This window comes from Neodiprion virginianus, chromosome 4 (genome assembly GCF_021901495.1).
Source record: "Neodiprion virginianus isolate iyNeoVirg1 chromosome 4, iyNeoVirg1.1, whole genome shotgun sequence".
Lineage (NCBI taxonomy): Eukaryota > Metazoa > Arthropoda > Insecta > Hymenoptera > Diprionidae > Neodiprion > Neodiprion virginianus.
In genome coordinates, this window is record NC_060880.1 from 27,351,888 (window position 1) to 27,416,639 (window position 64,752).

The following is a 64,752-nucleotide window of genomic DNA, read 5'->3' on the forward strand; positions in this document are numbered from 1 at the left end:
AATTACCTACTATTATCTAAATCACAATTATTTACATATTTACAAAGTTTTCGCCCCTGTCAGATGCCGGGCATCCGACAATTAAGGCCCTTCCGCTTCTTCCGGAAGCACCTATTTCACAAAATACTGTTGAAACTAATGCACACTACATCATATCCTTGCCACGGAAGCCAATCAATAACTTTTTTTATGCTGATAGTTTGCAGTTATTTCATGATTTGCATGATTCGGTATGAATAAAATCGGACCGCTAGGTATGGCAATCCGACAAAATGACATATTTAGAAGTTGAAATATAGCAACAACCACATCTTGATTTACGAATAGTTCAATTACTATCATAATTGATATAATATACGTAAGACACAGCGTAACCACAACCAAAATATATATATTAAATCCAAAGCTAAAAATCTGTAAAAATAAACTTGTAGATGTTACTTTTTAAGTACTAATTAGCACGGTGAATGATCCGGTACGTGCCGAAACGAGCGAACTCAAAGTTTTCCCTATCGCAAATGGATGTAACCGTTGCTGGAAATCGAATCCGTGTACATTAAATCCGTTACGAATATTGAAATTCAACTTTCAGTCATCTAATTTTTTTTTTTTTTTCCATCTTAGAACGAAGTAATTCTCATTCTCACGGGATCTTTTCGTGCTTATCAGACCACCTAAGAATGGAGTAATGAGAAGATATTTACATCCTAAAAAGCCATTTTCTGTTGTTTTTACATTAAAATTTTGAAAATCACTGTGAAAGGGCGTTTTCTCAAATTTGTCATCGATCTAGTATTTCTCCTACTGCGTTTGTACATTTGTATGATATCACCGTGAACACTGTCAACCTTTGAAATATACCTTGTAGCTATTTGACGGTGCAATAAAAATTTTTGAACCATCCGGTGACGCTTGTAGGAGCAGGTGCTTGTGCACGAGAGAATTATTTCTGATCATGAGAAAAATCTTCCAAATGATACATCCAACATGAAAATGTATAACTTCAATTCTGTTTTACTATGCTTGAAAGTGAGTTTCTACACAGTTACGTTTGAAAAGTGAACAAAAATTTTCATAAAAATTTCAAGTATCTTAGTAGCGTATCAACACAATTGAGGTGTGCAAGTCTGTGTACGTCATGCACTCGTTAAAATAATTCTTAGGTGTAAACTTATACTAGATATAATACTATTTCAAATTCAATAACAACCATCAGGTCATTATAAATAGCGTCAAGACCCCATTTCCCGAAATGCTCCTGAAGTATTTTGTATGACCCGCTGCGCGAGATGAAACACAATCATAACGAAAAAAATTAAAGGTAATATAAAACGTAGGTACCGAGCGGCATCCGTAGCCATTAATTCCGTGCAGCTGACTTATAAACTACTAGTCTCTTTCAGAGCTCTCCATTAATGAATCATTGTTAATGATAAAACAATTAGATATGTTCCTCCGTGAGGCATGGGAGGTCCTCCTGCGGAGCGGTCGGCACGTTGTCGGTGGGACTGAGTAGCGAGCTGTAATAAGTCTCGAGTTCCTTTGGCTTGACGGAGGATCGTCTCTCGTTCAGGAAGCTAAGCCTCTTTCGCTGCATCTCGGTGTCCAACCACTGCGCCGGACCGCCGTATCCTTTGGGCTGATGGAACAAGATCTTCACCACGCTCCAGATGAGGAATAGAATGCCTATCAGGAAAAGAACGTAGATCGCAACCTCCTGGACCATCGGAAGTACGTTCAGGTAGAGCAGAAAACGATCGTTCATTGGCTTCGGGAGCTCGTGCATGCCCTGAAGAAACAAGAGGGACCATGAAAAGTCGAGAAACAGGTTTGAGGAAGGTTCTAGAATTTATACTGCTGACTTGCGTTTTGTTTTTTCTATCACCCAGACTTCTAGTTCAACGTTATCTCGAGGATATCGGGAGCGAAACGAGTAAGCAGTTTACGCGAAAAGTCGCGACAAACATGTTTTCTAGTTTATAATTATTTGAGCGTGGAGAACTCAAAAATATCGCATTACACTCGGTGAAGAACATGAAAGTAAATTTGTTTTCAGTTCTTTGGAATCTTTTTGGGGTTAAAAACAAACGGTGTTTGTTTCACCTCGACAATCACGCGTTGGGCACAAGCTGCGGTGCTTTCTGAGTGAATTTTTATTTTTCAACGGGTGTGTCTAGCGTCCTGATCGATCTTCCGATCGTGAGTGCTTTTCTTCGCGGTAAACGAGATATATGATGAGGTAAACTTACAATTTCAAACCACAAAAGAGGAAGCACTAGGTCCTTGAACTTTTCTACGCTCGAGTAGGAACTGATGTCCTGGAGCGCCATGTTTATCTGGTAGCGGAATGCGAGGTCGACGGGAAGCCCGGACAGAGGTTGGATGTAGAAAAAAGACTCGTGATCCTTCTGGTTTGGTGTAAGGCCTTCTACTGAGCTCAGTAGCGAAGGATCCGACTGATAGAAGTGAGGATACGATAGAGCGATGGGGAAACCTGTTTGAAGAAAAAATGCCATTTCACTTTCGAGAATCGTGTTTACCATCATCATTAAAATATTTTCTTTTCATCATACGGTGATTGCACATGGTAATCGCTTGTATTTTTTCCATTGAATCAGTAAACATCTTCAACATATATTTTCAATCGAAGTTCAGAATCGATCGACACGTGTATTATTGAATTATTTCTCAAACCGCGTTGTATAATGATGTTCAGGTAAAATTCCAGGTCTCGTCAGTTTCGTAACAAATGCATGCAAGTTCTGGAAACCAGGTACTCGAACGCAACTCAATTACCATTGCTAACAGTTATTACTTCGCAACGGTATGCCTCTACTTCGTCCAAGTATCGACGGATCTCAACTTTATCTCTCGAAGAACGATGAATTCCGTAAGCAAAGTAACTTATTATCCCCAACGTAAACTTTTGGCTCACCTGTCTGTATTCGAGTTGATTTAACAACGCGGAGTGACAAGGTGAGGTCCTGCATTTTGTTTGTCAACTAACCTAGACTATAATACCGTCCGATGAGAATTAGCTTACCGTAGTAGCAATCAGTGACGTCCACCAGGCCTCGGGGAAGACAGCGTCCCTTGCGGCAGAAGCACTTATTCTTTGGGTTGACTGCTCCGTTATCTAGCTCGTTTTCAACAAATTTGTATTCGAACGCCTCGAGCCCTTTGATAGTTTTAGTGCCTGTATGATGCTGTAAACAGGAATGATAAGATCGGTGTAATGAGTGATATGATGACTTGTAACAATTAGTCAGATTCCGCGAGATAATATAGTTGCATGGAACACCGTTCCGATGTATGGAAAAAAGAGTGTAATTATTTTCTCATTTTCGCAATTCACAAATCGTTTTTCTCCCGTCTGTGCCTTATTTAATTGTCCCCCGTTATGGCGCATGTAAGGTAATTGTCGAAAAGCAAAAAAATCTACTCCGAAGACAAATTATCAGGTTCCACATACGATCGTCCCTGTGGTACTAATAGCGTGCTAATTATGTCTTCTTGCGTAATTTAGTACCTTGTCTCCAAAATTAAATCTACAAAAAAGATTGGCGATATTGTCAAGTGATTCAGTTATTATTACACACTAGCGCGTGCCGAGAGTGATGTATTGTCGTTGGAATTTATTCAGATTACATCTAAATCCGCACGGTACGTTGTTTTTCAACTTTGTCGTTGATATGTGTATAAACGGAGAGCCCGGTATTAAGCGACGGTGAATTAATTTTTTACACCAGCTGTGAGCGCTAACATTTAATCACATTGAATTATCTAATTGGATGTTACCGAGAATCTATCTCTTCGAAGTGGGCTGACGGGAAACGCTTCGTCCAAAAAGTGCGGCCTTATCTCTGATATTTTCAGATCAATTGCGATCGCCCCGTGCGATCAACCCAATTTTCAGAATCACGTGAAATCGGCATTGCGACGTTATTGCCATTTAAACTAAAAATAACTTACCATCTCAACACTGCGGCAAAGACTCTTCCTGAAGAAATGAAGCGTTTGATTCGGCTTCAAGTAGCCACGGAACTTGGTACCGTCACTAGCACCCTGAACATTTGCACATCTCCCAGTCCAATGGGGTAGATCAGCGCCGTGATTATAGGTGTCAATCAGCCCGGCCTTCGACACGTCGGTTTCGCCGGTATACACGGTTTCAATGTCACCCTCGAAATCGTACATCTGCATGGGCAATTTGAATAAAAGGACCATTAACAAAGGAGCGTAGATGTTCTGAAATACCTATCAGAGTAACCGTCGCGAAACAAATGTGGATTCCAATTGTGATAATGCAATCAGGTACGACGAGAAAATGTCAGCATCACTTTTTTAATCGAAGCCGAACAAGTTTGACCACTTGGCAATTGTTTTGCGGTTGGATGGTGAAGTGAATTAAATTTTATAGTGGCTGAGATCAAGTATTTTTCAAGGTTATACGTTAAATGGAGATGAAATTAGTTTTTACCGTACCGCAGACATGCAAATTCAGCCGGTTTACCGTTGATGTGAAATAAAAGTGATATCTTTCTGTAACAATTTTATTTTTAGACACATTTAGGTAGGCGTCGATAAACTTTGATTGCTACTAACATGTGTTGATATGTTTTTTTTTTTTAACTATTACAAAATACCGAGCTGAGACGGCATGATAATTCTGGAGTGAGACATCGAACGATTTCCGAAGATACAATTCCGGACACGTTGGAATCCGAGTACCGGACCGTGTACTATTTTTGTGCACGGTCTCCATCACTCTGACTTTATAAGTGCCTACAGGAATGTTTGGCCAGGGAGCTCTTTCAAGGACGTCGATTCAACCACTGTGAGGGATACGAGCCCAGCAACCGGATCCTCGGAACTCGTTTCTGAGGAAAACTCGTTTCTCAAATCGTCAATGATGTTACGGTCAACCTCGGGAAAAATTGAACGCATCATAATCAGCTTCAGCTTTATCGTGTCGTATAATTTATACGCGAAATAAATTCAAAACAGGATTATAAGAGGATGTGCGTTGTTGCGAGATGTTTTTAGTTCGAAAATCGTTCGTCATCAGCCGTCGTAAACGTTTTGCCAAACGGAAGTGGAGTTCATTGGAAACTTACCCTATCGATGAGGCCCAGTCTGTCGAATTTTATCCAAGAAGGCATCACCTTGTTCCCCAGCGTGACCAGAGTCGATTCGTAACCGAACATAAACTCCTTCGCGGTCATTTCGACGAGCGGCTTACTGCCCGACTGACTGATGAGCATATCGAGGGCTAATTGAGTGAGGTAATTGGAATCCCGCATCACGTTGGTTATACTCTGAAAACGAACAAAATCTCTGTAAAGCAACAGTGCATCAACAATGCGATTGTTGGTACAGGTTAACGGTCCAAGTATGCTTTCGCCTACGTGCAGCACGATGCCCATTCACCTATCAAAGGCAGTTGTCGTTGGGCAAGTAAAGCGTAAATCTTTAATATTCACGTGCATGTGACGAGTGTCTGTGCAAGATCGACGGCACATGCCGCAGGGTCGTGAATAACAAACAAAAATCGAAAGCAATGCCGGCTGTTGCACTCAGTTAAAAACAATGCTAATTGGATAGCACGATTGCGGGAAAAAATGTATCGCAAGGAATTGTTATTTTTAAAACTGACGCCGAGTGGATAAGTATAATATTTTCTTTGAATATTAGACAGCTCAACTTTCACGTCAGAGTTACCAAATCCTGACCGGATCGGCGATTTCCTTTCACCATAATCACGGTGCCGCAGTTTGACCTAGGCCAATGCTCGATGCATATGTGTATCGGCAACGTTCCCTTTCTCTCTCTGTATTTTTCCCGTCAATCTCGGACCGGTTGAGAAGACAAAAAAGAGAAAAATTCGGCAAAGTAAAAAGACGTATAATACAGGTGCAGCAGGAAAAGTACTCGGAGCATAAGTAGTAGTCGAGGATTACTCAAGGATTACATCAATCGGCCAAGGTATACGTCTCGGACAGACGGACAGGTATGGGGTCAATTGTCAACTGCGATTAACTCACCGCGTCGTGGAGAATGTTTCGATCGAGAATAATGAACGACTAAGTACGGGATGCGATACCTAAAGTAAAAAAAAGCTGGGTCGCTGATTATACGGAGTCCTCCTTACCGCAGCCGCAATACGTTCATTTTATTGTGAGATCGGAATGCCGAAACGTCGACATCGGTAGTCAATAATGTACAATTGTATCTGCGATGATATCGTAAGCTCAATAGTAGTGACATGCATATATTGTGTGCCTAGTTTTGTCAGCTTACGTAACAGTCTGCGTTGTGTTTTTCCATGTAATAATCGTTTCATCTCGACTTAACTGTGACCTTAACTTTCGATATTGATGATCCTAGAATTTTTTATCGATTGATTCTAGAAGTCGATTTTCCGAAACATTGGATGTGCGATGTATCTAACGTATGCAGATGACAACGTTTTTTTTTCTCCGTTTTTTCGCTTGACTTTTTTTCTTTCCTCGTTTGCACGATAAACTTATAATTTATTATCGCCTGATGGAATCTCGGGATTTATTGTCTATACTGTTTGCCTTGTAGGCGTGCTACAAATACTTAGTTTTTCTTCAACTCGCTATCCATAAAAAGTAGGCTGTACTTATACCTACTTCGAATCCATGGTGCAATATAATTTCGTTATGTAATCGCGGTTTACTTCAAGATTACAGAATATTATTATTAAATTCCGTTGATAGTTTGTCACAAGAGAAACGCGGTCTGCATCTGGATTCACCGACGGTAGTGCAACGTGACGTAAACTCGTCCACAAATAATGTGCGTGTACTGGACACGTGTGAATTGCAACTTCTGCACGCAACCTTGACAACAATGACGTTTCCGCCCTAAGAAGGCAACGTCGCGTAACATCTGGAAATTGGGCCACACGATTACTTATGGTCCAATTTGTTCGATTACACGCATGTGACGAGGAAAGTTGGCCGCGGTTCTCGACACCGAATCTCGAAATTATACCGTCGTTGAATTTTCACTTCTCTAAGTATTACGTCAGAAATTGATTACAATTTTTTCGTTCACTGTGCACCATGAATGGCGATACAAAGCATGCACGGTATTTCTTTGTGGTAAGAATGTTCTGTACTGCAGCAATGTACACTTATCGACGGCTAATTATTGCGCAAATCCAGTGATTATGATCACCGTGTCAAGTCCCTCGTTTTTTCGATTCACCCGCTAATCTCGCGTTAAAATTTTTGATTATTTCGCTGCATGACGTTAATGTTTGCCAGAAAATATTCACCAATAGTGCGATAAGCAAACGCCGTTTGCTTTCGGTACCAATTATAGCACCTGAGCACATAGTAATTATCAGTGACACTGCCGCATTACAGGTCACTCGTCGTCAAAAAAATCCTTTTAAGGTGCTGTTAACGACCGTGTAATGACGTTTATATTTATCGACTTTATCTGTGATTTCTACCGTGGGTAATAATTGTGTTGACAAATTGTTACATATTAACATTGACATTGACTTTGAATATTTTAGCGAAGTTTCACCAGACGAATGTTACTTCGGATTTGGAATACTATGTGTGAAATATGATGTCGGACGATTGCAGTCGTGACGAAACACTCGTCGAATAGATTATATCGATCGACTAATTCGAACGACTCTTGCTATCCGTAGATTTTTCTAGAAGCACGTTTTCAGCTCAATCACGTCCCAAAGAAATTTGACCACGTGGACGCGGTGAACACGTGTGGATTACAATTTAAAACGTTCGTCTAAGCCTTTTACCTAAGAAGCTAGTGGCAAAAATGTCCAGTCACAAACAGATACGCTGCGCACGTGTAATAAGTGAGCAGTTATGTATAAAACAGATCGATATCATTAAGAGCTATACTGCTACACGTGCTGCTGTAAAAAAATCGCTGGAAACTTACGTAAGTGTGAAAGGGCTAATCAAAGATCTTGCGTTGGATACGGATGATGATTCCTTTCGGTTTACCATGCGATGCAAGTATCAGGTAGATAGAAAATCGGCAGAGCATTTCTGTAGTAATTTCATGGTCGGATGGACATTTGTAATGAACGTGAGTCCGGAATAAAATGAAAGAATCATGATGAACTTTCCGCAATCGAATTCACAGGAATTAATGAACAAAAGTGAACCTGGCGAGGTGTAGATGCGAGAGCTACGCTAATCTAACGAATATTTTATACGCCTATCTGGAACGTACCATTTGTTATCAAGTATAACTATAGTGCAAAGGTTGATGCGGAGGAAAAATCTAATTACCGATATCAAAGTTGAACATACATCACTTTGTATTGGCGAATTATCAGCTATACGATATGCACAAGTGATAAACGAAGCCTGATTGAAGAAATCTGTGAGATTCGTTGCAAAAGCAGTACTCGTCAAATATGACGAAATAAGAGCGACACGTGTCGTTTGACTTGTTAGGCAGAATAATTCTTAAGACAAAACAGTTAATGGACAAGCTTTTCTACAACTATCCGCAGGAAGCGTTCAGATATCTGATAAATATCGAGATGCTCTATCTCCGTCAACAACTCGACTACTTTGCAGTTTTTACGAACCCTAGTGCCGAAAAATCGAATTTCAAGCACTAGTGTTTACAGAAACTACACAATATTCTTGTTTTTGACCAGAGGTAGCACAGAAAATAGGACTTGTGGCATTTTTGGATATCGCCTTCGGTTCGTGCGGAATTTTGTACGTGTCGAGAAAGCCCTACTTTAGGCGTACTTGCGACAAAAATAACTATCATATCGAGAAGTCAACGCGGAGACAGGTTTGCTTGGACACGATAAGACAGCTTAGCTTGGACTGTCCGCGTTCCAACAATCGGGGCGGCAAACCCAGCATGTCAAATTTATATTCTCTTGGTGATATTAATTCCATTTTTTTCTCTCTCTGACATTTCGTCCGACGTCGCATGCAGAAAAACATGGTTTGTTTTCAGCTACAGCTAGAAGTAATCCAGTTTAGACGTTGCTCGTGTCACGACCCATCATTTTTAACCTTGTTTTATATATGTACCGTGCAGTGACGTGTTGGCCGCATGTCGGAATGTATTGACGAGCTACGCAGTCTGACACGCCTTAAATAAACTACTTGCGGTAAGGTTTTTTACCCCATAATTTTTTCATTCAAATTGTATCAAGAGTTTAATGACTTTTTTATTATTCAAGTGTACAAACAATGCTCAGGTTTCTTAATATGACAAGTCTATTTTTTACTCGCGACTCCTTAAAATCCGATTACCGTAATTATAATTCCCGGTGACGACTGTCAGGCAAGATTTGTGAATAGAAATTTGAAGAGTTGATGCGCGCATAATTGAGGTTTCCCTTAAATCTCGATGATGTAACCGCACAATATAGCTGTAATTAAATAAACACTAGCACTTTTCCCATGCCTTATACTCATGAATATTCAACTAGCGGCTTATTTGATTCGCGTCTCTAAGGAACTCCCATCAGTGCAAACAAGCTAATCCAACCGTTCAACAAACTCTTCAGTTAACTAAAGTAAACTTGCGTATCCAGAAACGCCCAACTTGCCGATTCATTCACATTTCGTTACGTTAACAGCCGGTTAATTACGGTCACAACTCACATCTGGTGCAATGTTCAATACCCGTGCATGCGATACCGTAATAAAAATCTTGCCTTTCCAGTGTTTTGTTAGCCTTGAGGCAGTACAAGTGCATCTGAAATCTGCATATATATATATACCTAATATCACTTCTGTCGTATCAGATGCTTTAATCACACTCAGCTGGCATCACATAATCGTGGTCCCCTAATTAAGCTTTTCTAATTAATTAATCACGCCGTCGTTTGGTATTCATTTATGCACGATACAACTAGGTCCCCTGTGTCAATGGACAAACTTTTTGCATTCGGCGTATCTTGTTTGTTTTTATATGTATGTTATGTTTTGATAATTTAAGGTGAACAAGTGTTTGCGGCAATATCCATTCAAGCACGCGTTATATGTACGTATATTATTGAATATTATGTTATTGAATTATAGTACTGTACGTATATTGCACTGAAGAAAGTAATGATGTATGAGTTTAAGGTGCAAATATTGTAGTGACATAACAGAAACTACACTCTTGTTCTTTTTACACTCAACGAGCTGCAATAATTGCATTTATAGATTATTGCACTTTTTCTCCCTGTCATAGTATTTCTTCACTCAACCAACAGAAAAATTTGAAACCATCTGTTAGAAGGAAATCAGCAGAAATAATTCTCGCTACTACATATGAGATTTATTGTCAGTTATAATTAAATACAATTAAGTACGGTACATGATTAATTCAAATGACCATGAAATTGATTTGGATCAATTAATGTTTACTCTGACGGATGAAGGTAACGACTTATTTTCCGAATACTTTTTCACCCGTTTACTGCACAGTTGTGAGCACAAAAAATTTGACAAAAAACAAATATCGCCCACTCGAATGAACTAAAATATATCACTGGACCGACACTAACGATACCAATTTTAATATTTATTTTATCACTCCGAATGCGTGCAAACCGCAAGCTGTGAAACAACGTCGAATGAGTAAGTCATCTGCAAATTATACAGGTAATTCCAAGATACACACATATATTAAACAGCTAGTAAAAAGATAAAGGTGACTCAGTTGACACGGGAGTTTCAATATCATTTCAGAGTGCAATACGTGTAATACGTTGTAAAACGTGGCAAAGGTCTGGGATGGACATGTCATGTTTGTACTTCCGTAGTTTTTTCACACTGTCCTATAGAAAAAATTGACCAACCGAAATCAGGTCTTTGTGAGTAAGCGGCGAGTCTAGAGAATTCGATGTTCCAAAACCGAGACGAGGCAATGGCCAATTGTTCGGCGTCGCGATTCGTAATCTCCAAATGCTTCGAGGCTACCGTTTATCCGGTTACCCAAATATTTTATGGTCTCATTGCTCAATAGACGACCACGTGCGAAGCATGACCCGGAATTTTTCACTCAAGCCAAACGATCCACGCATAGCTCGTCGGTGCTGAGAATTCATATTATATGAATCCACATTTCGTATTCATTCGATAATTCTCGATAATACAGAGTTATAAGCCTGAAGCATACTCGAAAAGTTGTAACGCAATCGCTATGAATAATGACTGTCTCAATGATTGGGTGCGTCCGAATTCCGAGAGTTTCGATTGCATCTGAGATAGTACTCAACGCGCCAGTTGGCCTTCGAAAAAATGTCTAGAATCTTCGGCTGGTCGGGTGAACCAGTATAATTTTGACTCGTCGAAATTGTAAGTCAGACTCGAACACTGTGTCACAGCAGATATAATTCGGATGTCAATTCGAATCCAAGCGTCTCGAGCTGAAACAAATTCGATGCTCGAATATGAAGTAAATATTATGGGTTAAAAAATACGTGAATTTGAACTTGCTAAACGAGCTCTCGAGTCGCTAAAGGTCTCAATAAAATCGTTCTTTACAAGTTTTAAGTAAAATTGTACCATGACTTTAACTTCCCTCGTAAGAAAGAAAGCGCGCTTAAAGAGAAAAAAAAATACAAATTTAAAAATTATCATCCAGGTTAGTTCGAACTTTGATAAATCCCGTCGTTTTATGCCGTGGCACAAATATCGAGACAGTTGTTCTTTAATACTTTTGTACGCCGACTGAAATTTCTCTGTTTGCGCAACGTACGTTATACTCAGCGACAGAAAAATTCTTACGGTAATTTGAAAGCACGTCTTTACTACTACGCAGAGTTCGTTTGGTAAAATACGGACCCGTTTGGACAACGTCCAGCGTTGGAAAACTGCATAAACGTTATGTTCGTATGATTATTAATCACTGACAGACGCGATAGATTCGATTCACAATTTAGGCCGTGAAAATAGTCAACTTTAAAGCTTTCAATCGAGGTGTCAGCATTTGGAATCATCCAACGCCTGCATCATGCTTCCGGTAATTATTTTATCCTGTAGGTATATGTTGCTATTTTATTCGGAAGTGAAATTGATTTGTGTATTTGTTTGTTGAGTAATAAATTTTAAAGCGATAATTTTTTCCCCTCAAATCATTTTCTGCAGTAGATGTTAGTCCAAAAAAAAAAAAACACAGTAGATAGCATATAATGCTTATAAAAAACAATTATATGTTCTCTTTATATGTTCTCTTCATAAACGTCAAGTGCAGTTTTTTCATTCAATGATAATGAACACGCGTTATGAAGAAATTAATGTGCCGCCTGATAGCCAGAGAAATGAATAATATTATTCAGGCGTGAATGCAAGATGGAAATTTAATACCACTTTAGTTTCGATTGGACTTGGCAATTCAAAAACTAACGGAAAATGTTGATCCACAGATCGCGATGTGGGAATAATCGATATCGTTTGGCGATCGGCTTATATTCGAGTAGAAGCTATCCTTGGCATCTATATCGGTCATAATGGACAGCATTGGTAGTATAAGTCATACGTCGAAAGTTCATTAGCATTCTGTAATAGTTCACGCGGTGAGTCTTATGAATGAGAAATCAACTTGAGGAAATTTGTTGTTAATAAACTATGCTCGATTTACACTTCGTAATGCTGCTGTATGTATGCGTATTCCAAGTAAATCGGACGGACGCTTCTTCCTTGTTATTTTCCTCCCTTTGTCTCTGTACGAAGTAAGCGGAACTCTTTCCCGACATTTCTGAACATGCGAAATTCACCTCCAATGCTAAATTTTCAAAACACCTTTTATTGTTCGTCGGAATGTGTTAACTGGTTCGCCCTGCCTCTTCGAAACGTGAAACAAGTAGGCGTGAGGCCAGACCTTGTAGAATCTTTATCGAGAGATCATAAGTTTGCCATTAAAAAAAATAAATAAAAAACTTCGCAATCTGAATAAATAAGTACCTAAAGGTGACATGAATGAGCCGTCGCGAACGTATATTACTCATGTGTTTACTACACGGAATTTTTTCATTTCCCTGTAGTTAACAATGCCATCTATATTATAACTATTATTACAATTCTTACACATATGTTAGAGATCAAGACTAGATTTAGCAACATTGAATCCGGTATTTTTGCAATTATATATATCGTGCACAACGGCGTTCATATTTCATTCTCGATGTCTACGGAGCTAAAAATCGCTTTCAAGATATCACACATTGCATACTAATAGTGGCTTATCCGCAGAAGACAAAATGGCACCGCCTTAATTTGCGGTTTTATAGTTTGATGAAAATTTTTCCGAATAAGATACCTTGACTCGTCCGATTTCCATGGAAGGTTCGTAAGCAATCAAGTTGTACAATTAATAATTATTATTTATCAATAGAATGTTCGAAAAAAAATTTGGCAGAAAATGATGGTATCACTTCTTAAAATTCCGACGAAATATTGATATTTGTCAAAGCGGTGCCGTTACGGTCAAATTTTGAACGAGAAATATCTCAAACCAAACTCACCAGCAATGCGATGTTTGGAAGCATCAGCAAGTCCTCCTCTGTCCCATTGCTCATTTCCGGGATGTACTTGAGGGGATGTAGAGGAATGGAAGTTACCGTGCCATTTTCGTTGAACGTCACGTTTCCATGCTCCATCAATTCTCTGAAATGACCAAGAGTAGATACGCGATTTAGAGGAAATCTCCTTATTTTGCGCTGCGTTTATCGAGCAATATTGGTTGTTTTTTTTTTGTTTTTTTTTTTTACGAGCAGTCGTTCGTAAAATGTAAATCGATAAACCGGAATTGCTAATTCTTATTTTGTTATTGATTATATATCTGTTATTATAGGAACACTGCAATAACCTGATATAATGTACTGTTCAAGTCAACAAAATTTTACAATCACGTGATCGGAAGACACACGCACGACGAATCGTTAGGATAAATGTTGACTCACTTGTAAACGTAAGGACCGACTTGGTTGAATCGAAGCTTGTCTTCCTCCCCGTTGAGGAATTGCTCGCTGTTCGTGACATTGAAGAGGTAGACTTTGAGGTAGAGATCGACAGGCGGCGAACGCCACAGTTCGAATATTTCACCGCCTTCGCTGAAAGTGACTTTCAGCTTGAACAGAATATCGTACGGCTGGAAGACCAGGACAAGACAGCCGGAAGCGATGCCCAGCAGGCCCAATGTCATCAAGACAAAAATGCCTGGAACAAAAGAGTCAGAGATACGTTGGTTATGAAATTCCTACAACACACGTTATATATCTGTATGTTATAATACGTGCGAAGAATTCCGAAGCGTGTTAGCAACGATTTATTTCCATATGTTGCAAAAGAATGTGGGGAAAATTTCATCCACCACAAATGAATCAATTTTCGTAGCATCACAATATGTAGGTATTTACATACGTGTCTAGTAATTACCTACCTCACGAATGTCGCAACCGTCGAATAATGTGGGTAGAATAAAAATCCACGGACAATGAGGAATTGTCACGAGTTCAACGGCTGGCGTATCATTCTGTTAAGATGTTTTCTTTTTTCACCCGAGAATAGTTTATGCTCGCATATTTTAATCTGTTCGTTGATATCTACTTCGTTATTTTTCCCTGCTTTCTCGTCACTTTGTGAGCGAAATAAGATGATTTTCATAAACTAACCCAATGTTTCAGACGTCAGTGCTGTTTTGTAACCGTCAAATAAATAATTTCCGCTCGGAATTTCTGACCGTCATCAATCGCGAATCATTCAACTCGAGACTATTATAATCACTTATTTTATTTTTAATTTTCAATTTTCATCTCTGGCAAATTGATGTGTGCGTCAAACATCGATATTGATATGTAATCGGGTGAACAGAACTATCGACATTATAATTTTAGGATAAAAATTGATTGAAGATTCTCTCCGTCATGAATTTCGTGTCGTTTTACGTTTAAGGAACTCAATGCCGAAGAACTGAACTCTTCAATCCTTTTTTTCGACGGCTCTTAATTAACGGAGCGGCCAGTTTCCTTGAACGAATCTCAGAATAATTTTCGGACCTTTTGTTACGAGGGAAGCGGAAAATTTTTCAAATACCAGGCTCAGTGGACGAACGGTTCTTAGGAGCAATAGCGGAGGCGTATACAGGAATCGAATACAAATTGTTATTTAATAGGGTGATTCACACAGGAATCACGTCCATCCGTCCTTGTAAAATTATATTATAATTGTTAAGCTTCCTCCCGAGTTGCGACGTCTAGACCGTCGACATATCAAGATAACTGATCTGTCCGTACAGGTTCGTACAAAACTCTACCGGTGGAGTAGACTACGTATTGTAAACATTTTTAATGAATTAATTCATCGCCTTATTACGAAGACAACAACGATCAAAGGCAATAAATCTGCAGAACTTCCCACGTGCACCAATGAGAACCTGTTCTACGACTACTTGCTGCAGTCTCTGGTAAACCTTGAGGAATGAGATACGAGTTTCGCCAAGCTGCATACGAGATAGGAGGTTTGGTGACTTCGTTTCCGGTTACTGGGCAGCATTCTTTGTACCTAGTCTATCCGGTGTTCAAAGAGAGTATCGCATGCGGTTTGTGCAAAAATTCCTTTTCCAACGACTGCTGTATCATGTTTTGAACCAGCCCTCCCGAAAAGCATCATTAGTGGGATCACGCATGAGACATAACAGTAATTTACCGCTTGTTCGATGCACAAACAAGGAAAATTCGGAGACTAATGGCTGGAGGCGATTCAAACGGGTATGATCGTTTCAAGATAGGAATCAGAAAATTTGTAGAAATGTCTTGGATTGCGTCAAACCAACGTAACGCGATATGCTATCGGCGAGTTTATACAAACGATATTCTCTCTTCGTCAGTTTAGCGTTCATTTTTTCTAACTTGTATGAAAAATCTGATTTTCTTGAATGATCCAGACATATTGCCATTTTCACGCAGCCACGTGATAATCGTTAAATTCGAAAAACAAATAATCTCCTAGGCAAAGTCTTTAGACGACTTAATGAAATTACAATGTTGAAACATTTATCTAAGTTATATGAATTGGTAGAAAAATATCTGCGTATTATCGAGCCATGTAAGTTGAATGCGGACCTTTATTATATTCATTGAGAATTCAAAGTAGTACTGAAATTCAGCACAGCTCTGCCATTTACCATCAGCATATGGCTTTGTGAGAAATAACGCCACCTCAAAAGGTTGAAGTTTGCATTCTTGATAATATGTATTTATATACATGCGATCATCTTCTCCCAAGGAAAATGCTAATTCTTTATTTCTGCGAATTGGGACATTCTTGTAATAGAAAACAGTCCTGAAGAGTCGTTTCATATGATATATGCCAAAACTGCAGCATTGCGCGATTATACCCATGCATTAAGCAACGTGGATTCGATCCAGTTGTATCGTTTCAACGTGAATTCACCACGGCAAAAACGCTTTAGATAGCGCCGTGATTTCCTCGTGAAACCTCCGACCCTACGTCGTATAAATCATCAACCCTAGTTCGCTGTAGCTTCGACTTTGCGAAGCTGCGATTTCCCTCGACTGCACGTTGCAGGGTTATCAGTTTATCGAACTAGACGTTGTTTCTGCGACGGAAGTCACGGTGTCAGAGGCATTGACTACTGCATAGCCGTGCATTGAATCCGCGTCTCATACTCTTCTTTTCAAGGAAATTAAAATCTGGATAGTCTACGAATCACTAGAATCAAGAAAACATTATGGAAAAGATAAAGCGAGCATAGTTTACGTTTCTGGGGCCCCTTCATTCGCCTACCTGCCCAGAGAAGTGAATCTCGTGTTTTTATTTCGCGGAAATTTTGCTGCTAATTGCTCGAAGATTTCCACCCGGTAAACAACACCGGTTTGATATTTCTGCTCGCAAAGAGACTCGAGTTAATGCTCGGTCGATTACCGGCGTAACTTTTGTCCTCGGAATCTGAATTATCCTTCTTTCTTTTTTCCGCACTGATGAAATGAAGCGGTTAATTGCGCTTCCCAAAACTGAACTTACACAGTGACTCAATACCGCGCAACATCGTTGCGTAATTTGAATTCAGAATGGACACTGTTTCTCCGTTCAAAACGTGCGACCAGTTTCACTTCCTATAAGTAATCGAGATTACCGCATTGTCTTCTGTTAATCTTTCGCACGGTATGATCATCACGTATTCGCAATTTCTCAACTATTCAAGGTTTGACGTACCCGTACGCTTTGATACTGTAAGCTCCGATATATACTTCCAGAATAACACAGTCTGCCAACGACTGGAGTCCTCAGCTGCTTAATCCCTCCGCTGCTTTTACTGGCTGGTAGCTAAAGTACCAGATCGGCCTTGAACGACGTTGATTTCCTAACTCAAATGGCCAATTCGTGTCTATCGCCATCGGCATACTTCTTCTAGAATCATAACCCTATGCGCTTTCAGATTTCCGTAAATACTGGCTAATCTGACACTTTGCAAGATTCGAAACAGTCGCTCCAATCAATTTATTCTATGGACACTCATCAGGTTGCAAGTAATGGCTTTATTGGTTCAATGAATCGAAACCGCAGCCGTCAACTTTCGTACCTACAGTGCTATAATAATATGTGATATCGTTTGATCCATCATGTTTAGTTCCAATGCTTATTGATCATTTTGACCTTTGTCTTTGATATATACGGATGTTAAAATTCTATATCGACATTTTTTGTTTTAGTGGCTATACCTGAATGTTCTTTCACGTCTGAGAATGACCACCAGGTAGTAGACGGCGAATAAAATTCTCGAATGTCGAATAATCCGGATCAATTCATTACATCAATAAAACATAGTGCTTGTTTTATTTGTCAATATCACGAGGCTGAAGGAATAAAAAAAAACGGGTAACATTCCTTTCAAAAACAAGTTTTGCATTCGAATTTTCATACGCTTCACCACTTTGCCGAATGCGACAATAATTAAAAATTGAAGACGAGATTGTTTGAATGTAATTTTATTTCTTGATAGTGGCCACTTTGAATCTCCGATTATGGATTTGTTAAAAACAGACGGCAAACGTCTCTGTACTTCGGGCTCTGAATTATTTCCCTAAGAAGAATATATCAAGGAAAAAGGTCGATCACAATACGATGTGTGTTCGAAAGACATGAAACGTAATTCCAAAAATTCGACTTGATGTTTGTAGAACTTGTGACTCACGTTCGCGCGCCCGGCCTTTTGAACAGATTCATTCACGCTAGTTCTATCAGTAGATACCTTTATTCTCATTCACAGTTCATTGTGCGATTAAGTGAATGATCATCACGAGAGCAAGGAACAGCTTCTACCGGGGATTGTAATAATACGGGCGCAAGTACGGGTGCTTCAGCCAAGAAGCAATTTGAAAGTCATTCTTCATATCTGTCTGATTACTACGGTAAGTGTGCACAGAGTTTGTTTTTTTTTCTTTTTTCAACCAGTCGGCGTACGCGAGCAACATCAATGGACTGTTCTGTCAAGGTACGGTCCGGTCCGTGTCAAGTTCAACAGGTCGTCTACACTGCTGCGTGATATAGGTACCGACGTCATTGGGATGAAAGGGAAATAACCATACACTATAGGCCAAGAACTAACGAGCCGTTCGATTTTTCATCACTTTATAAATGAAGTAAATTTAGACTCGCGGTGTGAGTCCCACTATCGTTAAATTCGTGAGGTAGTTAGTGCTAACATAACGGCGTTTAGAGTACATGTAATGCAGTATATATATACGTGTGTATGTAAGGACGACGTCGTTAATTTGGACTCCGGTGTAATGGATTATTTCGACTGTGACGTATTCATATTTCACGCATCAGACCGTAAAGCGCCTTTACGCAGTCCTAATGGTCATTCGAATTTGTCAGCACTGAGTCTAATTGATGCATATTTAATTCTTCAGAAGCAAGACTGGTTTTCACCGCAGATATTGAAAAAGGCGTCATAATTATTTCCTACAATCACAGCGTACATTACGCATTATTGCACGTGATGCAGATTATTTTTCTTCCAAGTAATAAGTCGATGACAATTAGTCATGATTTATATAATGTTACAATCGATGAGTAATAACGACAGCCTGGGAGATTTTTTTTTTTTTTTTTGGAATTTTATAAAATTACTACCTTTGCATCCGCTCAATCGAGTATAATGCAAAGTTACATAAATACTGCATACCAAAGTTGACGGCGAATGGCTTATTGGATGTGACGGACGCGTATTCTCAAGTTCATGATTCAACAAAAGGAGGAATTTGAATAACTATGTATTGATTCAATAATCCAATAGGAAAGAAAATAACGTTTTCGATTAGATTTTTTAGTTTTTTTTCAAAATTTGAGCAATATATATTTGGTGGATATTTGAAATTTACTTTTCTCCGTATAAATCACTATAAAAATTACCAGCTTTGATCTCAAGCAACAGAATGCTAATTGTAAGCATTAAATTCCACCATGAGTAATATTACGTCAGCGTATCTGTAAGTCGATAAAATGGATGAAAATTAATTCACGTTAAGATTAAAGTAGGAACTGAAATCGTCGAATCCTCATCGCCACTGATTTACAGGTACCGAAAAGCATTAGCAATCGTAACGAATCTGAAACGCGAGTTACCACGAGTTCGTGACTAAATAACGATATCATAGTCGATAAATATTAATTTTAGCAAACTAAAAAAACAGCAAAAATGCGAATGAGAATTAAACAACACCAGCATACAACACATTAGCATAACGAGCGAATAACTGCGAACAGATGGTTTGAAGGTCCATCTGGTTTGCAATACACTAATGAACGCGATAATAGGTTAGTTAATTTCGACGATGAGTAAACTTTGCGCTCGTCTATCCAATGTTATCCATCTTTCTTTTACATCCATCGCGTTATCAATAGTCCTGCCATTGTTCATTTAATCCACGTCACTTGAACGCGGTTGATAAAGTTTCATACACAGTCGACGAATTGAAAATCAAGGTGAGTGATTTATCAGATCATTTGCATCGGTAATCTACTGGTGATTATTCAAGATGCCGCAGAATTTTATGGGGTCATAAAATACTTGTGTTGTACGAAAGGATTTTAATAAAACACATGAATAAATATTAGCCATATTTCTGATGCGATTAATTCATACCTCGTGTTCATAATAATATTAATTATGATAAACGTGAGGAATAGTTTCATTCCATTAATTATAATTTTTGAATTAAGTCGAAATGATGCGTAAAATTAACAACGTAGGTTTCACGTGAACTTGAATTTATGACGAGAATTTAATTTATATAATCAACTTACGGTACCAGCTTACTCGTAAAATCGCGTGTATTCACTGTAGAATTATAATCGATTTACAGGCACGTATGAAATGGCTGCGATTCTAGGAGTTTTGGCAGTGCAGAAATTTTCATAGCAGATTTATGACACTATTATTAACTAACTGATCGGCTCCTAGTAAAAAAAAATTATCGAAGCACGCCACGATTTTGCGGAGGACCAGCTCTCTCTCTCTCTCTCTCTCTCTCTCTCTCTCTCTCTCTCTCTCTCTCTCTTGATGCAAGTATTTCGTTAGAGGTGTTTCATGTTGCAACTATCATAGCCACTATCACACTATCCTAGAGAAAGTGCGTCTGTGCGCCGCTGCACAAACCGAATACCAACTCTCACTGTCCCCCTTCAAATTAACTCCCTCGACTTATAGACAACTCGCGTGCGTTGTTTTCGGCACGCAGATATATTTTCACTTGACCCAGATCAGGGGTCGAATCGTTAAATAATTAGGCAACTCTTGAACTTGGATCATTGTTTTCGTTGGTCGGATACATGGCTCGGTTCCGAAAAATTAGCTGAAAACCCGATTCCCCAACAGCCAGGGGCGACGAACCCTGAAAAAATGCTAATCGCTCTAATTGAATGTACTTGATACGTTAGATGAATCGGGTCGATACACGTTTAAAATTCTAATGTTACTTTTTATTCCGGGGTATTAATGTGAGAAATAATACTGAAGAAGAAGTACAGGCGTAGTTCGATCGTTGTAAATCAATTCCTGAAATCTAATGAATGTTTCCGGGTATGATGTCGGCCTAATGATGAGTGACCACCTACTATGAATGTTGGCGCGCGATCTGAATCTCGAATTAGAACGTCACGAGCACTGTGCGATTACTTGATGCGCGGCAGAATTTCAATTGATTAACGGCTGCAGAATTTAAGACGCGGTGGCGATCGCAAATCGATCTTTGCAGATCGCGCGTGGAGGGTCCCCTGACATATGATTGAATATGCAACGTGTTCATTCCCGCTAGTTGTAAAAGGACACATCTTTAATTACGCGCAATGAATAGCCGATTCCGGATGAAATTAGAGACAGAGATCCGCGGTGAGAGAGTGCATTACTTTATTGTTCGGGTTGATAACCCATCTGAATTCTTCGTATGACGGTAAACAAAAGATGAGTTATCGTCCTCGACTAAGTTAACATACGGTTGAATTACCTTTGAGGATGAAAAAGGAGAAATAAAAAGAAATAAGAAATCAATATCTCATGGTATGCGGTCGGAAAATTTTCCGTTTACCGAACGGTATGGAAATTTAATTGCCATCCTAATAACCAGAATCCGGATTTAATTCGCGGTCGTGCAATTTTTATAAGTGTTTTATAAGAGAAAAAAATCTGTTCAACCTGCAAAACCACCTTGTCCGAATTATAACCTGCTTATTATACGTGTTTTTTACCTCTGTTTTCGTGCTAACAAAGAGGCAGCAAAACAGTTGATAAAGAAATCTCATCCAATAAAACACATATGTATTCATAATACGTGGTATCGACTGAAATGTGTGTGAGAAAATGGAACGAAAAAATTCAGCTCATCATTCGCGTATTATTCCGCAGTTGGTCAACCGTTCCAAATTTAGCCTTACTTGCAGATATTTAAGCAATTAAAAAAACAAATCTTTTGTTTTATTACACATATGATGCGGTAACATAATATTGCTGATAAAATTCCAGTGAATCCCGACGAAAACAGAAGTTTATCAACATAAGAGTTTCGAAAAATGTGTGGGGTAACTGCACACTTTTACCAACAGTCATAAACGCTGTTTACGTTTACACGGGTGCAGCTTCGACAAACAATTTACCAGAGTTGGTGATACGTGTTACCTAAGAATTTTGAATTGCAGTTGAAAATGGAGTCTAAGTACGAACACTGTGTGTCGGATCACGAAAATTCTGAACCTCTAGTCTAGATGTGAAGTATGATATCGAGATAGATACGAACCGAAGTGAAGAGGTCGTTAATCTGTTCTCGCCTCGGTAATATGTGGATTCTTTCCACGAGGTACGTGGCTTGTTTTCTAATCGCTTTATTACAGCTTGCTGGAGAAAGAAACCACTTGGCACGTGTAAATATGTCTAAATTTTATTCACATATGTATGAGTATAAATTTGTCATACACACATGCTTTTGTTCGGCATTTATATTTCTTTGCAAGTAAAGTGAAAAACTTTATGGCATTCAATAAGCTGCATGATGAATTCCAGGATTTTATCGATGCAACTTTGAGGTTCCAATAACCCAACAGTGAACGGTGATGATGTGATACGGATCAAGATCGTGACAACGATGTAGCGAAGTGAAAGAGAAGTCAGTTTTATATGAGTGGCATTGAAACAGAACGGTTGATATTCCTATCGTCGCACAGTTTTTATACTGGCGGTCAAGTTGAAATATGAAGATCAGTGCACTTTCAATATTTCAGGAAGCATCTTCTGCTCACCCAAATACCTGAGGCAGATTGCCGATGCACGTACAGTGGAGTAAAGTGAAAAGTGTGTGATTTTTTGGTTGAAAAAAGTGACTTGAACTCCTTGCCCGGGTGCAGCCTTTAATTCGTACGGAGAAATTCGCCTGAGATGAGAGAATGAGTTTCATTAAAATTTTCATTAGCGTCGTGACAAACTGAGACTTACACGCTGCAAGAACGGCGTTGCGATTTGCGCAACATAGTCATCATCTGTATGATGATGGGCTGCTTAGAAGTGCCGAAGAACAATTACCCCTCTTCTAATTTGCATAATTATCAAATCCGAATTGCAGACAAGCGCGGCTATTTTGCAACGGACCGACGTTTGCACGCGGCGCATAACTCACAAATGGTTTTCGGTCAAATCGGAGATACCCGATTAATGTCGTTTATATTCCTGTTCACAACCGCGTTGGCAAAGAGACCATGCAATGTAGCGGATCCGCACACGTTTCACCGAAGTGTAAGTATTTCAAAACGCAAAATTCAGCCCTCGCATTCCTCGAGCCGATCATCCAGACCAAGGCTGACCTAATGGTCGAACCTTGTTTCGCACTAGAGCCGCACACGCATGATGCTGCGTCTAATTTCATTGTCCGAATGGAAGGCGGTGCGAAACAGTCCGCAACTCGTGCCGCCTATTCGACCTGAGCTAGATTTATGTGTTTGGTAAACGGCACGTTAACTTCTTTGTATGAGGATCGCGTCGTGTTTGGTTATCGCTTATGGTGGTGCTAATTCAGGAAATTAGTTAGCATTGAAAGAGCGGTTACTGTAAGCAATGTCCGATCCAAAAGTGTCTTATACTTGCACAGGCATCGAGCACTGTAAAAGAATAATCTTTCCAACGTTGCCGATCCGGAAGCCATTGCCACGAAGGCTTGTTTATTCCGTGGCGGAAACAGTTTCGATTCGGTTCGCTTTCTGGCACCGGTCCTCGATAGTCAATCACCGCGAAAAGCCTTTATGTAACGAAAATAATATTTCACCGCATATTTTACACGCCCGATACGTAACGTAACAGGTAACGGGCATTAACCGATTTTGTAATAGTTTAATGAGTATGAGTAACGCGTAAACATGGGTTTTTCGGCGATTGTATGTTACACATCCGAAGGTATGTTTTCAAGGTTATTACTCATACACCGCGGTTCAACGACGGACAATTTTCGCTTCTAGAAAGTGTGATTTGCAGCCAAAAATCTATCCACGGTTTACTCAACTTTGAGAAAGAAAAAAAATAATCACTGTCAACTCCAGTCGACGCAATTTCAAGTTTCATTCTCATCCTGGACAATCATTACATTCGAATTTCTGATTCTAATAATTAATTCGCGTATAATTATTACGTTGTCGGGTGATATTAAATCGCGAAATATACGATGCCCTCGGATTACTAATGCAAAAGCTATCAGGAACCAATTTAGTATAAGCTAACTTTGTCAGTAATCATTTCCTCATAACGATAATATGATGTAAGAAACCTGTAAGTGATGTTCCGAAAACCTGAGACTGAACCAAATTTCCTTAAACCTTTTCCAGCATCATGATGTTAATCGTGCATTTTGTTATTTCCTCCATGACGATGGGTAATTTTAAATCGATCGCTAGGATTCCGCTGATCTGGCCTGGGATCAACCGGTACCAGCTTCTAACTGTGAACGATTAACGTCCATCGGCTAGCCCGTAGAACGCTTTCGGACATTCCCGGGTATAATAAATAAAGCGTCATAAGTCTATAAGAAAATTACCAAGCATTCCTCTGTCAGACGTGTAAATGTAAGTAACTATGATTACTTATGATTCGAGCAATTGAAATGCAGGTGTTCAGGTATATATAGTATCAATTGACCAAGAATTACCGCAATTAGCAGGAATTTTCCGCTCATGTTTTTGATTCATTGACGAACGAACTGAGTCACGATTGTTTACTTGACTATAGATTTTGGATAATTTTATGCGAGTAAGAACCTCTCGCCTCGCCGCGATGCCTTGGCGCACGATACACTTTTTGCGACGAGTGAATCGTGAGATAATTTCACAGCGGTTCATCCGATAGCGTATTTGTAACACGCTACAGTAACGCTGAAAATTTTCCATACACCCAACTAGTCCCGAGATATCAACTTACTCGAGTGAAACATTCCGATCTTTCAAATAAATTTTCAGTCATTCTTATTAATGCAATTTCTGCAAGGATTCCAAACGCGGTAGTCCGAGAATAACTCGCGAATCGAATTTTCAATGTTTTATCGACGGCTGGTGGAACACACCCCCGCCGTAACTATGAATGAAAAAGTTGAAGCTGTAGGCGACCTCGAACTCTTGAAAATAAAAACTTACTTTTTGGCCAGCTTGGTCGTCCGTCCGAGTGGACCGGTAATGCGGCGTTAAAGAACTGGTTCACTACGACGGAAGACTTTCTTCTCAAGCTCCTGTGATTCCCCGGCGATGGCGGGTAATCGGGTTCCGTACCATCGAGGGTGTCTGATACCGGACACGAGTTTGTGTTGACCGCGGAATAACGGCGCCCGGTAAAACGGTCCCAGAATCCGATAACCTCCTTCATTTCACTACACTTGGCAGTCTCTTCGGTGCTTAAAACAAGATAAGCGCAGTCCTTCCTCTCCCCACGTAGCCAAAAAGCACGATCGCTTCACCGCGAAGACGCCGAAAGCTCGTCTGTATTCCGATAGGTTCGCAGTCGTGCCTTCGCGAGGCGAGAGTCTCCGATATGATTTTTACGAGTATAAACGTTTCCCACACTCAAAGTACGATTGCTCAACTCGATACTAAACCGCGGTAAGTGGCAATGAAATCTCGAAACTTCTACACATGACTTTCGACTCGAATTCCCGCTGCAGCTATGCAGTAGACTTCCTTGTTTACTCCTCGTTGGATGCGGATTGCAACGACCTTCTTCTAGTCAGTGTTAATACCCGTGCGTTGCTACACTTGCGGGAAACATTTCAGCTGTAAAGAAAATCCCGAGGGTAATTTTCGCTCTTGAATATTCTTACGACGATCCGGCGAATAAAATTGTCTGTATTTCAACTATCCGAATGGCTGCTCTTCGGGTGTTTCTTGGACCGCGTTTTCCTTCCAATATTACTACCCGGTGCGAACGGCGTGCGACACAATGCAAAAGTGGCGAAAATTTCCAACCGTGTTTGAAAAATATCTCCAGACGCACCCCACTTTCACCTCTCCCAATGAAAATGGAGGTGGTTGCCGCACGTGGACCTGCAGCCAATCGACAGGTGCAGCTCGCCCCCACCTCTGGAGGTTGAGACCACCACCAGGGTCTCCGACACGCGCCTTGACCGCGCGCCGTTCCTCCGCTATCGCACATGCCTATACCAACGTTCAGGTCACTAGCTGCCGGCTCGAGACATTTCATAGAGTTCTGGACGATCCGCGTCGATCTTTGCAAGTGGTAAAAGACTGCGCCTGGTAAACTTCTAGAAGAGTATTTTGCAACCGTTCAGCGTGGTTCGGCTTCAATGTCACCCACTTTTTATACATATACGAGTATATAATAAACAGCTGCTTCTCGTCAATCTCTTGTCTGCCTCGAAACTCTTTCACTCTTTATTCGTAAAAAAAATTTCTTCATTCCCTCGAAATTCTGTTGAGTAAAATGTCAGATTCATTCTTTTCGAGTGAAAACTGCAAGTCACTCTGACACAAGTCAGATTATACCCAAGAAAATTTCGAGAGTTCAGCGATTTTCTCAAACTTTTTTCCATATTTACTGAACAGTAGTGAAATTCTACTTGGGAAAATTTGAAGAATTCTCTAATTTTATAAATATTTTTTCGTGATTCACCTTGGTATAATCTCACTGATGTAGTGGGTTGGTTTTCACGACATAAAATTTGGAGACTCCGTTTGATTTGAAAAGCTGAGTTATTTCGCGTTATTCGTACGGAATGTCTTATCCGTGCATTGACTCGGCATTTCTTGCAGGGATGTATGGTGGAATTAACTTGTGAAAACGAAAATATCATTAGGGTGTTGTTGTCTGATTCTCGAATAAATGAAGCGTCGGACTATTGTTTGTCATATTTTTAAAAACCGTAGAAGAAAATACGTGTTGTTTTTTTCGAAACTCATTTGCCACTTCGAGGTCTGCGATAACTGCGTTAGATAAAAATAGTTGTTACCGTTTTGAGTAGTCTTGAGAAATATTATTATTCGATGGTGCGAAAACAATTGATTCATAATATGTATCACTAAATGATCTTATTTCGTAAATTGAATGATTTTCCTAATTTAAAACAAAAAAAATTCCGACTTATGAAAGTGACGAAACATTTTTTTATATACTTAGTAACGTTATTTTAGTCGAAATGAAAATATATTATTTCGTCGAAGTAAAGATTCACAATATAGGTATAATAATCTTTCCGAGGCAATGGTCAGTTACACGTTAAAAGATCTTCAATCAGTTTTACCCAATCTTGCATTCTTGAGAACTTGTCATCGAATACTTTTCTGTTCCACTTATAACATTGTAGTGGGGAAGGTGAAACCGGTTTGATATGGTTTTAACGCAGCGGTATTCGATTGCATCAGTATCATCGGGGATTCATGTGATTCTTCATTGATCGCGAAAAACGGGTTTTTACACACGAGAAAGCCTCAGACGATTCAAAATATCACTGTCACAGTACATGTCGTAGGGATGTCGTAAAATTTTCTCAATTACTTGGCAGTTACAACGTTCTTGTTCGAAGGGTGATCAAATGTTTGTTTCCCGAGTTAATTTCCGTCATTTTTTATGTAGCGTTACATCATATACAGTGTAATTATCTGAGATCATCGCATCACCATTGCACCACGTTTCCGAGGTATTAAGGATATAAGTTACCTTGGAAGAGTGACACTGGGATAATCTTCGGAAGCATAGAAGTAATTGAAAGTCTGGTCTTTGATTATTTGGCGAGTGTTTCTATCACGGAAAATATAGTACATCGTTCAAGATTCGCGAATACACAGCTCACATGAAAGACAATCTACCAACCAAGTATGCGAAAGGAAATGAGTTATACCTGTGTTCGATCAAAGTTGGTGACCCTCTACTGTAAACTGTACGAAGGTTACTCAGGACAATCTGCTTCGGGCAATTTCCAAACGCAGCGCAAGTTCGATTGTAAGAAACGATATAGTTTTCACTGGTGAACAGTGCTATTGACCGCCATTATTTTCATGGCTAAGAGTTCGGAACCGATGGATTTCTAGTTTAATGCAAAACAGGTGAAAGACCATAATCCTTGATCGAGGTGGATGATCTCATTCTGTGAAACTAGGACCAGGCATTTCCGGAATATCCATGACGCATGACTAATGAACGATTCTTGACGTCTGATTAAAATTCACATCTGGGATTAGGACTTTATTGATGACGGAAGATTTTCTCGTTTTGCATACTCGTGAAATTTGATATTTGCTTTAGTACCTACTGTAATCAATAATTGCTGACATGCTGACACGACGAGTTTATATGGTCAAAGGGCGAGGAATACGGATGATTTTGTTCTTTTTATTTTTCTTCTGCATTTGAAAAATGTCCTCACAGAGAAACGCTATCCGAGGCTGTTCTATAGGTCTCACACTTTGTGTGATTTTTCGACAAAAAATTTGGAATTATGTGGAAAAATCATTGCATGTTCATTTGCCGTGGCTGATAGGTGCGGGTGATCAATCTTCACAACCAACGTCATGATTCATGACCTCATATCGCGCCTCAACGACTACGGTCAATTTCTGCGTAAATTCAATATGGCGGATGAAAAGAATTTTAATCATGGATTCCGTGTTTACCGAGTCTCGTTGCTCTCTTGAACTCCCGTCATTACCTCTACCGCGATAGACGTATCATCATTTCCAGTTATCCCTTTTTACGATTTGTTTTTTCACCGGTTTTTCCCGAGGCTGAAGAATGAATCGAAATTACTGGAAATCGCGCGTAAATGCTTTTTCATGCCGAAGAGGGTGAATAACAACTTTTATCGACGTGGTTTTCCGCTCGTCGGTGACTGCATAGGGTGGTACGTTTTTTTTACTTGTTTCTCTTTTTCGCCCAGTTTGACTCGTGTGACTTTTGTTGTTCCTCATGGCCTGTATGCAACAGCAACGGAATGACTGGAATCACGATAATCTCTTGCCTACGGCATTACTAATTACTGACACAGATTTCACAGGGTGATACACAATAAGTTGACCAGATACCTCATAGTTTCGATATCTGTGTTCACCGATACGTGTCAAAGCATGTTTGTTTCATTGTTCTCATTAGTATTTGCTCACACTATTTTCCAGGCCGCTGACGTATCTGGTGTAATACTGCGCTCATAAATTCATGTGGATTAAAAGCAGAGCATGTAAGTCCTCAGAGATGACTTGAGGTCCGAATTTATCTACAGCCAAAGAAGGCTTTCACAGTACTAAATGATAATTATCCGATCAAGAAAACCATTGGATTTCAGACCCAATTTTTCGAAACGGCTGATTGGACAGTAGGTATTTACGCCTTTACGAATAATTATTATCTGACAACCGAAGTTCCAATTTTACGTACAACATACGTGATAGGATCGGTTATCGATAACTAACGAATTAACATTAATCGAAAATATTCCCATGGCTGAATATGCTTTAGAAAAAAATACACGTGCAATGAGCATTTACATTTCATTTTATTTTAATTTAAATACACAATGCAGTGTTGGTACGAGCGGGTTTGAGAGCAAAAACTACCTCACGTGAAAAATTGTGTGATGAACGGCAAAAACTTGGATAGTGTTCGTACTGTCGTTCGATCTTGATGTATTCAACATTTTATGATGTTGAGCAAAAATATGATCACTCACTCAATTGCTTAGAACGTAAAGTTTATTACATGCCGCACGAGGCGAGATCACGGAATTAAGATGGTTATAAAAAATCGTAATAACAGAATGTGAAGTCAATATCAGTTTCCAGCCGATTTGCTTACGTCAGTGAGGAAAAAAGTGTTTAGGCTAAGCCCAATATTCTCTTGTCAGGTTACCAGGTGTCGTCGGCAGAAATTGACCGAAAATTTGCGCTTCACGATTTGTTTGCAGACGCAACTTTCATCAAGAAAAGACCGGTGAGTCTTTAATGTTTCGCATTTCAGTTTCTTTCCCAGATCTTGGACTCACTGAACGATGAAAGTGTGAAAAAGCAAAAGAACTAGCAACGCGCAATTTATCCTTGCAAGTATTCGTACTTTTGAACTTGCCGATAGGTTCTTTCCGAGCAAGGCATTACCTTTTTTTTATCCTATGATTTTTAATACTGTACCAGGTATTGGAATGCATCATTTTAAGATTATATCGATGAACATGAATTGTGTGTGTGTGTGTCTTTTTTATGTAGTTTTTTTGCCTATTAACTCATAAATTAGGTGATCCTAGAATTTATAAGCAAACGCGCGTATGTTTTTCTATCGTATACATATCACCTCGACTTGAACCCGGTAATTTGTTCCCGTAGCTAACGAGCGTGCAAGATCTTTAATTTTTCTTTGCTTTTTTGTTTCCTCATTTTTACCAGAGATCTTTGATTAATCTCATGGTGAGCATTGACTGTTATTCACATCTATTTCATCTTTTTTTATGCTTCACCATTCGGTATATTGTACGATTATTTGTCCCTGATTATACCATAGACAAATTTTTTCATTGAAAAATAGTTAACTGGTTTTGTCGTAAGTCCGTGTCAATTGTTGACAATCCGATATGCTCAATTCATAACGTCGTCTTACAATCGTAAATATATTTTAATTTTACGAATGTTGTAATAAATGTGAAGTCGAAATGTGTACGCGATGAAAATTTTGAATATTTCAGTAAAACGAAAGAAATATTTTCAATAGTGGAGTCTCAAAATACACCAAACTGCGCAATTTGGAATCATCGCGAGTTGTAAATAAGAAATGTTGAACCTCGTGCGAATTATAAAACTATACTCTAATACCTCCTGTATCTTTTATGTCTGTAATATATCAGAGCTGAGAATCATGTAACCTTATTAGCATAATTTGTAAGGAAGAACCCATGCTTCTTTTCATTATTGATCCTGTGACGACATTTGAATGGCGCGCACCGTAATTTATACACCCGGAGCGTCAAAAGTACATTTATCATAGATTTTATTGCTGTAATATTCCAAAGCACGCGATTATTATGATTACCATGATTTTTTTCTCGCGGTTGAACTGTATACTATTCCAAATACCTACACAAAGGAAACAAGTATGCGAAATTTTTTTCAAATAGATTTCGTTAATTATAATTGTTGTAAACCTGTACATCATACTTCCTTTATTATTTCCGTTACAGTTGATTAAATTCATTATCATTCGTGTGATGTTGAAGTCGAGTGAAATATCAGTGTCTGTTTCACACTGACAATTAATATCCCGATACATCGATGTACGTGTGGGACACACATAAGCGTATAAACAGGAATGAAGCTGTTCCCCAATTGGTATAATGAAAGCCGGATGTAGGAATATCGCACGGTTGCTTGAGTTGTGTGTATAAACCAAATGAGTCTAGGACCAGAGACATGGTTGAAAATAAAACGACACTCAAAGTGTTATTCAACTGGAAACGGATTAATTGATGTGATCTGCGGCGTGTATTGAGCCCAAATCCCGTTGTACTATATTGGGCAACTTTGTTTTTGTTATAATGAATCTTAGTAAATAAATGTAGGTACGTGTTGAGACAATTTCCCTTAATTCATATCCATGAAGTTTGAATCGGTTAATAAGATTTAATTTGAATTTCGTCGCTTATTTGCCCTTCTATTTCGCAAGATTTACCCGCATTCTCACATCTCGAAAAGAGTTGACTATCTCATTAATTACTCTGAAATTTCCAACCCCGATTCAAATTTCCGAATATTATTTGATCACTGTATCATGTGCCGCTAATTTTTCCATTCCACGTGGATGACGTCGTTGATCTCAATATACAGTCACCTTGTAAAATTGTTCCAAGAAAGTTCCCGCACTGCAGACAAACAATTCCCTGTCTGTGCATTTGTTGATCGCTATGCAAATGTATCAATATGTCCTTCCCCGGCAGAATGTAGGCTGCAGTTGTTTCGTGACTGTAATCAACGATTTCAATCTTTTTGCGCATATGTAATATAACGTGTGCCGCGATAGATGCAAGATCTTGTAAGCCGGAATAGGTAATATATGTATACGAGAAAAAAATGTATATATAATCACTACCTTGCGCACAGTGTTAGAGTGAATTTAATATCGGAACAGACTTGCCGCGATCGGTTCATATCTATACATACATATAGTAACTCTATTTGTTATGAGATCGCTGTTGACGTCGATTGTAGCCGCGGTTTAAGTAAATCGCACCTTGAGATTCGTACGGTTATTCCACCGTTCGATGATCGAAAAATTCCACACTACGCCGTGAGTATCGACTTGAAAGTAGGATCGTATATTGATGGGAACAGTTTATGATATGTGCCGTAAACTAGTCGTATATGTATGGACGATGAATTTTTTCCACGTACTGTAAATAACAAGCAATATGCAAATGGAAAAATCCGTGTTGAAACAATTCGCTACTCATTTTAATGCAATTTATAGAATGATTTCTAAATCTGAGACCCCCGTGCCATAACCCTGACAATGTTATACGTAGAAGTTGACAGGGTAAAATGCATTAACTTCTAGAGATGCACTGTTCAGCAACCTGAACAATGTTCCCCAGAGCTGTAACTCCTTGACGTCGAATGCCGTAAGTCTAAGAGTGAATTGTAATAAAAATGCAATGAAAAACTAGGAATAATTTCGAATTTGATAGTAAAATAAATTTATTTTTTAATGCTTAAAATATCTGTCGATATAAACAGAAGAAAGAAATTGATCGAAAGAATCAATTATGTACTAATAACGATATTGTGAATACCATTATTAGTTTGAAATGACGCTTGTCTTGTTTGTAAGTCCTCGATCAATATAAAATTTTATAACCCTACCATAAAAGTGGCAACTGGGAAGTACTAAAATTACAAACAAACACAGCTGTGTTGAACATGAAAATAAACGTGAATAACAAATATTTTTATTCTCAGGTTTATAATTTTATTCGTGCAAAGTACCTTTTGGTAACTTCAAATGCGATTAGCTAGCCAATTAATCAGGTGCCTAATATGATTATTCACGACGGTGATGTAAAGGGCATGACCCGGCTTTGTACCCACGTATGGTGTAGATCGTAAAGCATGTCACGCCCGGAGATGTTGAATGTTAGTGGCAATTCACACGTAATACATCATGACACATTGACTTATTGATATTAATATTGCAGCATTTGCAGCATAAGAGTGGAAGGAAATGATTAATTTTCGCACGAACATCGATTCGAATTATGCGAAATTTTTTTTGCGATACCTACACAACGTGAACCTTACACCCATAGAAGACTTACAAGTTGACCATGATGCGAGAATAATTATTTCTATCTGCAGTTGCTACACGGTCCTCAAATATTTTAATCTGATTATCGTTATTATTATAATTTATTAACAACATAGTTTTGTACTGAATTCACAAAATTTTTCGAAGTTTTCTTTCTGGATCGCACATGTTTCAACAAATCTCTACCAGGTATATAATATTCGCATAAGTTTGCTATTTCAGAGCAACATGAACAGCTATTACGTTGCAATTGCCAAATCATGCAGTAATGACAGCTATGGTTACACTAAATAGTTGTACCAGATTTTCTTGTAATTCCAGAATTCTTTGAAACGTTGTTCAAACAACATTCCATCTGACTGCAATTTTCTACAAACTCTAAATGAAATTTTTCTCATTGTGTGGCTGTGGAGAAAGGATTCATAAATCGAGCGAATTTCACCCGTAAAGCAGAAACGGTGTAAGGTACGTAATGGTACATAATTTGAAATGTGCGCTACAGTTGAGCCGTTTGAACAATTTTCTAACTAATTTGGAGTAATTGTATAACAGATTAGATACCCGTATATTCGACGTAATGCGATAGTCAGGCTTGTGAAACCGGTAATGCGAGTCAAGATCACGTTTGCGTTGTGTGAGACTTTTTCTGCCAGACTCATCTGTTCGTTACACTTCCTCCTACGGTGCATTAAACTTTGCATGAATCTTATGTACAACTGTTCTGCCATTCGTTGATCCTGGGCGTTCTTTTGCAGATAAAACGTCTTGACGTAAATGCTTTAATTCGAGTAAATGAACAAACAAAACAAGCTTGACGTTCTAGAAAACATTATAATGGGTACACACTTCGTCAAAATCTTGATAAATCGATGGAAAATATTGACAATAATTTACGAATGGGCTACTCATGATGTCATACACTACGATCGCTACGCAAATTGACGGAAACAACTATTCGACACGTTAACCATCTGAGCATATTTTTTTAACTGTTGTGTCCCAAAAAAAAAGTCTTTAAGAAAAACCGGGGTTCGTCCTTTGCTTGCGGATTGGATTAAAACATCGCCGCTTATACTTATTTATAACTACATCCAGCCTGTTGAATTCTAACTCACCGAATTAAACAACTTTTCAATAAGGTCAGCAACATAAAAAATTCACTATCGAGACTGTATTAAATATATTTCAACAGGTGGAAAGGAGGACCTGTCACAGTATTTATTACGTGAAAGTTTTTTAGTTTTCTATTTCAATAGTAGAAGCGAAATCAATGTTGTCTGACCTAATTAAATACGATCGGATCTTTAAGGGGGTGCCCTGGTCGATTTCGACGTTGACATATATATCTCTAAATATCGAAGTCCACGTGTCTCGATCGCGATGAAAAGCTCAACACAATTCTGTATAAAAACACTCCAACTCATTTTCATTTGACGATGAAATAAAGAAATGGCACGGATTCTACGAAATCGCAATAGTAAATTCGTAGAATCCATGCCATTTCTTTATTTCTGCGGCAAATGAAAATGCGTTGGAGTGTTTTTGTTTAGAATTGCTATTGAACCATTTTTCGCATTTGAAATACTTCGAATTTGATACTTGGAGATATATACGTCAACGTCGAAATCGATCAGAGCACCCCCTTAAATTGTATTCTTGTCATATTAGATCAGATAAAGACAGAAGTTGTATTCAATTAGTTTGATTCATTTGATCTTGGGCGAGAGAATGTTAAAGATACTTCCATTATTGAAATCGAAAAGTAAAAAACCTTCATTATATCAAAATTATATCTAATTAGTTTTAAATAGACCATCAGAATATAACATATAGTTAAATTGGAAATATAATTTATCAATCTAAATGGATTCAAACAGACTTATTTACTTTGATCGGGTAGTTGAAATTTTATGATATGTGCTTACAACTTTGAATAGTTCGTTTCTGAAATATTTTCTGAACAAATCGTGCTTCCAATTTCTGTTTATGCCTGATTTGAGAGAATCCATGACATCTTTATGAACCTTTTGAAAATGATCATACTGTAAATATACGTGACGGTGGTTTGGAAGCGATCATTTCTATCAGACACTTTGTTCGAAAATGGCAATTTGTTAACGCCTTACAGCTATCCCAAATTGTTTCGATACGTTTTACAATACCGATGTTTGAAACAGCTTCAAATTATTATTCACACGTGTAATATTATACTAACTTAATGCGTATTACTGTCCTAATGATCATTTATGCTCTATTATGCCGGTTGAACGACATACGCAATTAATGAATATCGTAAATGATTTAGCTACTAATCGTCGAGGATATCGGCAGCAATCGCGATTCAAAACACATTATATGCCAATTTCATGAAGAGCTGCTCGATTATTATCGGTAATTGCAGGCACACACGATTCAATGTAGGTAGTCGATAATTCTTGACTTTTTGAGCGCCCTACGTCATTGCAGGAAAGTTCATGTGACCTGTGAGTCAATGTAACGAGAAATCTCTTCCACCCGTATGCTCCGATCAGTTTGCGCATGCAAATTACTTATGGAAATCAACAACAAGCCGGCAACATGCCGGAATTAACGGATCTTATGTTACACAGACAAACAGAGCGGTTAATCTTGCGACAAATACCTTGACAACTTCGATCGAGAGGCAACTATATATTTCCGGATAGGTTAATACAGAGTCGGTAGTAATTATGAGATTTGTTAGCTGACACGCATATTCGTGTAGAATATTTATAATTCACCGACCAACGACATGCAGCTAGAAAGAATAAGTAATAAGCAATTTTTAAGCCGTGTCGCACGTCGAACAGAAATAACCCACTGCATTGATAAAAAGCCTGAAAAATGTGTATAATTGAGGCGTAAATTCGCGACGCAATACCTTCGTTATTTTTCTCTCACGGCGTTTTCGTAAAATTTTTTTCGAGTGTGATGTGTAAAATATTCCGATGAGATACATTGCCATTAATCCGTATACGCCTGTCTCCAGGGATGTGGAAAGACGCGGAGTTCCGATCAATTTTAACGCAACTTTAATCTGGCGATTTCAACGCATGCAGGGAAGGATTCATTCTCCAGGTTATGCAAATTGTGAGCTTGCCTCGAAAAAAATATAAAGGAAAATCGAATGCTTGATCGTCTGATATACTTTTCATGTATCTCGATATGACGTTCATTATTTGATTCACATTTTTATCCCACGCCTGTATACTCTCTGGGTTGGTTGATTGCGGTTTTTTCCATCGGGTTTCTTCAATCTGGTTAGCTGAATCTGCTACACTGTGTACAAACTTGGTTCTTCAACGCAGGTTAGAACAACACCTTTGCCTGCGTATTGAGTATACCACTATAAGTGTTATACAGTTCCGTATATCGAATTCAGGTCGCTAATTATGGTCGGAGAGTAGTCAACAAGCGTTTTTTTGTTCTCAACTCGCGGCCTTTTCATTTTTTATTTTATTTTTTAAAGAATTTTAATGGTCAATGAACATCGCATAAGTTTAAACCAATTAAATTACTCCGTAAAGATTGACGTCAAAGACGTATCCGCTACAGCGATGTGGGGAAATCCAAGAAATTGCTATGGGTATAAAGCAGAAATCGCATTTCTTCTTATTTTTTTTTTATTTTTGTGTTTTCATTTGGAGGTCAGCATAATTGTGCAATCTTCTATTTATGCTTATCCAGGTGTATTTGCGATTTCTATAAACGATCGGCTTATGCTGTCGGGTAACTAATTTATTACCTTGCGGCAAATCTTCATTGGTTATCGGTGCGTGCGGGGTGTCGTTACGTATTATGTAAATAGCGTGAGTAGATATACTCTTAAAGCCCATCCGGTTTTATATAATATGGACCTTGATCGCGAAATTCAGTGACGTCGAAAACCTATAATTACGAGATAATGCTTTGTGTAATTTCATTTCAAAGAGGAGTTTTTATCGCTATTAATTATTTTAATATCGTTTGAAGATCGGTAATATTTTCGGTAGTACGTATTTGATTATATAACTAATAGCCGTTTCTGATTGTCGATCGCGAAGCGTTAATATTGAAAGAATAAAGTTTTCCTCTGAAGAATCAACTACGACGCAATGTGCCGCTGGAATCTATGTGGCTTTGAAGTCGCTGATTGTCGACTGACGCATTTTCATCAAATTTAATCCTCCGGGCAAAGAAGCCATGAATTTAGTTCAGAGTTTGATTTCGATAACTGATTGTGAGTCAAGTATTTTTCACTTAAGCCTAACGCGAACAACAGTGTTATTGCAGGTTATTAATTTCCTATTATATGTATTGTTCAATGGTGTTTATGAAATTTACGTGGTAATTCATACACAGTATATTAAAATATGGTAACGTTTTTGTCTCGGCAATCATCTGATTTTGTATAATTAATTAAGATCAAAATCGTTAAGAAGCGAAACACCGGATACAACATTTTTGTTACTTCGTATTGTATTCAATTCAAATTAAAGAGAGAAAAGCTTTTAACAATTGAATTGAAAGTAAGAAGTGACAAAGAAATCGTGATATGCCCTCTGCACCCTGTGAGGATTAGCTGCAAGTGTGTTTCACGTATGCATCGAGATTTAGGATCTCAACGCTTGTACGCTGCAGCAATTATTGGAAACAAAGTCAGCAGCTGCACCGCGGGTGACATAATATGGGATTCAAATACCATCGCTTCATTTTACTAATAATGCAGCGCGGCTGAATACAATGAGTCTCCTGATAATTGCCAGGAAGTTTATTTCATTTGAATCACTCTGCAGCACGCTTCGCGGTAGCGAATCATTCCCGAATATGTATTTCATGTACTTGTAACATTAGTCACAACTTTTACGTGAATTCTACGCCAGAGTTGATCGTTTCGAAGACATAAACTCAAATATATTTATAAAAAAAATTTGATCACGCTACAACGAAACTGTGCAATAATATGATAATTTATAAAGTAGGGGAGGGTACGTAATTCCGACGCTCGTGAAGTAACGGTGAAATGTTGATGAATAACGACCAGTTAATTGACGCCGGGCCATGTTGGGTGTGGAATTTTACAAAATAATATGACGAGCAACGGTACAACTGCGTAGATACTCTGTACTTCATATTCGAAAAAGCCTAGCCAGGCCAGTCACGAGTCACAAGACAGCAAAATGCATATTTCGACCCTAAGCGACTGAACCATTTTAAGGCGTGTGTTTTATTTTTTTATATTTGAAATGGTCGATCTATCAGTTTTCAAGCCTGGAATACTCGCTTGAAAAGTTTTGCATACATGAAACCGGCAAGTCAAGTCAATCAATTCCATCATGGCATTCGGATATTTGATACATCGGTTTAAATTTGAATTTCTGTTCAAATATAGGGAAAAAGTATTATGCAGACGCATACAATTTAACTGTAAGAGGTATTCAGATATTAAGGAAAGGCGGCTGTTCAACAGGTTTGTGGATAAGACGACCTTATTTACTGGCTGACCTTTAGCTTCTTTTTTTATTTGAGAAGATCCGAATTTCTTTTCGATTGGGCACAGAAGCGGGATAAACGGTCGGAATCACTCCAAACGTATACATACAATGAGCGAGATGATAATGAAATGATGCCAAGTTCCAGCAGATTATAGACTATAATAACGGCCTTCGAGCGGATATCTTTGACTGGTTACCAAACGCACATACATTTCGGTGATCTGACCAGAATTAGCATGAATTCAGGTCATCTTTATGATAAGAGGAACAACTCAAGGGATGTGAGTTACACGTTTTGTGTATTATTTAGTCCAGATTTACCGCATAAACATATTCTCCACCATCTTATCGTTAGTGCTATATAACGAAATAACATTCACGTCATTAAATGTAAGATATACCACTGAATACGTACACGCAAATAATATTGGTGAATGCATCACCCGTTTAATTGATAAGCATATTCAATATTACAACAGTAATAGAGTATGTACAATAATATTGTAAATTTCATTCTAACGCGCTGCATCTCCAAATCCGGGGTGACGGATGCCGTCCGCTTTGATTAACTCTTCAATTCGAATGTGTTCGAAATTATTATACGATTTACCTTTTCCTTGCAGACCTTGCCCGCTGCGTATTAATTTATCCTTTTTTATTTCTGTCCTCAGCTCAAGTTTTTTTCCACTAAAGTCTTTATACAGAAAATGCATCGTTACGTCATTATTATAATTTCTTCCTAGACACGTCGTGTCATAATATTTTTGCAAATCCAATGCCGACAACTTTCTGCTCTATGATTTAAATAATCCAGCCTCAACTGTATCTCGCAGTTTTACTTTGCAGTATGTCTTTCAAGTTATGAAAGGCTGCAATTATAGGCATTAGACGTAATACTTTTTGCATACAGATTTTTATCAGTACTATCAAAGGGCAATCGAATACCGAGTCTCCTATTTGCTTTTCAGATGATTGGAATTGATAAAAATGCGCTTACCTTGCTCATCGCGAATAACGCGGCCATTCCCCTAATATAACCGTGAGAGTGTCGCCATTGGCAATATTATAAGCAAATCGACCTTTCATCAGACGTGCCGAATGAGAAAAGTCCCCGTCATTTAGCTTCCGGTTTTGACACCCTGAAAATATGTCACGATGCCGTATCATTAATATCACTGCCCCATCCATCTTGATCCTCCTTCGCGTAACCCTGTTTTTTTTTTCTCTCCTCATTCGGGGACACAGATTCCTGCGAAACGATACTCAAGGATGATGCTTCAATTACCGCCGCCCACCGGATGTGAAATGATCTAAACATCGGAGGTCCAGTTCGTCGAACCGTTGCCAATTGTTGGGGTATTTCCCGCGAAATTTGTGTCGCGCCCACTCGAGAAATCCGCTTTCAGAGGCCCCGAGCGATTGAGAATATTATAATATATTCGCAATAAACCGTAGCGTTAACTGCGGCTTGCGACTAATCGAGGCTTCGTCTTGCGGTAAGAGAGCCGGTCTTCGTGTTTTCTTCACGCTCCGGAGGTGAGCCAATTTCCGATGATAATCCCTGTCGTTGAGGTGTTCTGGTTTGACCAGCGGTCACTTGGAGAGCACCATTATTCTTCATGGCACTTAATGACCACGGGTTCAAGGAGAGGCGTGTGACGGCGGGTTGCATCCTGAGCTCATTTGTAATTGCTTGTTCATGTAAAGGATCCAAAAACCGACAAGCGCAACGGGTCAGGACGACGAGATATCCCGGATGTCTATGAGGACTCGAAATAATTAAGCGGATGAATAAATCCCTGATCATATTCCGCCGTGAAACTTTAGTACCAGATCTCGATCCTTGGGTGGGAGATATTCAACTCTCGTACGACTCCGCTTGGGGAAAAAAACTTGAATCTCGAAGAAACCACTGAGTGTACAGTCATGTCGAAAATTCCACGGTAGGGCCTGATTCGTCATTCGTGGCCTTCTGCACTTGGGCCTACTCCGTCTCGAAGCGAAGGATACACATTGGAATGCCCAACGGTCAGACAGCGTCAGACCGCGCAGAAGGCGGGCTAATGAAAGGCCGGATGTGGGAGGGTACAATACTAATCCTTTTTATACTTTTACTGCGAGAAATCGTTAGAAAATTTTTACAACAAAGTGACTGAACGTTTTCTGGCTAGATATTAAGCTGGTGAGGTTTTAGGAGGCACTGTTGACTTGTTCCGAAATTATGGCATCAACAAAAGAAGTGGAAATACGTTATTCGCATATAATCGTGACATAAAACCTTTGGCATAAGATTAATAAATTATTCAACCTTGAATCAATGCATGTCCAGCGCCCACTCATCATTTTTTTTCTTCTCACTTCCTTTACTTTATTGTTCTACTTTTGGCACATTATAACTAATATAATGAAACCGTTTCTGATGTTTGGTGAATTTTCTATATCATTTCTAGGTAATTATTGTACATACGATATATCGTGATTCAAAGGTGTGCAAATAGGTGTTTATCGTATAGACAGGCACGAAAAGTTTATTGTCATATTATTTTAACACCGCAGCTTATGCTAATGAACCATTTCTGTCACGTATGATTATTCATGATTAGATGGGAGTACATCCGCCAATTGACGTATCCAAACAATTTAAATTAATGACAAGCGAATTTTTTTGTTTTCAACCAAACAACTTTTTTTTATAATGTTCCGTCTGCGGGTCGTTAAACCGTTTGATTTTCTTATCGTAAAATGTTTCAGCGCATTGTAGTTGTCACAGGTCGAACTTAACAGCCGTGAATGCAAATATTATGCTTCAAATTAATATCAATCAAGAGAAACGATTAGAAAAAATTAATAATACACTTTTGAAAAACATAGTATGTTAACTATGTTGAATGCAAATATGGCACCATATAGAATTGTTTTGCCATAGATGGCATCCAGTTGTGAGTTGTCGAGTATAATAGGGAACGAGTTAAATACATACACGCGTGTAAAGTCTTTCTATCATGATTTACATGAATATTTTTTTGCTCTCGATATGCTCAAACACTGTAACGGCGACAGTGAATTGATCTGAACTGACAGTAACCTTCCTAATACAATACTAAGCTTGGAATTTGTGAGAGAGATTATTTAAAAAATTATAGAATAGGAATTAAGCAAGCAAATAGATTGAAACTGAATTGACCAAAACACGCACGAATACTTAACGGATGAATAGTTAGTTTGTTATTGGATATTTTAATTTGTACTAAAATAAAAAAAAAAAAAACTGGCGCCTGCGTGTAGTAATGAAGACTTTGAACGTATGTTTATTCCTTCGAACAGCCAAAATTCATCATTGTATCTCGTGGTCTGTGTTAGCTACATTCTATACGGCAATGATCAAAACCTGTTATTTTCACGTTAGGTAGGATCCAGTGGCTACGTATTATTAAAACCAATCGATTTAAAATGAAAGTATTTTGGTGATACTGATTATTCTCACGAAATCTGCAATACGGTTTCTACTTTATTTTCGCCTGCAAGCTGGCTGGGCACTTATGCAATAAAAAAAAAAAAAAAACCAAAAACAAAGCGCTAAACGGATGAGACAAAATGCGTCTTATCAAAAAACAAAATTGGGAATTGGTATAGTTAATTGACCCATTACAGTAATCGAAACTCGAAGTACTGTTGATCTTACCGTTTGAAGTTTTCTGAAATAAAATGCCTTCAAAATTTTGATGAGAATAAATCATGTCTCAATTCGTATTTCTACATCTACTATCGTATTTACTCACGGCTAGGGATTCCAGTGTACCAAAACATATTGAAAAGTAGCGATAGATACTCCGGAGAAGTGTTAAATGGCACTTTTCTTCTTTTGGCCGTGAAAACTTACAATATCAATTATTCCGTTCACTCAATGCTATCACTCGATGAGAATTATAAAAAAATTTCTGTTACTACAGCAAATAGCATTTAGGTTTAACGTATGGACCGAGTATATATTGTACAATCATAAGCTGCCTACGGTATTATGTATACATATATATGTATATATATATACACAACTCGCTAAGCGCTCCGTAAGTTTTATGTACTGAACGAGTTATCATACGCGTCTGGACTAATTTCTGAAAGAGCTGTATGCACCAGTAATTTGTACGTAAGTCTGTTTTACTCCAGCCACCAGTTAACCGTCCCTATCGACGCCTGCGCGCGTCTTTTGTGATAACATTATCTGACTTGTGAACTAGACGTTTCGCCCCGGTGACCTGCCATATTTTTGGATCAGAACTACTAACGGTGTAAATAATAGCAAATCAGCAATTCGAATCTGTTGCGTAACATGTGTTTCTGTTACAGATACATATTGCCACTTTTTAATGCATGCGCAAAGCTTGGGTCATTCACGAGCTTCCGGATTCTTTCTTGAATATCGCTCACATGATTAAAATTTTTCAGTCGTCTTTATACCGTTTTCTTGTATCTATCGACATTAAACGTACATGAATACGATGCCTGATACGATGAATTTCCGAGGCACCAAATCTTACTACCATGAGAAAGAAAAGTTCTAAACGGTGACAGCATTGCGCGGCTGGAAATCGGTTTCAGAGCATCCAAGAATATTAATTAATCAGCTTTCCTACATCAAATTTATATAAGCAGCTGTATACCAATATTATATGTACGTATGTTACAGATGCTATTGCAGATTCTACAATCATGAATTAAACCAATTGTAAAATGGAAATCATCATTTTGTACACGTAATCAGTTACAAGACAACCATATTTTTGGCCAAAAATCAACGACTTGTCTCAATTAATTTGTGCTGTGAATATAACTTTAGGATCATGAATATTTTTAATTTTTTACCATGTTTCAAACTCTCGAAGCTTTTTTTTTTTCTCTAACTGTATCTCTGGATATTATGTTCACTCAGCAATGACTATTAAAGTCAGATTGAAAAAATCACCCGGATCTTGTTTCAGCCGCAGTGAGTTGGAATATACGCGTAGCTATAAATTCGGAATACTGTACCCACTCACCTTGAAAATAAGTTATTCCTTGTTCACGATTCAGGCATCTTCGATTCACAGAACAGTGTCGCCAAGTTATGAAGGGTCTAAGAGTTATATAACCGCGCCATATTGTAAGGTTTGAACGCGACGTGATTTGCCGATTGTCAAAGCGTTGACTTTAAGTAATGTTAAAGAATATTGTAGAAACAATCTGATCTACTATACTGGAAAGAAGGTTACAATTCATGTTAGTCCTGCAAGAATTTCGTCATAAAATAGTATATTGTAAACTATTTTTGCGAAGCCCCCCGATTAAGAAAAAAATGTACACTCAAAAACAAAACAAAGTATAATTTAAAAATTAAATCTTATAACAATCCCAAACTAAATTCACGAGCAAAAACATGAAGACAACGAAGTTGCCGCGATGCATGAGATACGGTTAAGAGATCGGTGCTATTCGTGCCACCGTAAGGGGGCTATTTGCTCTACGATTGGACAAAAAAAGTTTTTGCTCTCTAACGGAAAAATAGTTCGCCAATTCCCAATGCGTACGTTATTCGTTGAGAAATAGCGTGTTTTGTTCATTTTCAGCTTGCGGCTAAAGTCGCCTATTTTTACATTTGAGATTCGAAAAAGACGTTTTTTGTGCTCGTTCTCCTTAAACACGGAAAATACAGTTAATTTACTGGCAGCTTGGGTTTTGTGGAACCATAATCTAATTAAGTTATGTCAAAGAAAACAAACAACTGCCACGAGATACGACTTATTTACGACAAAGTCAAACACAAACACGCGTTACCATCGATAGTCTGAGGGCCAGTCACGTAGCCCAATCTCGTGACGTAAAATATCCCAGTTTCAACTGCACCATACGGCCGAGTCATAATGTTATTTTGTTATACTTATTCAGAACATTGGAAGAATTCTATGATTGGTCCTGTTATAGACCACCATGGTTTTAATCGTCGCTCCTCATTCCGATACCACTTAAATCCTTATCGGTTCACCTGTGCACTTGCGGATTAAAAATTAGCTGACCATTTTCCTGGTGTCGTTAGACAGATTTTTTTTAAATAAACGATTCCCAGAATATCTGCTTACAATAGTATTACTAGCTGGGCTAATTTTTTTGCTACTTTTTTTTGATTGCATTTTGTTTCATTTTATTAGTTCGTCACATTCAGTTGATGCCCATACTTAATTGATATACTAGCTAGTTTTTACGCAGTCTGATGCCGGCTGAACGTTACAAAGGCTTCCTGTTTTTCTATTTATTTTTGTTATTTTCATTTTTAACCGTCTTTTTTCATCACATTTCGACCGGACAGGATTTTTTTCAATAGGTATCTATGACGGAAAATTTTCCAATTAGGCAATTATCGTTATTATATAACGAAGTGAACGTCCAAGAACCACTACCTTCTTCAAGGTTTCATTTCATGCTATTATTTTTCGTCTTCCATATTTTTATCCTTATTTTTAGCCAGGTAGTTTACTCTTGCCTGGTTACGTCTTTCCTGCTTTCTCATCCTCTCCATCTTTTTCTTCATCCTTTCGTTGCGTAGAGGCAAGTCCCGCGCCTTCTTCCTTCTCCGCCGCGCTTTTTCGTCCTTCACCATCGGAATTTTGTTTAGGTTTGTTATTTTTCTTGGCTGCAATGTGGATTTCTATAATTAAACGAGAACTGGATTATTCGTGTAACTATACCAGTTGTGTTTTACCGACCTTATTGAGGAATAAAAAACGTTAATGATGCACATGATAATGTTCAACAGTGAGTCACGATTGCGCTTATATGTGTGATCGGAATTGTATAACTCTCACGTTATTATTAATATAATACGTTTTGCAAAGCTTGAGCTTGAGGTTTCTGCGTAACGGTTATTCGCTATTACAGTAGAACCTCGACTATTCGAACTCCCACTATCCGAACCCTCCGTTATCCGAACGTATACTTGCTTTATCCGAACGTTCTATTATCCGAACCATGGCGCGATTTTTTTTTTTTTTTTTTAACAATAAAAATGCCTTTTTTTTGTTTGTTTTTCGTTCGAAATGCTGCTCGTCCGATGTTTTCGACGTTCGCTCGACAGAAGCACTCTCATGCGAAAAAAACAATAAACGAGCTACTTTATGCTCGAAGACAAATTAATTTCGCAAGGGGTCATTAAGAATTGCTACAAAGATACGTATCGTTCGTAAAATTTTTAATTCACACGGAATAAAACTTGACGGAATAATTTATAAAAATTGGCTATTAGAGATAAATACAACGGCATCGTCGTCTTCCATGCAAGACTTATAATTATCAGTACATATTTTTCCCGTATGCAATACGTAAGACCGCTATCTACGACAACGCATTTCTATTATCCGAACTTTCGATAATCCGAACTAGGCCCGGTCCCGACGGGTTCGGATAATCGAGGCTCTACTGTACTTTAAATAAATAAACAGCGTGTGATCGGTTGAAATTGTCAAGCGTTCAATGGTCAGGATAGGAAGTGGTTCTGACTTGATGACGAGTCACGTGTATCCCGCGCAAAACTACCAACTAAGATTTAGTCAAAAGTTGGGTTTTATATCTGACATATATTACAGAAGCCAATTTTGTAACGAATAGAAACCATAGTGCACAAATTTCGAGGCTCGTTTGCAAAACTCGGAAAGAGAATGTCCAACTTGAGTGGCGAGAATAATTTCACGAATATACCTACCTTTGTGCCAGATCAAATCATGAGATAGCAATGCAGCAAGACTGGATATAAAAAGCGTCGTCACTATATGGAATTACCTGCTCCACTGCAGTTCTTTGATTTTATTTTTGCATGTCATTGCAGATATAAGCATACCTTTAGCATCAGCTTCTGACCGTTCCGCAGGACACGGCTTACAGTTTTGTTTCTTTATATACACTTTTTCTGACGCCTCCAAGAAGCAGTTAAGGTGTTCAGGATGAAGATATCTGTCACGGGCTGCCAGTGGTGGTTGAATCCGTAGCATGATTTTTTCTATTTTAGTCAAACGTTGCTTCGGTTTTGACTGGCGTGAGCTCTTTGGATTCGGACATTTCGGCTGTTGATTCATTCTTTCCTTTTTCTCCGCACAATTCTTCTTTTGCTTGCCTTTCTTCTGTTTTGACTCATTGTTCAAATTCTTACCGCAGGAGTTACACATATTCACCTATCGGAACTCTCGCTATTGGGTTTGATAAAAGTACTGTTGAAATTCGGTCATTGAGCCCTGTAATACGAACAGCACGTTCATTACAATAATAAATATTGCAATAATATCTTGGTACACGGTATCGAAAGAACAAAGTTAGATTTTTGCATATTTACCGTGCGATGTATAATCAGTTAGTCACGGTATGTGTTGTAGGTAGACATTGTGGTATGTCAAGTTTCTTCAGTTTCATAATGTCAAGTTTTGAAGAAACTTTCGACAGAAATAGTTAAATTACTGAATTTTATGATTCTGATAGGAAGTTGTATTGAAAAAAGTTATTCATGATTGTAAAGTTATCGTGAAATCTTGTGCGGTAAATTTAGGTATATTTGAATTTTGATTCGAAATAGGGCCGAAAGGTTATTTGCCAAACTGGTTACTGAAGGATTTCAAGTTATGCGTGGAGTTTTTGTTTTGAAAATGATCCGTTATTTTGCTCCTGAATAATCCTGGTTTCGTCATACTATACAGTTATTGGATAATGTGACCATAAACTACATTTCTATTGGTCCTAAGGTGTGTTCGAGCCACGTAACACGTGAAGTTTGCATAGCTCCAGCGATAACGTTTGTTTTTAAATTGAATACATTTGGTAACTCTCGCCGTCAAGTAAATTTTTATTCTGATTGCATACCAAAAATTTCTAGTTTATTCAGTACACAACGCACTACGATGGATACGAGTTGAAATCATCAAATCGCGAAGGATCACTGTAAGCGTAGGTATACTTACATAAAACGCAATAAAATATTTTATCATAGCCGCGTCACCTAATCGTAGAGTTCGTTCAAAGCCACCTGAATCTCACTACCGATTTCCGGATATGGCTCCCGTTAAAGCATATAAAAGACCAACTCAAATGCATGTTGTACAATAAAATAATAAATCAATTAACGCGTTGTTGTGAACAAAATCTAGCTGTTTATATGACTGTTCAAATGGGTTAAGAAAAAAAAATTACGCGTACAAATAATTTATACCCTATTTGTCAGGGAATAAAGAAATTGTCAGGTAAGGAATTCTAATTCAATTAATTGTTAACACCTGTTGTAGATCATAGAAACGTCATACAAATATGGCGGACAAAAAAGGCAGCAGTGGAAAAGAAGGAGGGGGTGGAGGGGGTGGAGACAACGAAATAAACGCCGCGCCTGATAGTGGAAAAGATAAACCAAAAGAAATGTGCTGCGATGATTACTTATCTGAAGATCTCACTGTGGGTAAGATTGGCGACGAGGTTGAAGGCGTCGAAGAAAACATCTCGAGTTGCGACGAAGTGGACGAAGAATTGGAAATTGAATATCAGAAACTTAACGAAATTCTCGACCTCCCAGAAGACACGTATTCGCTAACGAAAATTACTCCAATCCTTCCAGCATGCATTAAATTCGGAATACGTTCGGGAACTACCCATTTCAGCATGTCAAAGTTCTCTCCGCTTTCCCGAGGCTTACAGGTCTGATTAGAATCCTTATTTAGATTTTTAGAGAGTCCGCAATTTGATCGTATCATTGCGTATGTTTTATTACAAAATTTGAACGTGGTACTAAATGAGGATTAACTGAGGAAGGTTCATGGTTGAAATTTTCAAGAGATCGGAAGACCTCAAATATGTTATTTTTGTTAGGATTTGAACTCAACATAAATTAATTCACAGTTAAATAGATGCGATCGAGTTTGCGAATTTGCATGAAAGATATCTTGAAGATGGAAGGCTTATCGTTATTTTTCAGGGTCCGGCTTGTGCGATAGCAGGTTTTGCCACGAATGCAGTGTTGAAATCGCGCTGCTGGAACGAGTTCATTATAGATCAAATTATCGACGACGGTGACAGTTATTATACAGAGTCATATAAAAACGTCGAGACGGATGATCGGCGAACGATGACTGTCAGAGATTTGAAGAGAGATATTAGCGTGCAAAGAACACATTACGTGTGTTTCAACATCGATGATGCTGCGTATGCCGGTGCTTTCAGGTCCGAGGATCCCAAAGAGATGCATTTAGTGAAAGCTTTGAATCTCTTTTTCAAAAGATACGATGCCGGACTTTTGATGTCTTCGAAGTTGAACATATCCATATGGAGGGATGCGAAATTTTACAACATTTTCGACGGCCAAGCGAGAGGAGACGACTGCCTTCCAATTACAGTCGGAAGTGGAGGATCTGCTAAGTTGATACTGGTTCGTGATCTGACCGGTGTTGTTTTTGTGATCTTAGAACGAAGTTGTGTCAGTAATGAGCCATTCGTTTTATTTCCAATCACTGTTATTAATGCGTACAAGATTCCTTCGCATCCCGACGATCCTGAAGAGCCTTTCAAATCTATAGGAGCACCCAAACGAAGGCCAAGTGACTATAAGATTCAAGAAAAGTTCCGAGCTTTGGTCCAAGGGACCTATCACCTGATGCATCCTGAAGTGCCAGCTGAACTCCGGGGTCGAGGTCACCTGATGATTGCTGTCGCAGCGATTGTTTACTCCCGTCTTATAAGTGCCAAGAAGTGGAGCTCGGTGATAGTCGACTTGATATTCAATCAGGCGCATATTTACATGATCGATTTGGTGCGAGCACTGGAGAAGAAGCTGGATGATACTTTTGAACTGAAAATAGATGATCTTATGGGGGACGTAATTTTGGGCGTGTACTCCGCCAAGATAAACGTGACGGCGAACGTTGTGCCTGGACAGAAGAAAAAAGGGAAATCGACTATCGATGCTGGGATTCGAGAGTTTTTTCAGCAATACCAATCGGGCATTTTAGAGATAAAGCAAATATTTTTTCCAATTTGGAAAGAAGAGAATAAGTTCTATTTTCTTGATCCATTCGGTTGCGACGACGAGGGATTCCGAGTCGATCCTGATGACCCTACGGACGCAAACAGATATAAGATGTCGAAACCGTGTGCGACAATGAATAGTTCCGTTAACGAATTGGTTGAAACGATTCTCCAAAATACCGGCAACAAAGACAAGGATCCGTTTATCTTACACGCGCTTCGTGTACTCTACATAAAAACTGGCAGCACTCCAGGAGGACCGCCAGACAACGTTATTTATCGTGAAAAACGAACAAACCGCAGACCATTGGCTCAGGAATCCCATCAAGTGAAAAGTATAGACCAACATGATGCCGAGTGCAGAACTAAGATTGATATGGTACCGAAACCGCGATCAGATGCCGAAAAAACGAAGGAACAGCAGACCCAATTTCCAGAGTTGATGAGCAATGTCGATGATTATATGATGAAAGCAGATGAACCAGGATCCTTCATAGTAAAAAGACCGTCAGTAGAATTGCTGGGTGAATTCAGGTACGGCGCTTCATCAGCTGAGCAAATTACTGCACCCGACGAAGTTGCATCAAAATCTAATGACCCTGAAATTCGATACATTTTTGGTTACCACGTAGTGAATCCTCATCGCCTGTCGTTGCGAGGTGAAAAAAACTGTCTTGCTGAGCAATTCGAGGAACGAGCTCGTGGGCAACAAGGATTAATTATTGCGTTGACGGCAATGGCATATGGCAAAGTGAAACCACCCGACTCTTGGCGAAATATTGATGTTAATCAGATTATCGACGTTGGAGATAAGGCTTATACCAGTACGATCACTTGGATTCAGCGTGGCAGTCCGGCTGAAATGGAGAAAAAAGATAAGGGTGATCCTGTGGACGACGATGATGAAGAAGAAGGGAACGAAGAAGAGGGCGACGAAGAGGAGGAAGAAGACGAAGAAAATGAAAACGAAGAAAAGAAAAAAGGCAAACAAGAATTTAAGGGAAAACTTCAACCGGCACCAAGTCATCTCGACGTTACAATGCTACCTGAGAAAATAATGCTCGGTGAAAACGAAGTGCAGTTCAAGAAGAAGCTAAACTTTGCCAATGGTGACGCTAATCCGCTGGCGAACCTTGGAGAAGCTCTCGAGCAGTACTTCGAACGCTATGACGAATTGATAGTGGAGAATAAGAAGCTAATGTTTGGTGTTTGGAAAGGGAACGGGAAGTACTATATATTCAATCCGTACGGCAGTGACGAGGAAGGAAGACGTATGCGAGGGTTTCCGGCTACTTTCATCGTGGCTGACACCATAAATGAACTCACTAACGTTTTCTATGAGATTCTGGAATACAACGATCCCAAATTCAAGCTTCATTTCATCGGAATCGAGTCGATTCAGCCGGGTGATAAATACATTGTTCCAGAACCAATTGAGGTACCTGGGGGGGAACTACCGGTTAAATATCAGACCATATTTTTGCCTGTTACTGACGAGGATCTGTTCGTACCGGAACCGGAACCTGAGCCTGAGGTGCAGGTGATAGCTCAGACAAAGAAAAAGAAGGGAGCAAACGACGACGACGATGATGAGGAAGAAGGGGAGGACGACGAAGAAGAAGATGTGGATGATGATGAAGATGAGGAAGAAGAGCAGGGAAGCGAGAAACAAGAAGAGGCCCTGATGTTGGAAGCCGAAAAACCGATAATAGATCCCTTATTGGAAGTAGAAGAACAAGAACAGCCCGATGCTCCGGATGAATTGGACTTAACTCTTCTGTCTGGAACAGTGATAATTGATACGAAAGGGGAGCAGCATGGCGAAGAAATAAACGAAGCACTGATTTACGAGAAGCTGAAATACAGACACCCACCGCCGTTCGTCTCCCCGCCAAAAAAAGTTCTTTGCGTACTGCTGGAGGCAAAGAAAGCGTCAAAATCTTCTCACTCATTATTGTCAAGGTTCTCGATTGACTCTATGTTATCGATTAAAAAGGATAGTGGTCTCCCCACCGGTGTACCTACTCAACAACCAACTATAACAGCGGTTGACGTTACCGATGGTGACAAGGTTTCAAAGGTCATCAAACTTCCGCCTAAAAAGTATTTAGTGTCAAGACTCCCAGAGATTGGATTCACGCCAATTAGAGCTATCAACGAAACGTACGTCGAAGATGAAGATTTGAATAAAGGTAAGGAAAACGAATGCCGCCAAAGCAAAATTAAGAAAACTCCCCAAAACGTGGAGCGGGAAGACGTCGCAGAAGTTCCGACCACCGTGCGTATCAAACCGGTTTTAATTCCACTCGGACCACCAATAAAAACACCAACCCCTGGAAAAAAACCGAAACCTTGCGTGGATAGAATAAAGAGACGATGCAAAATAAATTCAATCGACAAAGAAGATCCAGTTCTGGAAAAGCTTATGTGCAAGACTGAAGACTTACTGCTGGATTTGATGTTTCCTGACCCCGACACTGACGTGAAGGTACTATTCATTTTTCGAACAATGTAAGGTTCAAATATTTGTTTGCACAAAAATAAAATGTAATGTTACGTGTTTTTTTTTTCAGAAAAGACAAGCAACCATTCATGAAAAAGAGAGGTCGGATGAAAAGACGAAAAACAATGAAAGCCGAGTTCGAAGGAAAGATCGAAACAAGAAAGAAGCATCTTCAGCAGAGCCGGAACGTTGTGGCTTTAGGATGACCGAAGACGAAGTCGGCGTGATAAATGGGAATATATGTTTGGGGGATAGAGAAACGATTGAAGAGTGTCACTTCAAGCAATGTTATTTCGCAGCGATAATCTGCGTGTTGGCTAAAATTCGACTGAATCTTGATACGTTGCGAGGCAGTGTATTAGACAAATTTATTCTAGCAGGTGATGAAGTATATCAGCGCACAGGTAAACTGAGGTATAAAGCTCTCCGTTGGTTCTACAACATAGAAATTCTTGGATCGAAATGTAATATTGCCTTGAGGCAAATTGTGTATGCCAATCCCGAGGAGTGTTCGGAAGATGAACTTCTGAAGGTGATCGCAAATTACTTGGAAAACGACAGGAGCGGTATTCTCGTATTTCCTTCCGCTAGCTACGCTTTTTGGTATAGTCAAGAAAAGTATTACCTCTTCGATCCGTACAGCTGTGACGACGATGGCCATGCGAGTTCAGATGGATCAGCTTGTCTGATGGAATTTCAGGATTTGGATACTATGATTACCAGAATTAAAGAAAATACGGGAGAAGCAGCTGATAAGGTATTCCGAATTCACGCTATTGCCATTGCGCACATGGAAGAAATTAAGCGAAAGCGAAAAAAGCGTAGAACAAAGATTTCACGTATTGAAACAGAGCCGCAGCAGCCACAACCATCACCAGAGCCAGAGCCAGTTTTATCACTCATTGAACTGTCTGAATGGGTGACAAAAGTGAAAAAGAACAAAGTTATTTTTGACATGACTATCCCTGGCTTCGCGGCTGTTCCCAGCTTTAATGCGTCCACACTGGAAGTGACCGTACTTGAAAATGATATAACAAACCCAATCAGAACTGAGTTTAAAACAAACAAAATTGTGAAAGGCAAAGCGAAGGCCGTTGATCAGTCTAATGGCATAGATCTAGTACGTAAAAAACCGTACGACAGGAAGTTCAAAGAAAACTCATTCGTTTCAAAACCTATAGATTTGTGCATCATCGCCTGGGCATGTGTTCATGACCCTACGCTTTGGGGTGGAAAAACTATCAGAGGCATATGTGATGCTGGAAGAGATTTCACCGAGGACTGTATATTTGCATCGGAGGATACAACTGCTTCAGATACGACGGATGGAGTCTTGCCGGAGTTTACGATAGCAAACTACAGTTTCCGAGCAGCGTTCGCTCCGCTACACCAAGGAACTTTGTACGCTGTAACCGGTTGGAACTTGGCAATGTCCTTGAAGAAGTTATTCAGCACGCCAATTTACTCGGGCGCTATAATAATTTGCGGCAAAGCACATATTGGCGTTATGAAAAGGAAAGAGAACTTTTATGCCTGGTGGATAATTCCTAGGACAAAACAACTGAAGATCATCACCTCGGAAGAAATGGAAGACTTCTTGAAACTGATCGTCCAAGAAATCAATGAGCCGAACGAAATCGAATTCTCGATAAGAGCGGTGACAATTTCGTATGCTCGAAAAATGGCACCTGACTGCGAGGACACAACCGGTCTTCACGAAAGAGCTGTGCCAGCTACGTCGTTGGCCGAAATACACAGAAAATCACTACCGCCTTACGACATTGAGGCTCTATTCCGGAAAACGGTATCTGATACCAAACCAATATTTGTTCAAGGAACGGTGGCTGTTCGAAATCGCGAAATATTGACGGAGCCCAGAGTGAAACGATGCTATTTTGTAGCACTGTTAGCCGTCATGGTGAAGAGAGACATCATTCAAAGTGCGGTGGCAGGAACGATCGACAAAATAATCGAGGTTGCAGAGGGATTGTACAAAGAGTTTGACGAGCCCAAGTATCACACCGAACATATATTGAAGAATGTCACCATCATGAATAGGATTTTCGATTTTCGTGATTGCGCTTCACCGCTTATTGAATTCAAGAGCAATTCAGTGACAGGGAAGAATGATCATTATCCACTCTTAAAGAAGTGCTTGAAGCGACATTTCAAGAAGCACTCGGACGGTATAATACATTTTACAAATTGCTGCTATGGATTTTGGTACTCGAGATCAACCAATTCTTACTACTATTTGGACCCTTATCAATGTAATGCCAAAGGAAAAAAAGTTTCGGACGGAGGAAACAGTTGTTTGTGTATATTTCCAAGCTTGTGTTTTATGACTCGCCATATGTATCAAAATAGGTACGAAGACACAACTGGATTCTTCATTCATCGAATGCACGTGGAATCAATCAATGTACCTCCATTCAAAAAACTTCAAGAAGATCCGATGTGGGTATACTTAGACTTTCACTGGAGTTTTAGTCATTCACCAGACATCGTGAAGTCGGGAAAGAGAAGAAAGCAAAATATACCTGAGCGAAAAAAGCCGTCCTGGAATTACTACGCAATCGAAGTACCAAATCTCATATATTCTGTGTGGGGAACATTAGGGTGCTACGATCCGAGGTTTGGTCAGAGAGCAGGGAAGAATCAAGCTGGAATAAACGTCGCCATTCTTGCGATGCAATTTTTGTGTCATCCCTCAAGATGGGGTCCCGCTATATTAGATTCGGCCGTTATTTGCGGAGACTGTTACTACACGGAGAGTTTAAGGAGTGCGGTGCGCAGAGGCTGCAGGCATCCGAATAGATTTAACTTGCAGTCAACTTTCAAGGTGTTTCCACATATCTGGACGATTGAGTTCAGAGAAAATATGTGCGGAACCTTGTACGGGGGACAAAGAAGACTGACTCTTGCCGCCACATTGAAATTGGCGTTTGAAGAGGCGCCAAATGTCATTATCGAATGCAACAAGGCCATATTTTCAATCTTGACTGCCGATGATGGTTACTACGTGGCAGATTCACGTTGGACTGGACCTCCACTTTTCAACAGAAACCACGGAGCCATCTATGTGTTACGATGTCGAAATATGAACTCTCTCATCTACGCACTGACCAAGATGTTGAACACCAACCAGCGACTGGAATTTCACATAACTCCAGTAGTCCTGACGTTTACTCAAGAAACTTGCAGACTTGGTGGTGAAAAGACTTCAAGCAAGACTCAGAAGCAGATTCTGCTCGATCCCGTTTGTTACTCTCCAACTCGCGCTGGTGGCCTAGCATCTCAGATAGCTGGAGCGATAACCGTTGCTGACGAAGATACGTACCTCAAGTACCGCAAGAATCTTATCAAGGGTCAGAAGCACGCCACTGAACTTGAAAATCCACCGATAGAACTACCGGACCCCAAATTTGCTGAAGTGATCATGAATAATACGTTGGTCAGCACCATGTGGCATCTAAATGTGGGTCACCCAATGCCCCAAAAGCACTCGAAGAAGCCGTGTGATGAACGTAATAGAATTCACGGACCCCCGGTACCTGTCAGAACTGAATACCTAACGTTTACACCGCGCGATGTTCATCGTGGTTATCCCAGGCTAGTGGACTTTGCCGAGAATGTCACCAGGCAGCCGATTGATGGGACTTCGGAACAGTTTGAACTTGGCAATGATTCTACTCCTCTCGTTGAACTGGATACTGTAATTCCACCGCTCTGTGCCGGGGCGCCTAGCTTTATCACGGACAAATCTAGAATAGAATTTGCGAAAACGCTGAAGGAGATGGCTGATGACTATTACAAAAGTTACAAACACAGAATAGCAGTCGAATCTGGGGCAGAACAGGTGTCAGAGAAAGAGGATAAGGAACAAGAGAAACCAAAAACAAAACTGAATCAGGATGAAGTAGACGGTGAAGCAGGTGCAGATACGGCAACTGAGGACGTGAAACAAGAGCCCTCAAAATCGGAGGGTCAAACTTGAGTTTCATTCGAAGCAGTAGTTGAAAAATTAAGCAAATCATCGATCAGCATCAAGTGGCTTGCCGTCCTTCGAATTGTCTCGCCCTTCTTTATAGATCAGAATAAATACTGTTTTGTGTCCATCAAGTTTTAGTCGCAACTTACACTATAACATTTGTGGTATGTACCTGTATATTGTATACCAATGAAGTGTTCTCTTTTGGTACCTCAAGTTTTCAAATAACTTGAATTAGTCCTGCTACACCGTTATTCGTACCACATTGCTATGGTAATATATAATCTAAGAGGTAAAATTTATAATCAGCGAACATTCCAACTTTCCGGTTAAATACTAAAAAAGAGAGGGAACTTAAGTGCCTTATGTACAACTACATATCGGGAGTTTTCGGTGGAGTGTTGCGACGCGAACGATGTTTCGCCAAAATATAGGCAACCAAAGTTACATTTTACTCGTAGCAAATATGTACTTCAGATGTAACTGTGGTTGCCTGTTCGTGGCGAGTCAAGACTACGCATCGGATTCCTCTCGCAATATAAAATCGCTGCAGTGCATAAGAGTATTGATTCCAGCGTCATTTAAAACCGTTGAAATTTTTACCAAAAAATTAAAAGCCATACTGGTTTTTTGAAGAAAAATTTATCGTCTCTGAACTAATTTGTATGAACCTTTTCAGACCCATTGGACACTCAGGGATGCAAAGAAGACATTTGGAACAGCAGAAACCAAGAGCTGAGGAAACACATAGAAGAAACAAAGATAATAGATTCCTTATTCAATTTGATCCGGTTTATATTAAATAGTGAGGATACAATATCAGACATCACACGCTGCGTTAGATAGAGGTATGTTGTACCTGTACGCCGGAAAAACTGTATTGGAAAATTACAATAATCAGTATCTAATATGGTATTTTTGAAACTCTGCTTAAGACAATATATACTGCAGACCTAGCTCCTCACATTAGAATAGGATATCTTGTGACATGTTTGATTATGTTTTTGCATTTCATTTTGACTATTACTATGAATTTATTCGCCAATTTGTAACATTGCTATACACTGACAGCCGAACACTTGTATTAGAGTTAAAGCATTTTAAATACACAGAAATTATCTTTATGGCATAAGATTTCTGATTTTCCCAACCCACCTCGTCCAAAATTGTATGCAAATTTCATGTTTTCGACCATGATTATTGTTCGATTGTTCGCAGCGAGTCGAGACTGCATACATCGGCTTCTCCTCGAAAACTTATGTCGATGAGAGGTCTGAGGAGAGCGATTTTAACTGTTTCCAAAGTCCACCAAGAAACAATTAAAGAAAAGGTATAGAAGTTGATCTTGCTTTTTTGAGCCTGAAAATGTTCAGTTTAGAATTGAGTTTGCTGAACCGTTGATGGACTACCAAACGCCGAAAAAAGCAGTAATAACATGAAAAAATGTGTGGAACCGGTGGCAGGGAAATGAAGATAACAATCTTGCGTTGTTAAGGTGGTTCTTCGGCTTAGGGACTTATTACATAGGTGCCCACAATGGGCTCAATGTCAAATTAAGAATTTACGCATAATTCTCACTAAATCGATACAAACATGAACTATGAACGTGTTATGAATAATATTTTACTCAGTATTTATGAATTAGACAAAGAATTATTGTGATACTAAATTGGTCTTGTTTTATGCGTTGATACGTTCCTGGGAAGTGAAAAATGTAGCAGCTTTGCCATATTCCGTCTCCGTCTAAACACCGGATCTATCTCTGTTCAATTTCTATGCGTTCTTTACGTCGTGAAAATTGTATTTTTGGTAGAAGGAATATTGTATTTGACATGGAGAAAAAGATGTTATTTTATCCTAGAGGCCACTCAATAAAAGACCTAAAAAGGTGATGGTCGGCGATTTTTTTTTTTGGTAGGGAGACAAAAAAACAAAGCTTCTTAAAACATCGAGTGTATTTTAACACACATTTGAAAGGAACGAGCAAACATTTTTATCATCCAACTGTAGCAGAACGGCAGCGTTATTGGCTGACCCGTTAACTGAAGAATACATCTTAAGTCGAAGGCTGACCATCAAAGGGCATAGCCGTATGAGTCTCGAATCGGCAGGAAAGATAAAGTGCGTATTTCTTGTCTGAAATCTAAAAGCTGAAATCATTACACATCATGTCATATAATGCACAGTATTAAAGTTCAAAACCAGAGTTTGGATGTTCGAATGTTCGGATGTTCAGAAAGTGACGTAACCCAAAATTTTTTTTTTCTTGAGGTCATCGATCTAAATCAGCTAGCCGAATTCCTCAGTCAGGAAACAACCGTTCAGTAGAGCAGACGTATGAGAATCGCGCTCCGCAAATTTCGAGTACCTGGTTGTCTATCTCCTGGATCCTACGTTCCGGGGCCACTTTCTAGTGAAACTTGACTTTCAGGGCAAGCGCTTCGTGGTTCCTGCGCTCGAAGTCCGCTACCTGGTGGACAAGGATTTCTGCACGGTGAGTATAACATTTTTATAATATTTAATGGTAATTGAAATTATATTTTATCTAAAAATTTTTAAACTTGTCATGTTGACAATAAATTATTTCAATTCATTATTCGCCCAAGCAGAAATTCAGTAGCTACAAATGAGCTGATAAAATTTATTATATCATTGATTAATTAACTATATTAATCCTCACAAAACATTTTTGCTGTGTTCTCATACTGGAAATATTTATTACTATTCAAGGTACATCCCGAGGTGGTTATCAGTGGTTGTTGGAGGTGGTTGACGGTGGTTGGAGGTGATCGGAGGCAGACGAGGAGGAGGACGAACTGAACTGAGTCTCAAAGCCCTGTTGACATAAAAGCAGCTATTCGATAGAAATTATAGTTTATAGTTTACACAGCCCATTGCATGATATTTCATTACAAATACATATGTTTCAATGTATTTAGGAATAATTTATAAAATATACGATAAAATTGATGCACCGGATCATCGTCGACTTTAACTTTTGAAATGTCCTACCATTTTCGAACACCTCCTACCTCCCCCTGCCACCTGCGACCATCAATGGCCACTTTCGACCACCCCCTATCACCTTTTGCCAGCGCCGACCACCTCCTAACGTTTCCCAACACCTCCGACCATCCTATTTAGCTATATTACCAGATTAGCTATGATATGAAAAGAGAAAAATTATTCATTTCGAAATGGGATTCTATTCGACGCGCGCTCGATGTATTCCATAACATTAGTATTCATAATTATTCCAACAACTTTTCATTTGCTCTCTCGATCTTGAATTTTCACAGGCATAGAATCAAAACGTTGTTTTAGCTGGTCGCAAGTGAAGTATCTGCGTTGGGTGGAGGAGCAGAATTGTTTTTCGAAAAGTATTCGGATGGAAAAAAATTCAGAGTAACTGTAATACATCACGGATGCGCTAATTTTGAACGAGATGTAATGGATGCTTCGTATATGAGACGGTATTTAACGCTGCGTAGTGGTTTAAAGACCTAGAAAGGTGATAGGGAGAGAAAGAACGACGCTTCTTGACACTTCGAGTGTATTTTAACACACATTTGAAAGATACGAGCGAAATTTTTCATCATCCAACTGTCGCAGAACGGCAGCGTTATTAGCCGACCCGTTTACTGAAGAATATATCTTGAGTCAACGGCTGACCATCGAAGGGCCTGGCCGCTTGAGTCTGGAATCGGCAGGAGAGATAAAGTGTGTATTTCTCGTATGAAATGTGAAAGCTAAAATCATTATACATCATATCATATCATCATACCTCATACATCATACATCATACATCATACATAATACATCATCATACATAGTATCAAAGTTCGAAACCATAGTTTGGATGTCGGACGTTCAGAAAGTGACGTCACCAATTCAAAATCAGCTAGCCGAATTCCTCAGTCTGGAAACAACCGCGCAGTAGAGCGGACGGATAAGAGTCGCGCTCCGCAAATTTCGAGTACCGGGTTCTCAACCTCCCGGATCCCGCGCTTGGGGTCCGCTACGTATTTCGAGTACCGGGTTCTCAACCTCCCGGATCCCGCGCTACGGGTCCGCTACGCGGTGAAACTCGACTTCCAGGATAAGCGCTCCGTGGTTCCTGGTTCATGTTTACAATAAATTATTTCAATTCGTTTTTCGCGCAACCCCAAATTCGGTAGCTGTCAGTCCGCTAATAAAATTTCTCGACTTCCAGGATAAGCGCTCCGTGGTTCTTGGTTCATGTTTACAATAAATTATTTCAATTCGTTTTTCGCGCAACCCCAAATTCGGTAGCTGTCAGTCAGCCAATAAAATTTCTCGACTTCCAGGATAAGCGCTCCGTGGTTCCTGGTTCATGTTTACAATAAATTATTTCAATTCGTTTTTCGCGCAACCCCAAATTCGGTAGCTGTCAGTCAGCCAATAAAATTTCTCGACTTCCAGGATAAGCGCTCCGTGGTTCCTGGTTCATGTTTACAATAAATTATTTCAATTCGTTTTTCGCGCAACCCCAAATTCGGTAGCTGTCAGTCCGCCAATAAAATTTCTCGACTTCCAGGATAAGCGCTCCGTGGTTCCTGGTTCATGTTTACAATAAATTTTTTCAATTCGTTTTTCGCGCAACCCCAAATTCGGTAGCTGTCAGTCCGCTAATAAAATTTCTCGACTTCCAGGATAAGCGCTCCGTGGTTCCTGGTTCATGTTTACAATAAATTATTTCAATTCGTTTTTCGCGCAACCCCAAATTCGGTAGCTGTCAGTCCGCCAATAAAATTTCTCGACTTCCAGGATAAGCGCTCCGTGGTTCCTGGTTCATGTTTACAATAAATTATTTCAATTCGTTTTTCGCGCAACCCCAAATTCGGTAGCTGTCAGTCCGCCAATAAAATTTCTCGACTTCCAGGATAAGCGCTCCGTGGTTCCTGGTTCATGTTTACAATAAATTTTTTCAATTCGTTTTTCGCGCAACCCCAAATTCGGTAGCTGTCAGTCCGCTAATAAAATTTCTCGACTTCCAGGATAAGCGCTCCGTGGTTCCTGGTTCATGTTTACAATAAATTATTTCAATTCGTTTTTCGCGCAACCCCAAATTCGGTAGCTGTCAGTCCGCCAATAAAATTTCTCGACTTCCAGGATAAGCGCTCCGTGGTTCCTGGTTCATGTTTACAATAAATTATTTCAATTCGTTTGTCGCGCAACCCCAAATTCGGTAGCTGTCAGTCCGCTAATAAAATTTCTCGACTTCCAGGATAAGCGCTCCGTGGTTCCTGGTTCATGTTTACAATAAATTTTTTCAATTCGTTTTTCGCGCAACCCCAAATTCGGTAGCTGTCAGTCCGCTAATAAAATTTCTCGACTTCCAGGATAAGCGCTCCGTGGTTCCTGGTTCATGTTTACAATAAATTATTTCAATTCGTTTTTCGCGCAACCCCAAATTCGGTAGCTGTCAGTCCGCTAATACAATTTCTCGACTTCCAGGATAAGGTTGCTGGGTGAGTAAAACACTTTTATAATATTTGATGGCAATTGTAATTATATTTCATCTGAAATATTACAAACTTGTCACGTTTACAATAAATTATTTCAATTCATTTTTCGTGCAATCACATATTCAGTAGCTATGAATAATTTTGTACAATTTATTATATTATTAATTAATTGAATAATTACATTAATCCTTACACAATATTTTTGATGTGTTCCTATACTAAAAATATTCATTACTATTCTAGGTATTACCCGAGGTGGTCGGAGGTGGACGAGGAGGAGGACGAGCTGGACGAGGAGGAGGACCAGGTGGACGAGGAGGAGGACGAGGTGGACGAGGAGGAGGCGGGGTGGGTCGTGGGAGAGGACCTCTCCTCTCCTCAGAGGAGGGGAGGTGGAGGGGCAGGGAAGGGGGAGAGGCGGGCGGGGAGGGGGAAGGGAAGGGAAGGGAAGGGAAGGGGAGGGGGCGGGGAGGGGAGGGAGGCGGGGAGGGTCGGGAGGGGGGGAGGGAGGGAGGGCGGGCGGGCGGGCGGGCGGGAGGGAGTGAGGGAGGGCGGGAGGGAGGGAGGGAGGGAGGGAGGGAGGGTGGGAGGGAGAGGGAAGGGCCGGGCGGGCGGGTGGGCGTTTGGGGGACTTGCACTAACATCCGTTGTTCACTCCCTCCCTCCCTCCCTCCCGCCCACCCTCCCTCCCTCCCGCCCTCCCGCCCACCCGCCCGCCCGCCCAGCCCTTCCCTCTCCCTCCCTCCCTCCCGCCCTCCCTCCCCACCCCCCTTCCCCTCCCCTCCCCCTCCCCCTCCCGGCCCTTCCCTCCCCGCCCCTCCCCTTCCCTGCCCTTCCCGTCCCTTCCCCCTCCCCACCCGCCTCTCCCCCTTCCCGACCCCTCCCCCTCCCCTCCTCTGAGGAGAGGAGAGGTCCTCTCCCACGACCCACCCCGCCTCCTCCTCGACCACCTGGTCCTCTTCCTCGTCCAGCTCGTCCTCCTCCTCGTCCACCTCCGACCACCTCGGGTAATACCTGGAATAGTAATGAATATTTTTAGTATAGGAATACATCAAAAATATTGTGTAAGGATTAATGTAATTAATCAATTAATTAATAATATAATAAATTGTACAAGATTATTCATAGCTACTGAATATGTGCTTGCACGAAAAATGAATTTAAATAATTTATTGTAAACGTGACAAGTTTGTAATATTTCAGATGAAATATAATTACAGTTGCCATCAAATATTATAAAAGTGTTTTACTTACCCAGCACAAATCCTCGTCCTCCTCGTCCTTCTCCTCGTCCACCTCCGACCACCTTCAACCACCTCAGGTTATACCTTGAATAGTAATAAATATTTTCAGTATAAGAACACATCGAAAATATTGTGTAAGGATTAATATAATTGAGTAATTGATCAAATAATTAATTAATAATATAATAAATTGTATAAGCTTATTCGTAGCAACTGAATTTGTGCTTGCACGAAAAATGAATTGAAATAATTTATTGTAAAGGTGACAAGTTTGTAATATTTCAGATGAAATATAATTACAATTACCATCAAATATTATAAGAATATTAATTAATTAATTAATAATATAATAAATTGTATAAGATTATTCATAGCTCCTAAATATGTGCTTGCACGAAAAATGAATTGAAATAATTTATTGTAAACGTGACAAGTTTGTAATATTTCAGATGAAATATAATTACAATTGCCATGAAATATTATAAAAGTGTTTTACTCACCGAGCACAAATCCTCGTCCCCCTCCTCCTGAATCACCGAGATTACCCGCAACCACCCCTAACTACCTCCAACGAAAACCGCCAACCACCTCGAGTTATACCTCGAATACTAATAAATATTTTCAGCGTGAGAACAAATCAAAAATAATGTGTAAGGTTTGATATAATTTTTTTATCGACATATTTTACCAGAAAGATTATGAGAAGATTGTAAAGTTATAGGAATTTTATTAGCGCACTGACCGCTACTGAATTTGGGCTTGCGCGAAAAACGAATTGAAATAATTTATTGTAAACATGAACCAGGAACCACGGAGCGCTTATCCTGGAAGTCGAGAAATTTTATTAGCGGACTGACAGCTACCGAATTTGGGGTTGCGCGAAAAACGAATTGAAATAATTTATTGTAAACATGAACCAGGAACCACGGAGCGCTTATCCTGGAAGTCGAGAAATTTTATTAGCGGACTGACAGCTACCGAATTTGGGGTTGCGCGAAAAACGAATTGAAATAATTTATTGTAAACATGAACCAGGAACCACGGAGCGCTTATCCTGGAAGTCGAGAAATTTTATTAGCGGACTGACAGCTACCGAATTTGGGGTTGCGCGAAAAACGAATTGAAATAATTCATTTTAAACATGAACCAGGAACCACGGAGCGCTTATCCTGGAAGTCGAGAAATTTTATTAGCGGACTGACAGCTACCGAATTTGGGGTTGCGCGAAAAACGAATTGAAATAATTTATTGTAAACATGAACCAGGAACCACGGAGCGCTTATCCTGGAAGTCGAGAAATTTTATTAGCGGACTGACAGCTACCGAATTTGGGGTTGCGCGAAAAACGAATTGAAATAATTCATTTTAAACATGAACCAGGAACCACGGAGCGCTTATCCTGGAAGTCGAGAAATTTTATTAGCGGACTGACAGCTACCGAATTTGGGGTTGCGCGAAAAACGAATTGAAATAATTTATTGTAAACATGAACCAGGAACCACGGAGCGCTTATCCTGGAAGTCGAGAAATTTTATTAGCGGACTGACAGCTACCGAATTTGGGGTTGCGCGAAAAACGAATTGAAATAATTTATTGTAAACATGAACCAGGAACCACGGAGCGCTTATCCTGGAAGTCGAGAAATTTTATTAGCGGACTGACAGCTACCGAATTTGGGGTTGCGCGAAAAACGAATTGAAAT

The 64,752-nt window shown here is 39.4% G+C and overlaps 3 protein-coding genes across 4 annotated transcripts; 2 read left to right on the top strand and 1 right to left on the bottom strand.

Annotated features, from left to right (window-relative positions):
- Positions 1–617: 617 nt before the first annotated feature.
- On the bottom strand, positions 618–42,752 carry LOC124302010 (scavenger receptor class B member 1-like). 2 transcript variants are annotated; one of them, XM_046757738.1, is made up of 8 exons: positions 42,584–42,752; positions 13,946–14,201; positions 13,508–13,649; positions 5,118–5,318; positions 3,973–4,197; positions 3,044–3,206; positions 2,250–2,494; positions 618–1,789 (listed from the first exon to the last, which is right to left on the bottom strand). In XM_046757738.1, exons 1-8 carry the CDS (start codon positions 42,609–42,611, stop codon positions 1,442–1,444), a joined length of 1,608 nt encoding a protein of 535 aa, XP_046613694.1. In that variant the 5' UTR covers positions 42,612–42,752; the 3' UTR covers positions 618–1,441. The 2 variants fall into 2 exon arrangements, with proteins under 2 accessions (XP_046613694.1, XP_046613693.1); XM_046757737.1 differs by lacking the exon at positions 42,584–42,752 and adding an exon at positions 25,170–25,980.
- A 6,175-nt stretch (positions 42,753–48,927) lies between these two features.
- On the top strand, positions 48,928–54,443 carry LOC124302872 (uncharacterized). Its single transcript, XM_046759442.1, has 3 exons — positions 48,928–52,311; positions 52,397–54,339; positions 54,431–54,443. Exons 1-3 carry the CDS (start codon positions 48,928–48,930, stop codon positions 54,441–54,443), a joined length of 5,340 nt encoding a protein of 1,779 aa, XP_046615398.1.
- Positions 54,444–54,516: 73 nt separating this feature from the next.
- On the top strand, positions 54,517–57,372 carry LOC124302682 (uncharacterized). Its single transcript, XM_046759083.1, has 2 exons — positions 54,517–56,481; positions 56,997–57,372. The coding sequence occupies exon 1, from the start codon at positions 54,668–54,670 to the stop codon at positions 56,321–56,323; it is 1,656 nt and encodes a 551-aa protein (XP_046615039.1). The 5' UTR covers positions 54,517–54,667; the 3' UTR covers positions 56,324–56,481; positions 56,997–57,372.
- The last annotated feature ends 7,380 nt before the right edge of the window (positions 57,373–64,752 follow it).

Excerpts from the sequence above, each read along its gene's own strand:
- LOC124302010 (XM_046757737.1), bottom strand. The coding sequence starts at position 25,395 with ATGAAGGAGGTTATCGGATTCTGGGACCGTTTTACCGGGCGCCGTTAT. Across the intron at positions 14,202-25,169 it reads ACGACCAAGCTGGCCAAAAA|GCATTTTTGTCTTGATGACA; the intron begins GTAAGTTTTTAT and ends CTTTTGTTCCAG. Across the intron at positions 1,790-2,249 it reads CTCTTTTGTGGTTTGAAATT|GGCATGCACGAGCTCCCGAA; the intron begins GTAAGTTTACCT and ends TTGTTTCTTCAG.
- LOC124302872 (XM_046759442.1), top strand. The coding sequence starts at position 48,928 with ATGACTGTCAGAGATTTGAAGAGAGATATTAGCGTGCAAAGAACACAT. Across the intron at positions 52,312-52,396 it reads ACCCCGACACTGACGTGAAG|AAAAGACAAGCAACCATTCA; the intron begins GTACTATTCATT and ends TTTTTTTTTCAG.
- LOC124302682 (XM_046759083.1), top strand. The coding sequence starts at position 54,668 with ATGACTCGCCATATGTATCAAAATAGGTACGAAGACACAACTGGATTC.